This window comes from Cupressus sempervirens, chromosome 11, assembly GCF_028749045.1.
Source record: "Cupressus sempervirens isolate cs-2001-9-10 chromosome 11, ASM2874904v1, whole genome shotgun sequence".
Taxonomy (NCBI): Eukaryota; Viridiplantae; Streptophyta; class Pinopsida; order Cupressales; family Cupressaceae; genus Cupressus; species Cupressus sempervirens.
In genome coordinates this window covers 492,595,421-492,667,509 of record NC_143128.1, presented here as the reverse complement: position 1 = coordinate 492,667,509, position 72,089 = coordinate 492,595,421, and the positions used below count along the sequence as shown (strand labels likewise).

General features: G+C 36.2%; 2 protein-coding genes across 2 annotated transcripts; one reads left to right on the top strand and one right to left on the bottom strand.

The window, feature by feature from the left end:
* Positions 1 to 24,252: 24,252 nt before the first annotated feature.
* LOC149530517 (P-loop containing nucleoside triphosphate hydrolases superfamily protein) lies at positions 24,253 to 62,644 on the bottom strand. Its single transcript, XM_089808790.1, has 23 exons — positions 62,438 to 62,644; positions 62,216 to 62,345; positions 59,693 to 59,851; positions 58,716 to 59,065; positions 58,487 to 58,625; positions 58,142 to 58,239; positions 57,877 to 58,033; positions 43,461 to 43,530; positions 43,202 to 43,278; positions 42,608 to 42,661; positions 42,424 to 42,504; positions 42,229 to 42,340; positions 42,054 to 42,140; positions 27,278 to 27,453; positions 27,012 to 27,173; positions 26,812 to 26,919; positions 26,527 to 26,685; positions 26,277 to 26,360; positions 25,770 to 25,975; positions 25,551 to 25,652; positions 25,314 to 25,423; positions 25,068 to 25,219; positions 24,253 to 24,964 (listed from the first exon to the last, which is right to left on the bottom strand). Exons 1-23 carry the CDS (start codon positions 62,494 to 62,496, stop codon positions 24,722 to 24,724), a joined length of 3,075 nt encoding a protein of 1,024 aa, XP_089664916.1. The 5' UTR covers positions 62,497 to 62,644; the 3' UTR covers positions 24,253 to 24,721.
* On the top strand, positions 47,870 to 49,299 carry LOC149530518 (uncharacterized). Its single transcript, XM_089808791.1, has 2 exons — positions 47,870 to 48,388; positions 48,571 to 49,299. Exons 1-2 carry the CDS (start codon positions 48,009 to 48,011, stop codon positions 49,229 to 49,231), a joined length of 1,041 nt encoding a protein of 346 aa, XP_089664917.1. The 5' UTR covers positions 47,870 to 48,008; the 3' UTR covers positions 49,232 to 49,299.
* Positions 62,645 to 72,089: the final 9,445 nt, after the last annotated feature.

Genomic DNA, 72,089 nt, shown 5'->3' with positions numbered 1-72,089 from the left:
TGTCTTTCGAAAGATCTTTCTGAAGTTGCATCAACATTGTATCCTTCAGGTGTTTGATTCTTCATCTTTCTTCTTTATTATTCTATAGAACAATTCTTATGGTTTAAGTTTTTTAGCATCAATTTGTAATTTCAGTCAGAAATCTCTATATATCTTTTCTTTCCAGACAGGGTTGCTTAGTTTTTATGTAAATGTCTTTGCTTTTGTAGCTTGGACTTGAATTCACTGCCAATGTTCTTTATACTCAGCCAACAATATATTTGTACCAAGTATAGTGCATTGTAATGGTATTGTTCATACAATGTTGATGCTTACTCAAGAATACTATTTTTATTTAGTTTTATTTTCCAAGTTTCCTTTTCAGTTTGATTTTGAGCTGGTGATGCTTGAGACTCAAATGCCTACAAATACTTCATGCAGTGTCCAGTCTCAAGCCTTGATCACTAGGCAAGCTCCTAGCTCTTATTACAGTTTTCTTACTGCAATGTCACATCCAGTTTCCATGTGATTCTACTGACCTAAAGGATCCTTAACCACAAACAACAGTAGTCTCCTCTACCCAAGATAATACAACTTTTTTTGGATTTAAATAAGAAAATTGCAGCAGCATTATTAGTGAGGATTTGTGTCTGCTCAGAAACTTCTTATCTAAGAAAGCCTTCCTGAGGGTTGTGAGCTTGTGTACTTATCCTTTACATCAAAGGTTCAATGCGAGCATGTTGCTAAGACTCTGCCCAAGGTTACAAATGCAAAGTGAACTAGTTTTAAATGCTTCTCACTAGCAATAAAGCATGTTTTATTAGCCCATTATCTAGTTGGTTCACCTTTATTTCAAATTTAATGCAGGGACAAGGAGCTTCTTGGTCAGGGTCTTGCATTGAATGATGAATTAGATCATGTGCTAGGGAAACACAACTCCATTACTACAGGGTCTCCTGTTACATGAAAAAGAACAAAAGAGAGTAAACTAGAATAAATTTGGTAACTTTCCACATTTCAAATGTGGATTATACCTTTGAACTATTGCATAGAGAGAGAGGGGGGTAGGGTGTTGGAGAACTATTGCATAGCCAAGGAGACAAAAAAGGAGCCTCCTTGTCTCCCTTGCCCCCACATGTGAGAGAGAACACTATTGCATAGAAAGGTACGTAGGCAACAAAGCAAGAACATGCACCAAAGTTTTTCCTGAACTGGGTGTTCCCAAAGGTAAATAATTGAGGTTGTTCCACTTGTTTATTTTCATATTTTCCATTTGAATGTATGCATTAGAATCTATTATCAATAACTCGGCATAATATCTGTGTTGGTGACTTTGTCCATTGGAATTGGAATGTGGAAGACAGGTATGTGCCAACATTTTATTCTATTTGAGAGCACATGCTTTTCCCTCTTGTTTTATGGTCTATGGCAATCCAAATGATTGTTAGAAAAACCAATCTCAAATTTCAAAATGGTAGAATGATAATATCTTCATGAGTTGATTTATAATCTTGTGTCATTTACATTGAAACATAAGTATAATAGGTTAAATTGTAGGTTCCATTCGAGGAGGGGTTAGGGTACATCTTGTTTGTGAATTCTTGTAATTTTTAAACGTAAAGAATTAGTTTCTGGGTAGATTGTTATTCATGATCTTTGCCTTTCCACTGGTCTATTGGCAGCTGCTTTGCTAACGTGGTGCTTCAGTGCCTGATATACACAAAACCTCTTGTAGCCTATCTACTCCATGGATCGCATTCTCAAAAATCTATGTTATCATTTCTTAGTAGATTTATCCTTAGACACGAGCATTGCAATATTAGTTGCGGCTTGCAAAAATAATAACCTATACTATTTTTTGGGTCTTCTTAGGTCAGAAGAAAGACTGGTGCTTCATGTGTGAGCTTGAGTTTCTTGTCTCGAGGGTGAGAGGAGGAGATGGTGCCTTATCACCAATTAGAATAATTTCTAGAATTAAAAACATTGGTAATCACCTTGGATATGGAAAACAGGAAGATGCTCATGAGTTTTTGAGGTAACATGAATTGCAAAGTGCTTAGAGTCTTTCAATTTTTAAATCATACCGACATATATCAAGATAGAAATGCTCATAGAAAGGAGTATTTAAGGATATGCTACAAATTATGTGCACACAAAAATTAATCTCCATTGATGTGCTTAAACATACTTACATGGCACACGCATGCATGCTCGCATGTGCGCGTGCGCACACACATTGATATCTTGTTTATCTTTTTCCTTTTAGATTTGCAGTTGATACTATGTAGTCGATATGCCTTGATGAAGCTGGTGGAGAGGAAGCCATTCATCCAATAGCACATGTGACTATGTTCATTCAACAAACATTTGGTGGTTATGTTCAGTCAAAGGTGGTGCTAGTATTAACTTTAAAATACAAAAATGTCAATGAACAAATACATGTGATTTTTAGATTTTGATTATAAAATTTATTTCTATATAAGGAGTTTATATTAGGGGAGTCAGCCTGGCGAGCTGACATGGCGAGTCGACTTAAAGTGGCGAGTTGGTGGGGCAAGTGGGGGTGACTTGGTGAGCTAACTTGGAGAGTTGGCTTAGGGGGCAGACTTGGTGAGTGAACTTAGAGAGTCGACTTGGTGAGCGTACTTCAATTGTCAACTTGGTGAGATGACTTGGGGAGCTAGCCTGGCGATCTAACATGGTGAGTGGGCTTAAAGTGGCAACTTGGTGGGGCAAGTTGGTGAGCCGACTTAGCGAGGCCACTTAGAGATGCGACATGGCGAGCTGACTTGGTGAGCAAGCTTGATAAGTAGACCTAACAACTGACCTTGATGAGGCACTTTGGTGGAGTGACTTGATGACTGAACTCAAAGAGTCAACTTGGCAAGCATACTTGCACTAGTACATTTGGGTTCATTTTTTGACCTTTATTGGTCAAATTTTTGACCCAATTTTTGACCAAATTCGACCAACCCATTGGTCAAAATTTTTTTGGTTGAAATTTCGACCAACTCTCTAGTACATGATTTGTCTCAATCATATAACTAATTATATATTCTTCATATTAGTTATTCTCGATGTTTTTTAGGCATTCTATAAAATAGTTCACATGCCTTGCATATGATATGACATTTTGCATGCATCCTGCACTCTCTTTCATCCAGCTAATGATGGATTACACGGAGTCCTCTGAAACCATGATGCTAAAAAATACACAATCAAATCCAAAATGAACTTGCACTACAAATGGATTGTGGAAATCTGATATTGGTAAAATTGCATGCATGTCTACCAGGACAATCACAACTTAAACATACATTTGTCCTAGTAGACATGCATGCAAAATTAACAATATCAAATTTCCACAATCCATTTGTAGTGCAAGTTCATTTTGGATTTGATTGTGTTTTTTAGAATCATGGTTTCATATCACTTTGTGTAATCCATCATCAGTTGGATGAGAGAGTGTAGGATGCATGTAAAATGTCATATCATAAGCAAGACATGTGAATTGTTTTATAAAATGCCTGAAAAAAATTTACACCTAGCTATTGGTGGAAATTTCCACCTTCATTGGTCAAAATTTCCACCAACTCCTAGGCTTTTTCTACCTTTGTTGGTGGAAATTTCCACCAACGCTTAAATTTTTTTCTACCTTTGTTGGTCGAAATTTCCACCTTCATTGGTTGAAATTTTCACCAACGCCTAAATTTTTTTTCTACCTTTGTTGGTCAAAATTTCCACCAACCCCTAAATTTTTTTCCACCTTTGTTGGTTGAAATTTTCACCAATGTCTAAATTTTTTTTCCACCTTTGTTGGTCAAAATTTCCACCAACGTATAAATTTTTTTTCCACCTTTGTTGGTCGAAATTTCCACCTTCATTGGTCAAAATTTCCACCAATGCCTAAATTTTTTTCCACCTTTGTTGGTTGAAATTTCCACGAATGTATAATTTTTTTCTACCTTTGCTGGTCGAAATTTTGAGCAATTCCTATTTGAACCCACACAATGGCTTTGGATCGACTAATAATGTACTAGAATTAATGCATTCATATTTATGTGGACCTATGTTTGTTCCTTCTCTTGGAGGATTCTGGTATTATATCTTCTTCATAGACGACTTCTCTGGGAAAACATGGATTTACTTTTAAAATGCAAAGAATCAGAAGAAATCCTACAAAGGTTTAAAGAATTCAAAGCATTAACTGAAAAAAATTTAGGACATAAAATTAAAGCCCTTAGAACTGATAACGAAGGAGAATATACCTCAAACTTGTTTAAAAGGTTTTATAAAGAATCAGGGATTAAAAGGGAGTACATTGTTCCTTATAACCCAGAGCAAAATGGGGTAGCAGAAAGAAAGAATAAGACAATTATAGAAGCTACTAAGGCTATGATTTTTGACCAAAACCTAGAATATTATCTTTGGGCAGAAACCTCTCGTATTGTTGTATATAATCAAAAGAGAAGTCCTCACTCCTATCTTAAATATAAAACACCTGAAGAAGTATTTACTAAAGTAAAACCCAATATAAATCATCTTAGAATTTTTGGATGTCCTGTATATATCCATGTTCCAAAAGAAAAGAGAACCAAGTTAGAACCCTCTGGGAGGAAAGGTATTTTTGTAGGGTATAGTGAAACTTCTAAAGCATATAGGATTTTCATACCTGGACAAAAAACTATTGAACTTAGCAGAGATGTAATCTTTGAAAAAGATATTGCATTCAAAAGAGCCATAAGTTCTAATGAACCTTCTCCTTTATCTAGTTCTGAAAGAAATAGTGAATCTGGGTCCCAAAGGGAGAACTTAGAAGAAATTGAAGATGAAATTCAAAATATGAACCTTGAACAAAATTCAAAGAAAAGACCACGTTGGGCCATTAAAAAAGTTGAAGTAGCTCAAGACTTTGCTGCAACTTCTGGAATAGTCAAAGAAAGCAAAAGACCTAAAAGATTCTCTGGTTATACAGCTAACATAAGTGATTTATCCAAAACAGATCCAACCAATCCCTCTGATGTTATTAAACATACAGCTTGGAAAGAAGTTATGATAGAAGAATACCAATCTATCATAAAAAATGATGTTTGGGAAATTGTTCCAAGACCTAAAGGAAAATCTATTGTTTCTTCCAAGTGGGTATTTAAAATAAAGCATGTTGCTAACGGTAGTATTGAGAAGTATAAAGTCAAATTTGTAGCTAGGGGATTTTCTCAGAAAGAAGGGATTGATTATGAAGAAACCTTTTCTCATGTTGCCAGATATACCTCTGTAAGAGCAGTCTTAGCAATTGTCACATCAAAGGGATGGAAAGTACATCAGATGGATGTGAAAACAACATTCCTAAATGGAAAGATTTTAGAAGAAGTATATCTCAAGCAACCTAAAGGATTTGAAACTCATGATCCTAATGCTTTTGTTTGCAGGCTCAAGAAAGCTCTCTATGGGCTTAAATAGGCTCCCAGGGCTTGGTACGAAAGAGTTGATAAGTATCTCACTAGCTTAGGATTCTCCAAGCATGAAGATGATCCAAATTTATATTATTAAAGAGATAAAGATGATATGGTAATTTTGATATTGTATTTTGATGATCTACTAATAACAGGTGATGATCATCTTATAGATCAGTGCAAGAAAGATCTAACTAGAGAATTTGAGATGAAATATTTGGGACTCCTTCATTACTTCCTAAGACTGGAAGTACGGAAGAATTCTGATAGTATCATACTAAATCAAGGGAAGTATACATCAAATATTTTAAAGAAATTTGGAATGTGGAATTGCAAACCTATGTCTTCTCCAATGGAGACTAATCTACATAAACTTAAGGAAGCAGTTGCAGAATCACCATCCATAGATTCTACTCTCTATAGACAAATGATTGGGTCTCTTATGTACTTAGTAAATACAAGACCAGATATTTGCTGTGCAGTTAATGTCTTAAGTCAATTTATGTGTGAACCGAACGAGATTCACCCAGTTGCAGTTAAACACATTATGAGATACTTATAAGGCACTCTTAATCTCATACTCAAATATGAGAAAGTTGCTTTAGACTTACATGGATTCACTGATTCAGATTGGGGAGGAAGTGTTAAAGATAGGAAAAGTACTTTAGGATGTTGTTTCAGTTCGTGATTAGCAATGATATCTTGGATATGTAGAAAGCAGTCTTCAGAAGCACAGAGTTCCACAGAAGCCGAATACATTGCAGTAGCGATGGCCTCCTGAGAAGCAGTATGGCTGAGGAAGTTGCTTGTGGGATTATTTGGGCAAGCTATGAATCTCACGATTATTCATTGTAATAATCAGAGTTCCATCAAGCTCTCAGTGAATTCAGTTTTCCATGACAGGTCCAAGAATATTAAAATTCCTTACCATTATGTAAGAGATATGGTAGACAGGAATTCTGTAAAATTGGAATACATTTGCACTGTAGATCAAACAGCAAATATACTCACCAAACCTCTATCTAGAGTGAAGATAGAACACTTCAGGAGGAGACTTGGTATGGCTGAGTTGTAATCCATTTGTACTCTCTTGATTATTAATAAAATAATTTTATTTTTTCAGGCTATTGACTATTATGGGCTCCACCATTTGTATTCATTTGTGTTCATTATTTTAAGAGGTAACGATCTCTGAAAATAATGAAGACTTGTATAAAACATTATGAGAGGTGACGATCTCTTAGATAATGTGTTAAATTGTAGAGTTCTACTGTAAGTTCTAGATGAGTTCAAGATCATATTGTGATGTTGACATTGCTATGTTCATGGGTCACAAATTGGATAAAGGAAGAATCTTAGTATTCTTCGGGTTTATCCTATATTCTAGTAGATCTTAAAACTCAGGATCATGTTGTGATATGGAAATACCAGTTTCAATGAAATCATAACTTGGATAAATGAAGAGATTACTCTTCAAATTTATCCTGTATAATATCACTAGTCGCAGTGATTTTTCATATCACATGTTTAGTAATATGACTTTGTATCATGTATTTTATGATACCACATACTAAGAAGAGACAAACAGATATAGAGTATTAATTCTTGCTTATTCATCTGTATTGGTGTTGCTAGATATAATATCTCTCTGTAGGATTATCAAGTTAAAAGGGAGTGTTAAGAATATTAACCAAGATAAACGTACAAGTCTGACAGTATAGATTGTACTTCCTCTTAATAGTAGTATATCTCTAATGTTGGCATTTAATGATATATATATATATATATATATATATATATCCTATAGGTGCCAAGTTAGGAAGGGTTATGTCCCTTGAGGGGCATACCCTTTAGAAAGGATATATAAGTAGGTTGTAAATGTAGATTATAGGACACACAGTTACAGCAGTCTGCTCCTATAAGCACTTTATATCCTACAATTTATATCTGAGATTCTCTATCACAATAAAAGGTTAAATATTCAGTATTGTATCTGCATTATAATAAGCACTAATTTCATCAATATTTATACTACTTTGAAGATCATTCTCAGCATATAAGACTAGATTAAAAGTCTGATTAAGAGATAAGGATTTAGCAGAAACTTTACACAAAATGAACCATTGGTGACAGATTTTCTACTAGCTCTATTATAATAATTGTTATACCCATAATTTGCTATCATTGTATACTTAGTTGTTAAATTTCTATATGACTCTTCTATAGATGTGTTAGCCCTTATTTTATATTTGAAATGCAATACTTTGATATGTTGAGTAATTGATTATGTTGGGTTGTAACAATTTCCTACTTTTACTGATGATGCTTTCATTGCTCTTAGCTAGTTAAAGGAATTACTTTTATGATGATGTCAAATAGTGTGTCTTAGAAAGGTGTTTATTATGTCATCATGATGATGAGATATTCATATTAGAATATGATGTATTTATATTTAGGATTTACTATTATACTTGCTCCACACTTGCATATGTATGGTGTATGTGTCTATTTTACAGTTATGTTTGACATGGCTAATATGGTTGAGGGAGGGAGTCGTAGTCACCTTCTAGCTGGGATCTACACTATGTACCACTCCCCACCATTGTTTATTTAGCTTAGATATATATGCAAATGTACATGCTCATCTTTTATACAGATTTGCAAGTATCGGACATTGACTTCCTTGAATTGCCAAGATGAGCATGCTCTATCGCAATAACTCAATGGTAAGAATTGGGAGAGTTTTTAAACCCATGAGTTTATCTTTTCTTGTGTTGTTTAATTTTGAGTTTTGGTCAATTTTGGTAATGTTGCTTTTATGTGGATTTGGCTATGTGATTTATTTGGTAAATGATTTAATTATAATAATTGGTTTGATCATATAATATTGAGAATGATTAAATTTATTTTATTAAATAGAAAATATTAAATATGAGAATATTTCATTAATAAAAAAACTAATTAAATATGTGCTTTAATTTAAAAGACTTAATTTGGAAGTCTAATTTAAAAAATTGGTTAAAGAGAAATTAAAATATGATGATATTTAATTAATTAGAAATTAATTAAATATGTGCTTCAATTTAAAAGATTTAATTTAAAAGCCTAATTTAAGAAGTTGGATAAAAAGATAATTAAAAGATTAAAGATTTAATATTACTTTATTATAAATATATAATAAATAATAATTAATTGGATTTAAATAAAGAGCTTTGATTATTATTATTAATTTAAATAATAAACTACATTTTAAATAGTGCTTGCACTAATTAATAAAGTGGGGGAAAAGAAAATAAAAGAATATTTTAATTTAAAAAAATTGAAGTGTGCATGAAAGGATTGAATAATTAAACTAATTATTATTTAATAAAGTAATTCTTATTATTGTCGTAAATGCGAAATTACAAAAATTTGAAATACGTATGCAGACCTACATGGGTGCCTAGCTTACAATAATTTGCAAGACAGAGTTGCAAACAATCGCCCAAAACTACCTAGACATCACTAAAAGCCTTCCTTACATAGGCATTTTCTCACCACCTGGAAAGGTTCTAGACATTAACCCTAGCCCTTGAGGCCGACAAAACTCCATTTAAAAATTATTTTCTAATTTATTACATACGATTGGCCATAACTATGTTTTTAGGTACCCTAAATTTTGGAGGCCATAACTTTTGCATACAAACTTTGATTTTCAAGTATAAGTACTTTTCATAACCATCAACTTTTGAACTACAACACCTAACATACGCAAGCACTAGTTACCCCAGGAACGATCTCGTTCTATAGCTTCTGAAGTCTTTGAATTTGAGTTTAAAGGTTTCGTACCCAAAAACCTCAATAACTTATGCAATACATATGGTATAACGATGCAAGTTCGCTACCAAGTTGATATGACTAAGATGAACCTCCACCTGTGAAATCAAAACATCTTGAGATCAAATGACCCACTTAATAAAAATAGTAAGTTTCCACAAATAGTAACATTATCTGAAATGGTCCTTATTGAAAAATGAGAAACACAAATATTTTTTGTTGATGCAAGATTGTCCTTACACCCAAGATGCTCTTGCATCACTACAAAAAGAAATGAATTCAGCAAACCATCATCTCTTATCATTTGAAGGGAAAGTTGGTGGAGTTATGAATTGGAGGTAGGAGTTTTATTGATAGGATGTTTTAATTGGTATAACGCACATACAATGGTGTCGTGGCAGTGTGAGCTTAAGTTTCGTGTCAATTTTGTCATTATTTCAAGTGATGGGGATTCCTTTATGGAGGATGGGCAGTCTTTAAAATAAAGTGGGGAAGTGTTGAGGGATGTGTTTCAATTATGCCCCCCTTTTTGTTGGTCTTCAGCTCACATGGGTGTATCCATGGAGGCTAACTTTTTTTTGGAGTCGCCAAGCTAGTTACCTAGTATTAGGGTTGTGATCATAGTTCAACAAATGAAGAATGTCTTCAAGTTCAAGAAATTGGACTTTTGGGAGGTTGTGTTTATGTATTTTGGGGAGGAGTATCTGAATGAAGATGTGAATCCTAAGACCAACTTGGATATTTCCTCATTGTTTATGGCTTTAGCACTAATGTTAGGTGCCTAAAAGGATGAGGTGTTGTAGTTTACCCGAGCATACTTAGAACCCAAGTGTGCTAGTGGATTGGAATAGATAGTGGTGAGGGTGGACTTGTGTCATGTCCCCTTTTTAGCAACATAACTTTAACAGGGGATTTGCCTATCATCGACTCTCGTAGGCAAATGATTATGGGAAGAGGGTCATTTTTGTCTTCCGATAATTACAATTTTGCTCTCGAAGAATAATAATTGAGTAAGTGGAGCCTACTCGTCCTAATATTAAATTAAGGTTGTACTCTAACTTTATAAAGTTATTTATTTAATTTTATAAAGTTTTACATCATAAAAGATGATTCCGGAAAACTTCCAGAAACTTCTCAGCGAAGTGAATAAATAGAAGACATAGGGCTCCCATTTTGGAACAAGCGATTTTGAGGATTCGATTTTTATTTTCAATTGAGGCAATTTGTGGTCATTGGTCTGCAAATTTCCATTAGGTCTCTGGGAACGAAAACTCCCCTGGATCTGCATAACTGAGGAGGTGAAATATTCCCCCGAAGGGTTGCACATTGGAGATGGTTTTTAGCCATTTCATGCTGAAACCATTTGCATATTCGGATTCCTTGAAGGTGATGAACTGGAGTCTTGAGCAGTGACGAAATTGGTACAAGAAACCCACATTTCTCGCGGAAGGAGGCAGTTTCAGCATATGCATGGTCAACGATATATCAGGAAGGTTGGATGCGTTCCTCCTAGCGGCAAACAGAAGTAACCGGCGGGATCCGTAGCTAAGAAATTTGCTAGACAAAGTTTTTTTTATAAAAAAAAACCCTACCCGAATGAAATCATGGTGGAACAATTTCTCCTTAGCCGGCAATGAGTAAACGATGAATCACTGAAGGCAGGGACGCAATAATTTCTCCAACCGGTGGATTCGAACTATCAATAGACGGGCATCTTCACAAAACGTGAACCAATCATAGTCGGGTTCCACCCATAAACCGCAGGGAGCAAATTAGACGGATTTCGACCATGCATCAGACGGGTTTTCGACCACGCTAAGTCTGCAGTGCGTTAGAAGGGACGAGGGCACCCATTACTCCTACAGTCTACGAGGATAGACGTTTTAAAGCAACCATCAACAGGTTCTATTTCCAATATTGTGCTCAGTAATTTTATAAAATCAAATAGCTAATACTATAGCTCTTTGCAACTGAATCTCTTCCTGATTTTGTCAATATTGTTATTCATTAGTCTAGTTTATGGCAAGTATTTGATAAGAGGCTTATACTCCCGTACTGTACTCAAGTGACTCTTATAGTGAGGGTCATCAGCGCTTGATTGCTAACTGTTTGACGAAATGTTTAATTCTTGAAGTTGAGTTGTGGGTGTTAAAAAGAAGCAATAATCCTGTCGGGGTTATGTCAGTGGTATCAGAGCAGTAGTCCTGCCATCCTGATTGGGTAGGAGTATTTTTATGCAACCATATTCCCAGTATTATATTCGCAAGAGAACCATATTTAAGGACGGAGATATGGGTGAAAGATAAACACAGAGTCCACCAAGATTTCCCAGAGTCGATGATGATGAAACCAGAGAGTTTTACAGAATCATGACTACCGGACAACAAGAAATAGCTCAGACACTACAGGCTTTGACTACCATAATGGAAAGAGTTATTCAGCCCAGGATTCAGGATCAAGGAAGAGGCACATCTGATCACGATGATAGAAGTGTGGCAGGATCACAAGGTGCTCCTAGGCGCAGATCATGGACAGCAAATAGGCCTACTCGTCCCACCTTCCTAAGGGAAGAGGCTCAGGAGATGGGAGAAGACGATGTACCAGAAGATTTCCAAGATGATCTCAGGACTGCTACTACAGAATGGCAGGCATTACCCCCGCATGTGCATGAATTATTGAACTTTGATCGCTATTTAAACCAAAGGAGAGAACATATGAGGAGCAGCTGCCAAAATAGGAAGCCTAGAGGAGGTTATGATAGTGAGTTACAACGAGCTGTTAGCAAACTCACTTTACCATTTTTCAATGGTAGTGGTCAGATGACAGCACAAGCTTGGATTCATAAGTTGGACACCTTTCTAGCGTTAAGGCCTATGTCTGAAATAGATGCCATCAGGTATGCCACCTTGCATCTGGAAGGCGCAGCTCATGATTGGTGGTCACATGGAATGGTTACTTTGCAGCACAATCAGGTAACATCGTACCAGGACTTTGTGGATAGATTGGTTGAACGTTTTGATAAGAAGGATCCAGAAATTTATTTTCGCGACCTTGCTCAGTTAAGACAGTTTGGCAATTTAGAGGTTTATATTAGTGAATTTCAAAGGTTGTCAGTCATGGTACCAGATGTGTCGGAAAGGAGGTTAGTTATCTTATTTACAGAAGGATTGTCTGAACCTCTCAAGGGATGGATTAAGGCATTTGACCTGCCAACACTGCAGGAAGCCATGAGGAAAGCACGGAGTATGGAGCTTACAGCACCCTCTAGCAGGTTCACTTCCAAGAGTACTACCTCTTTCAGAGACAATAAGAAGTTTGATAAGAATAAAGGGAAGAGCATTGAAACAAAAGGAAAATCTACTACACCCCTGGATGCAGAAGCATTAAACGACTTGCGCAGGAAGAAGTTATGCTTCTATTGCAAAGGTCCATATAACAGGGATCATGATTGTCCTTTGAGACCCAAAGGAAAAGCCAATAGGGTTATGTGGGCATATTATGAAGGATTAGATTCCGACAATGCAACAAAAGAGGATGATCACAGTAGTTCAGAGTCTGAGGGAGAAATAGGGAATTCAGAGCAAAAAGAGGAACCTGAATTGCATCTACAACAGGGGCGTTTGTCTAGCATTCAGCAGGAAGGATCTTTTAGATTACGTGGTGTTCTAGCAAGACAGAAGGTGATCACATTGGTTGATACAGGAGCTACACATAATTTCATTGATGCACGATTGGTCGAGCACCGTGGTATTAAGACAAAAGAATTTGAAGGTCTTCGAGTACAGGTTGTTGATGGTTACACTCTTAAGTGTAACAGGATGGTTAGAGATATGCCTTTACGCATAAATAATTATGAGTTCAAGGCAGATTACCATGTGGTCAATATGGGCGACTTGGATATCGTTTTGGGAATGACATGGTTACGTTTATTAGGTGAGGTCACTTTTCGACTCCAGGACATGGAGATCAAGTTTGAAGTGAATGGGAAACAGCATGTGTTGAGAGCTATCCGGAATAGCGACATCCGAACAATTTCTCTCAGACGATTAGAAAGATTGGTTAGACATGAGGAAATTGAATGGGCAGCCATGTGTACTCTCATGCCTACACAGGAGGAACAACAAAAAATAGAATATCATCCTGACATACGAACATTGAGGGAAAAATATAGTAAGGTATTTAGTGATATCCCACCTGGTACACCACCTGATAGAGGGATTGAGTACATCATCGAACTAGAAGAAGGTGCTAAACCAGTCATGATCACTCCATACAGGCATCCAAAAAGGCTCAAAGATGAAATAGAAAAAACCATCAAGGAGCTTCTGGCGATGGGACACATCAGACCTAGTAAGTCTCCTTTTGCTTCTTCAGTAGTCTTGGTTAAAAAGAAAGATGGTTCGTTGCGGATGTGTATAGATTACAGGATGCTGAATAAAAAAACCATTAAGAATAGATATCCTATTCCACGGATTGATGAGCTAATAGATGAACTACATGGGGCATGCTACTTTAGTAAGATTGATTTGAGATCAGGTTACCACCAGATTAGAGTCAGAGAATAGGACATTGAGAAGACTGCATTCAGGTGTCACTGTGGGCATTTTGAGTTTGTAGTAATGCCATTCGGATTGACCAATGCACCAGCTACTTTCCAGTCCACCATGAATAAGGTCTTCCATCATCAGCTGAGAAAATTCGTGTTGGTATTCTTTGATGATATCTTGGTATACAATCGAACATGGCATGAGCACATGGCGCATTTAGAAACAGTATTGAAGACCTTGCAAGAAGAGTCCTTGTATGCCAAAGAGTCCAAATGCGATTTGGGAATGATTGAGTTGTTATACTTAGGTCATATTATCAGCAGAGGAGGAGTACGGATGGATCCTGATAAGATTCGTGCTATTGTGGAGTGGCCTACTCCTGAGAACCTAACTCAGTTAAGAGGATTCCTTGGTTTATGTGGCTTCTACCGCAGATTTGTTTGCGGATATTCACGACACGCGGCTCCTATAACAGATTTGCTTAAAAGGGGAGCTTTCGTTTGGACAGCAAAGGCACAGGCTTGTTTTGACAGATTCAAGGAGATCATGACTTCATGTCCGGTACTAGCATTGCCTGATTTCTCGAAACCGTTTGAACTTCAGTGTGATGCCTCAGGAGATGGTATTGGGGCTATTTTGATGCAGGATAAACACCCAATTGCTTATGAAAGCAGGAAACTTCGTGGGTCAGAGAAAACATTCAGCATTTACGACAAGGAGATGTTAGCCATCATGCATGCATTAGCTAAGTTCAGACAGTACTTAATAGGTGGTAAGTTTTGTATAAAAACTGACCACAACAGTTTAAGACATTTCCTTGGACAGAGGGATCTCAATGATAGACAGCAGAAATGGATCAGTAAGTTACAGGCATATGACTTTGATATATCTTATGTTAAGGGCACACAGAATGTGGTAGCGGATGCCTTGTCACGCAGACCACATCTTAGTTCGATGATTGAGATCTCTGAGGACTGGAAGCATTTGATTATTGCACAATATGCTAGAGACTCATGGGCATCTGGAATAATTGACGGGACAATTATTGATACCAGGTATACACTTGTGGATGAGTTGATTGTTTACAAGAACAGGATATTTTTAGTCCCAAGATCGAAGGTGAAGCAATTTATTATGCGGGCTCTTCATGACTCACCTATAGCTGGTCACCCCGGATACTTTAAAACTTATAGACAGGTCCGAGAACGGTTTACATGGAAAGGACTCAAGAAGGATGTTTTGCAGTATGTTCATGAGTGTTCTATTTGTCAACAGAATAAACAGGAGCACACCTTTCCAGCAGGACTTCTACAGCCACTTCCCATTCTGCATCAGAAGTGGGAATGCATATCCATGGATTTCATTACCGGGTTGCCCAAGGCTCAGGGTCGTGATTGCATTTATGTGGTGGTAGATAGACTAACGAAATATGCTCATTTCTTTCCCATCACCACTACTTATACTGTAGTACAGGTAGCCGAGGTATTCTTCAGAGAGGTTTTCAGGTTACATGGGATACCCCGTAGTGTTGTCAGTGACAGGGATAGTAGATTCTTGAGTCAATTTTGGCGAGAGGTATTCCGATTATGTGGCACTGAACTCACACCCAGTACCAGTTTTCATCCGCAAACTGATGGACAAACAGAGATAGTAAACAAATGGGTGGAAGGCTACTTGAGGAATTACGTGGCTGATTAGCAAAAGGCTTGGGTAAGATGGATTTATCTGTGTGAGTATTGCTATAACACCACTTTCCACATGTCTATCCAGATGACACCTTTTCGAGCATTATATGGCTATGATACACCCAGTTTCATTGACTTATTAATGGGTGATGTTCGGGTTCCACGTGCTGGGGATTTGATGCAAGAAAGTAAAGATATTATTAGCTCTCTACGTGATAACATAGCTCGGGCACAGAATCAGTATAAGGAATATGCAGATCAAAAGAGGACGGAGAGGAGCTTTGAGGTGGGTGACATGGTTTACTTAATGCTTCAGCCATTTCGACAAACTACTCTCAAAAAGAGTGGGTCAGAAAAGCTTAAGCCTAGGTATTATGGACCTTTCAGGATCACCAGGCGAATAGGGGAATTGGCTTATGAACTTGAGCTACCAACAGATAGCAAAGTATATAATGTGTTTCATGTATCACGCCTCAAAAAGGCGTTGGGACAGAATGTGATACCTTCTGCAGTATTACCGCCTTTGGATGATGAAGGGAAATTGATCCTAGTACCGGAATTCATTTTAGAAAGCAGAGAAAAACAGCTCCGCAGAAGAGTAATCAGAGAATATTTGGTTAAATGGAAGGATCTATCAGTCGAAGATGCTACTTGGGAGAATGAGACAATTTTGCAGCATCCAGCTTTGAGATTGCTTGAGGGCAAGCAATTTCAGGAAGGGCGGACTGTCATGTCCCCTTTTTAGCGACATAACTTTAACAGGGGATTTGCCTATCATCGACTCTCGTAGGCAAATGATTATGGGAAGAGGGTCATTTTTGTCTTCCGATAATTACAATTTTGCTCTCGAAGAATAATAATTGAGTAAGTGGGGCCTACTCGTCCTAATATTAAATTAAGGTTGTACTCTAACTTTATAAAGTTATTTATTTAATTTTATAAAGTTTTACATCATAAAAGATGATTCCGGAAAACTTCCAGAAACTTCTCAGCGAAGTGAATAAATAGAGGACATAGGGCTCCCATTTTGGAACAAGCGATTTTGAGGATTCGATTTCTATTTTCAATTGAGACAATTTGTGGTCATTGGTCTACAAATTTCCATTAGGTCTCTGGGAACGAAAACTCCCCTGGATCTGCATAACTGAGGAGGTGAAATATTCCCCCGAAGGGTTGCACATTGGAGATGGTTTTTAGCCATTTCATGCTGAAACCATTTGCATATTCGGATTCCTTGAAGGTGATGAACTAGAGTCTTGAGCAGTGACGAAATCGGTACAAGAAACCCACATTTCTCACGGAAGGAGGCAGTTTCAGCATATGCATGGTCAACGATATATCAGGAAGGTTGGATGCGTTCCTCCTAGCGGCAAACAGAAGTAACCGGCGGGATCCGCAGCTAAGAAATTCGCTAGACAAAGTTTTTTTTTTTTTAAAAAAAAACCTACCCGAACGAAATCATGGTGGAACAATTTCTCCTTAGCCGGCAATGAGTAAACGATGAATCACTGAAGGCAGGGACGCGATAATTTCTCCAACCGGTGGATTCGAACTATCAATAGATGGGCGTCTTCACAAAACACGAACCAATCATAGTCGGGTTCCACCCATAAACTGCAGGGAGCAAATCAGACGGATGCCGACCATGCATCAGACGGGTTTTCGACCACGCTAAGTCTGCAGTGCGTTAGAAGGGACGAGGGCACCCATTACTCCTATAGTCTACGAGGATAGACGTTTTAAAGAAACCATCAACAGGTTCTATTTCCAATATTGTGCTCAGTAATTTTATAAAATCGAATAGCTAATACTATAGCTCTTTGCAACTGAATCTCTTCCTGATTTTGTCAATATTGTTATTCATTAGTCTAGTTTATGGCAAGTATTTGATAAGAGGCTTATACTCCCGTACTGTACTCAAGTGACTCTTATAGTGAGGGTCATCAGCGCTTGATTGCTAACTGTTTGACGAAATGTTTAATTCTTGAAGTTGAGTTGTGGGTGTTAAAAAGAAGCAATAATCCTGTCGGGGTTATGTCAACTTGGGTGTGGGCTTGCATATGATAGGTGGTCCATGGTTACTCATCAGAGGCAGCCAATTCATAACCTCTAGTAATTTGATCTTTGTCCCACCCAATGTAGGTCCATTTGGTGGATGTACGGAATGGTCAGAGGTATTGTTGGTTTTTCTACAAAAACTAGAGGAGGTGAAGAGGGATTCATTGGATGGGAAATGGAGGAGGGTGAAGAAAACCCCTAGGAAATATATAGCTCCTCGGGGAGATGATGGGATTCCAACTCCTCCGCATCATAGCCCTCTAAAAATAGTTGATCACTAGTGTGTTTCTCGGGTTGGTAGTAGTGGTGTTGAGGGCTCTAGTTTTAATGTAGGTCGGGGATATTCTTTCCCCAATTTCTCAATGGAGGAGGTGGTTGGGTTGTTGGCTAATAATGTGGTCTGTATTGCTATTCTACAACATGTCAAATTTTGGTAGTATGGGCTATTGGGGGTTTAGGTTTATTGTTGTTTGTCTTCAAGAAAGTTTTTTATCTAAATGTTGGGTCTGGTCTTTGATGTTCAAATGGACATTTGATAAGTTATTTTGACTTTAGTGATTGGTGGATGAAATGTCCAAATCTGCCAATTTGAACTAGCATTGTAAAACACTTTTTTTATTAATAAAATTTCAACTATCAATCAAATAATATATAGAGATTCCAATGGTTTTTTCTATTTTCTTTCCCAACCATAATTCCTTTCATCTAGACACCTTCCAACTAGGGATGGGCTTGGACCTTCATTCAAGTAATAAAACATATCTATATATGTGGTTTTTTTTTCAAAAAAAAATTACGAATTTCTTCATTTCGATGGTTCTTTTTCTAACGGTAAGGTATGATTAAATTTTTACCCTACAGCTATAGAGAGTAGGCCCAAACTAGACATTCACAATTATGAGAGAGGGATACAAGAGCATCTGTATTGAGCCCTTCTTCATGGAAAGTGTCATCCCCGACCCATCAATTTCCTTGAATTCGATAAAGATATGTCAAACAGGAAAATGGGGTTGTCCAAGTACTTTATTGATAGAGTAAACCCCGGATAAAGATCCTTGGTTCAAATCCCTCGCCAGCCACTAGGATGGGTTTTTATCCCTTTATAGACGAGAGATAATATGAAAGAAGCACTGCATTTTCTTGGGATGAATAGTTCAGTTGCCAATTGATCTTTTCTTTGCTAGCCAACCACAGCCTTTCTAACCATTATTTTGAAGTTGCAGGAGGATCTAATGTTGGGGACTATTCATTAATTTGAGCCTTTATGGAACCCATAATTTTATGCCAACATTTCAGTGTTACAAATTTCTAGTGGACTTTTTAGATTGTATCATGAAGATTAATTTTTTGATTTTGAGAAAAACTAATATTTTTTATTCTTCTATGTTTATTTTTACCAGACAACGCACTCCTCAATATACTTTTATGTATAAATTTTGGGATATTTCTTTTTGTCAAGATGTAGGTTTAATATGGATTGTAGTCAGTTTTGTATTATTGTTTTTATTTTAGGCAAGATTAAATATATACATAAAGTTTTAGATAGAAGGAAGTGACTTTTATCAATCATTCAATCGGATGTTGGGATTTAAAACATTATCTTTTTATAGTGATGATTGTAATATGTTGTCTTTTTTAAATGATGTAAAGTAAAAGCATATATCATTTGTTATTTTTCTTCTCTCAATTATATTGAAAAAAGATTGTGTAAAAGGATATCATGTATTATTTGTTGCAACATGAATTTATTTTAACCATATAATATATTGACAGTACTTGAGATAACTGCACAAAAATACTTTAGCTTACAAGCTACATTGGGATGTCTCTAAGTGTGTATTAGCATTTTTTATAGACCTTTTTAATATATGTATGGTATAAAAAAATTTAGCACAAAAGTCATACTTTTTACACTCATAAACGAAAAAGCCTAAGGTGTTGGCCCTTTACGGTACAACCCAAGGGCATATAGATAGCACACTAACAAGACATGAACAACAAATTCTACCTAAAATAAAGTTACTAACATAAAGACATAGGTCATAGATCGATAGGCTATACAAGTTTAAGTTTGCACCACCATACCAAGTACCCAAAATGGGCAAATTTAGTCTATCAAAATGTACATGATAGGAAATTAATTTAATCCTAAAAAGGAATTCTAAGACATGCCCATTTGAGATCAATGAGTTTCCCTTCCCAAACTTCAACCAAGAATCTTAGGCTCGGTTTAGATTATTAAAATAATAGAGTTCCAAAAATGGGTTACAAACATAAATTTGATATCAAAGATGGTCATTTACCTTTTCTTTCATTTGCCACTAGTTTGATGGATTTTTGTTATGTTTTGTAAAAGTTACAACCATTTTAATAAAGGTGGGCCTAAATCCTAATTAGCATTTTACGTTTTAGAAGACAAGCCATAACTTTTATTCCCAACATTGAATCTTCATATATATTTCAAGTATATAGAGGTCTTTTCTTGATTCTCACTTAAGCAAACGGCTTAATTATGTGTTTTGTGAAAGATATGGATCATTGTTCATTGATGGATTTTCTTGGCATCTAACCATACTTTGAAATAAACTAATTTTGAAAGTTGTTAACTGTTAGAGGGATTATAGGTTACCAAAGGCTTTTAGGATCTTATTTCTCAATCATTTTGACCTTAATTATACGACATGTTATTTTTGATATCATATATGGTGTATTTTGATTCTTTCTCATAAGTTTTGAAGGCTAAATTAGGGTTTAGGATTGCCTAGTGAGTTAGGGACACCTAGAGGTTTCCTAAACCCAATCAACTGATGTTTTGATGTTATTATGGAGTGTTAAGTCATTATTTTATGTTTCTCGATATTTTTATGATATTTTCTTAAGGGTAAGATAAACTAGGTGCTCTAGTTGAGTGGCTCACCATAGGTGCTAGGATCAAGAATTGGTGCCGACAAGACTTGATGTAGTAGAGACCAAGGCCCTATGTAGGCTAACTCCACGTGATTTCATAAAAAGGTGAAAACATTAATAAAATGAATTGGGTTTTAGGGGTTTGGGTTATCACGTTAAAAAGATAAAGATGGCTAAAAGGCCTCATACTTAGTGGGAGAACTAGGACCATGTGTCACTTCTTGGAGTAGAGTGATAGTGATTCAAGATGTTGATCCCAACATTTGAGGGGTATGCAATAACACTCACCTAGTCACTACCCTAGTAGTCTTTTTTCTTGCAATATGTTTTCTCTTCCTTGGTGTGCTTTCTTTTTTGGAAGGGAATCTTTATGGCCTTAGATATGCCCTAGTTCTTGTGTGGATATTGGTTCTATCTCCTACCTCTAGAGATTGGACCTTTGAGGTTCCACGTGGTTGGGTGGAAAATGTTATCTAAGTATTATTCATTGTTCCATGTATGATTTTGCTTTTGTTCCATTCTTGCCTACAGTTGAAGACCTTTCTATTGTATCATGTACTTCATACTAATATAATCCAAATGCACTTATTTGATGTGATCTTCTGAAGGGGACTTAATATTTTATGTAAATTGTATCCAAAATTAAAAGCAATGTAAGATAAAAGGATATCTCTAGGTGAAAAGAAAAGGGAATGTGAACATTTTATATTATCGTAGAGCATTTAAACATGTGGTTTCAATAATGATATTGTTAGGGTTTAACAAATCCGGAACAATATAAGAATAAACAATTATATGCAAAAACAAAAGAAGAATACTCAAAGAACACAGATTTAACGTGGTTCACCCAAAACCTAGGCTACGTCCACCTACACAGCCTTCAACCTTTCTATTATCCAGCAAAAATGTAAACCAACATTACAATGCATAATGCATCTCAACCACTTATAACAACATTTTAGGGCAACCTCTAAAATCAACCATTTTAGGGTTTTACAATGTTCTTGGATTTCATTTCCTAAAAAAGCACAAAAAAGCCACAACATTAACACCCACTACATGATCAATCGCCACAATATCAACAAATATTTCTCTAAAGTTTTTCTTTATGTTTATGAATAAAAGTAAGTGAACTTAGGAATAGTTATGCTATTATGTATCTAAGTGAACGATAGAAAGGAAAGAAAATCTCATCTTTTAACTTAATATTCAAAGAAAGTATTGTGAATGATAACTTGTGGAAATTACACTTGTAATCAATGAGTTGTTATGATATGATGGATGGAAATACTAACTTGATTGTATTGATCACTGACTAGTTTATGTTTACTTAATGCATTTAAAGTAAGCGTAGAGTAATAAGACAATGCATACCATAATGAATGTTTATTTCTATCTTAATAATATATAAAACTAATATTAAACATATACAATGAGATGTTACGAATTCAATTATTAGTTCTGAAGTAATGTCTTGCGTTGATAATTCAAATTATGATAGTTGATTAATTTGCATTTAACTAAGACCCTATTGAGCCTTATGTGAAGATTCAATATTACAACCCAACTAATGGGACACATTGAACCAATCACCAATAAGGAACTTAAACAAAAACTAGTAGTTGCCTTCATCATGTTCATCTTTGCCCAAAATCTTACATTGCAACAAACACAGAGACGTTGTCAAGTTGTGCCATGCACAAAGATTAAATTTGGAGTTATTTCCAAGCTTTATTTTTGCTTCACTCACTATATTATTAAGATTGTTCACCTCCACCTACAAGCTTGTCAAATCTATGGTTGGAGCCATGTCAAAGGTTTGGCATTTTAGATTTCTCCTCAAGGGTGGCATATAAATACTTGTATTAATAGGTTTCTCCTTTTATTAGAGGCATGCACGAGTATTTGGAGGTGGAATTATTGGAGCTTCCACTATCATCACTCTCCACCTCATCTTTTGTATTATTTCTTTTCTCAATGCATCTCAATTCACCTACTCCATGTGTACCTCTTAATCATAATCTATAAAAATAAATTCTCTTCACATATCTATCGATCAATCTATTAGATCTTACTGCCCTCTAAGTTAACCTCCTAAACAAAGAGTTCAATTTTTTTACTAAGGGGATTTTTTGCTTTTTCTTTTGCAAGCCAATGGTGAGGATCCTTTGCCCTTGGGACCAACATAAAGGGCAACAACATTTGAACTTTGAATTTCACAAGTGCTCATTCAAGAGGCAATTTGGCTAGCTATTGTGTTTTTTTATAGTTTTTTTCTTATTCCAATGGAGCATGTAAACAATGTCAACAAAGGGGAGGGGGGAGGTTCCATAGACAACCATGGGTTTATGAGAGAAAAGTGCTAGCTAAAAATAGAAAGGACTAAAAATGAGGCACTGACGAGTTCGTTTCTTGCCCTAACTAATACCAACCTTGGCTTCAAACACAAAGCTCTTAAGAGAATTAAACAAGAAAATATATAAAGTGGTCTCTTGATTCCTTGAAATGATTACGAAGCAACATGTGATAATAATAGTCAATCTTAAAACACCCTCCCAATGTAATATAGCTCGCAATCATGTAACATGAGCTCGCAAATTGTGCAACCATTAATGCATTAATGTCACCAGTAATACATTTGATGCAACCAATAACCCTTCCCTCCTTGTAAGTGTCTCATGCTAGTGTGTTTGAGGTTCACCCCTCACTACAAAAGAAAAAATTAAGTCGTCAATGCTAGTGAGAACTACAACTCCTAATAAAACAAAAGTTGTTATTACCACAAAACTTTTTAGAGACAAAATGAACGTCTATATGTAAGATTGCATTAAATCATTTAATCCTCTCCAAAAGATTGACTCCTGCAAAGTTTCTTCTCACAAACAAGAGATTGTTTTCCATACAACACGTATAGCATATACCTTTAATGCATTAATGCCACCAGCAATACATTTGATGCAACTGGTAATCCAACCCTCATTGTGTGTAATGGTATGGGACCATTCTTGAAAACATCACATTTTCTCAACTTAAATTTGTTTGAGGTTCATCTCTCACTATAGAAGAATACATAAAGTTGTTAACACTAAAGTGAGAACTACAACTCCTAATGCAACCAAAGAAAATCATTATTACTACCAAACAATGTAACAAAAAATAAGTCTATATATATATATATATGATTTTAATAAATCACTTAAGTAATAAATCACTTAAGCCTCTCCAAAGATGGAGTCATGCAAAGTGAGTCTTCTCACAAACACAATAAATTTCATACAGCACGTAGAACATACCTTTCATTATACAAGGGGTAATGACAAATACAAATCACACAAGCTTCGAAAATTCTTTCAAATGTTAAACAAAATATATGGAAGAAATAAAATAAAATAACAAGTAAACCTGATATTTGGTCCCATTGATGCATTTATGATGTCTATAATCAATTATTTTGAACCTACGAAACTATCCATTGGTGACCAATAATACTACCAGCTCCACTAATAAAGAAGGGTTTTGTTTTCAAAATTTTCATGATTTATAAAATAAAATTGCTTAAAATGTCAAGAATAAACGCATGACGTTATTGCAGATAGACTAGCGATGTCGTAATTGTCCTAGTCCGTGCTCTAAACGTTTCTTCCTGGATACAATATCTAAGAGAAATCACCAAATTTCCAAAGACCCTTCAAATCCATCGTGTCGTTAAACTAGGTAACTGATATCTCCACTTCATTGCGTTAAATTTATCTGCGAGTACCAGTACACGTAGAATTGAACATAAAAATAGCCAAGTAAGAACTCATGTTATATTGTGCCAAAGATGTTAATGTATTGAATTCGCCGATAACAGATTATACAGCTACGGTTGTAATACGTTAGAATTTTTTGTCCTCTCAAAATGGGTGGCAAAAGCTAGGAATATGGGAACAAACGTAATATAAAAAACTAAAACCATGAGGAAGAAATCCTCCACAGTTTTCTAAGGTGCCTGTTGGCTTTGAAGAATACTATTTATCACTGCAGACAGATGTTTTGGAATAAAATACACAACAATATACAACTCTGTGAATAAGCTGGATCGACTAAGAGTAAGCTTCTGGTGCTAAAGCCTACATGTAGAGACTACCTTCTTCATGTACATTTTATGGCCATATGCTATCAACCACATTGTGGGTGTCACTGAGATAATTGAGCGGCGATACATATTAGCACTACTCCAAAGGTTTAGACAACAAAACAAGCCCTTTAAGAATAAAAAATACAGAATAGACAATTAAATATTGACTGGAGTCAAAGGAATGCGTGAATCTCGAGAATTTGGGCTTTCTTCATAGGGCTTTGACTCCCTGAGAATCCCATTCTCGTGATATCCCTCAATATTAACATCATACCCATTGTTATCTCTGAACTCTTGGATAAGAACCTCAAATGGTGGTGCACGAATGTTCTCTATATCATCCCTGCTTGGAATTTCGAAGCTCCCTCTAGTTGGAGTGGTAAAAGTAGGTTGATCCTCCTGAAACATAACAGGCGTGAGACATATACCTTAGAATGAGGGATAGAGTTCAAACAGTGGACAGAATCAAGGAGAGGAGAAAAAGCTGTCACTGTTTACATACCATATATTCACCACAGAAGCATTGCTCTGCTTTCTTTTCAATTTCTGTGACTCTGTTCTGATGCTCATTTTCAAGCTTTTTGATAGCCTGTGACTGAGCATCTATAGTAGAATGCATTTGAGATGCCGCACTGTGCTCGCGATCCAACAAATCTGTTATAAATTACATAAAGTCAATCGTCAAATGCAATCCAATAAAACAATCAAAAATAAAAAATTGTAGAAATTTTCAAGAACACGGAACTACCGTCAACATGACACAAGATTCTCTCATTTATCTTCTGTACATCTGCTTCAGCTGAGACCTTTGCATGTTTGATTTCAGCAGCATGATTCTCATTAGCTTCCATGCCATCTCTGTAAGCCAAAACAGACACATTACTAAGTAATCCAAGATAATTTTACACACAGATACGGTCTGCATCACAGGTAGGAAACTTCTAAGATAACGAAACAAATCAGTCTTATGGAAGAAGAGATAAACCTGACTAGTGACTCCATTGTTATGGCATGATCTCTGCTAATATCTTGCACAGATTTCTGGGTAGTCTTCCAGTGCTGGGAAGCTCGTTCAGTTGTGTTCACACTGAGCAAAAGCCAATGATTTATTGAGTTGAATATTTCCAATAGCAATAAGTATTTCCAATAACAATAAGTAATCATACTTGTCATTACAATGTTTAAATAGATAATCTTTACATACCTTTGTTGAAGTAGAACTTCCATTCGGCAGTGCTTTGCTGCTGAAAGGGCAGAATTATCATTTGCATCATCTGCAGCCTGTTTAGCAAATGTTTCCCATTTCCTTTTAGTGTCGAACGTTGTATTTTGAATACACGCCACACTTAGGTCAAAGGAATCTTTATCCTTTACAGCTGTTTCTCTCATACAGGCAAGCCTGGTTTTTACCTGAAATAAAATGACAATTTTTAAAAAGCTAACAATGTCACAAGTCAGTAAATCTTAAGCTTTTGAACGCGATGAGTTTAAATGATATATTATCTGGGCTTTCAAATTAGAGCGGAGTTCAGAATCCCAGGGAGCATGTTACATGTTAACTTTTACAAATCCTGAATGAATTTTTAGGAAGAGATCCTACAGTTGTGAAATAAAAGCAGAAGAATGCTCAACAAGAGAAATTATTAATATAAAAAAACTCCAGCTCATTCAAAAGAGAATTAAATGCAACATCCCAGGACAAAAAACCTACCATGTCTACCTTTCGAACCATTGCCTTGGCAACCAAATTAGATATGTCACTTAAAAGTTGCTGTTCCTCTTGCTTCGATTGTTCCTGATGTGGCATGCAAACCAAATAAACCAGCTCATCAACTTCTGAAGAAAAACAAGAACTGGGTTGCAATATAAGGGGCATATCAAAGACTCACACCCCTACATGCCTACGTTAGATCAATCATATTAACTTATTGAAAAACAAGCAAGCAAAAATGCCGTCTAACCTCATAAGCATTTTGGAATTCAGATATACTTTGTTCCTGAGTTTCATAACTTTGCTCAATGTATTGGTGTAGCTTTGACGCTTCTCCTGACAAGTTCTCGAAGAAACTCATTGTAGCACCTGATATCGACTTAATTAGCTCAATGCTAATGCGTGCTCTCTGCAACCAGCAAAAACCTAATGAATTTTAAAAATATAAAAATAAGACAATATCTAGTTCTTGAGTCAAGTTTAAAGACAGGCAAAGTGGCTGATCAATTGTCTTTTGCAACAGTAATGGAACTACCTCTCGTGTTTGCTGAGCAAATGCAGCCATTTCTCCTTGCTGTTCTGAAAGAGTAGTTTGAACATCCCCAAGTATTGAATCTGCTTCTTTCACTGCCACAGCAAATGTCTAATATACAGCTTAAATCAGATCACTATATTTTATCTATCATGATAGAAGAAATGAAAAGAACATGAAAGGGTTCAACAACAAGAATTTACTTCTTCGACCAAAGTGGCATTCGTAGAAGCTGAAGATTTTATGTCATCCAAGCTAGCATTAGAGCCAGCCTTATGCAATCGAACTATATTTTGCAAACTTTCAAGATGGGAGAAATATGATGCTCTGAGATCTACAACTTTTTGTTTCAATTCTTGTGCAGACTGCCATCACATGCCAATGCATAGATAAGTTTGATATCATAAGAACAGAACAGTCAAAGGCAAATAACAGTGTATGCATAATTGGATACTACACTAATTAATACCTTATCTTTGAAGTCCATGCAAGCGTGAAATTGTTGCTCTAAAGAATGAAGATGATTATTTTGTTGTGTCATTGATTCTACAACAGTATTGCATAATTGGCCTAATTGTTCGGTAAGTTCAGTCTGAAAATTGTTGACTAATGCCCGATTTCCATCACTCACTTTTCCCTTTCTTTCTGCAAGGAAGACACAGGAGCTACACATTCATTTAAGGTAGTTGCAGACTTTGAATAGTAACAATGATAAACAAAGACATTGAAGTCAGGTATACATAAGATCTATTTTCTACTAGACATTTTTTTTTTCCAGGATGTTACTTTTAAAACATAATTTCTTATTTCAAGCCCTTATCAACACCTCCACAATCAGAAATGTAAAAGTGCTGTTATCTTTTCATATGTTTATTCTATTCAATTTTGCTGGTCAATGGTTATAATGGTAGATAGCATATGTAACTAGACCTACACATCTTAGCTTAGTATCCATAAATCAAATCTACTAAAGCAAGATAGAGAATGAATGAAATGGATAAATAAGGAACTTTACCTAGAGCAACTTCGATTTGAGAAGGTTGATAGGACTTAACATTTTACATTTCTTATACACTAATATAGTTTAGCACATTTGTGAGTGTGACTTCTGTTTTTCCTCCTCCTCTGTTCCTCATTGGCTTCTAAATGAACTACAATCTACAATTTCTATTCCTCCTACAATATACACTCTATACATTCAAAGGCATATCCCAGCAACATAAATAAGTCACATGAAGGCTCAAATCAGCGGATAAAGCTGTCGACAAGAACAAAGGAATAAGAAAGAGAGAATCCAGAACTAGGAGTACTCCAGCTCTCTCCAGCTCCTTTAAACATAAACCTTCTGTTTCTTTATTTACGATATGAAGGCTGGTCGTCAGTTCTCTTTTTTAATCTCCTGCTATGTCACTGAATGAAGTTAAGAAACCCATGCTAACAATCTCCACAAACCTCCTATAATTATCTTATTTGTGAAGTTACATGGTATTGTCCTTGTAAATTCATAAATGCTATTTTGATTTAATGTCTGCACAAATTTCTAGACATACTGAGAAAGTTCTCACTTACTGCAATTATCCACTTAAAATCTTGAGCTTATCATCAATGCAGTATTAAAAAAAATATTAGTTACAAGAGGACAATTATGTCATGTTCCCCATTGAAACTATTAGCATATAAGAATATATTGATAGGTGTTATCTACCATGGTGACCAAACTCTTCATATATATCAAAGATCATGATGGAGACTAAGCGTCTTTGAGAAATCGATTACATATCCAAGAAGGTGTAAAGGGCTGACATTCAAGAAGAATCGATTCACAACATCACCATCAGGAAGAATAATATTGTCTACGGCAGCATTAGTTAGGAATCTTGACACAAGAAAAGAATATATTATGATAGGTGAATCCAAGATGGGGTATGAATATGTGTTCTGGAAACCTTGAAGGAGTCTACCTGTAGATTGGTTTCCAAGCTTGCCAAGATCAAGTGATTCTTAATGTTTCAGGTTGATGTTTAGGAGAGAAGGAATTTGGGATTATGTTGTTAACTGTCAAATGTATAATGAATCATTCATTGTTTCATAATTCAACTCAATTTAACACATAGTAATGCATGTTACTCATTGGAAATTGGCAGCCTTCAAGTAGGGTACACTACAAAGACTAAGTAAATTGTCATTTCCAAGCGCAATCCAAACACTAGTTGGGAATTTTAGTGTATTTCAAGTGAAGTCACAATTGGGGACACTACAAATTCTCATTAGGAGAGACATCCTTCTCTAACTCTTTTTCCATATCTGATAGCACTCTTAGATACAACTATTGAAAGAACCCACATCAATCAGTCTGCAAACCTCCTACCAATTAGCACATGTAAGTGCTTACTGTTGGGTTTTCCGGGATCGCTGTAAATGTATTAAGCACTGCCATGTATTTGGTATGTGTGTTCCAAATGCAGCATCCTCTTATATTTATATGAGGAATAAACCAAGAGGAGGCATGCCCCTTCATGGTACATGTCTATTCATTAATAATTAATATAATAATAATCTTAATTATAATTATATATATATGAATTTTATTATATATATATATATATGTATGAATTATTATTATTATATTAATTAATCTTACTGGTTTATCCTACTAAAGCTATTAAATATAAACACTCCCTCTTAGCTAGGGTGTATAAACACACAACCATATATTACCTCAATATAATATAAGAATATCTTTGATCAAAAGATATTCAACATTTTGATATCATGAGTATTGGTCTTCCAAAATATCAACATTCGATATTCACCAATTGCTCAATAAGGTTTGATATCACATTTGATATCATGAGTATTGGTCTCCCAAAATATATGATATTCACCAATTACTCAAAAATGTTTGATATCACATATGATATCATGAGTATTGATCTTCCAAAATATCAATGATATTCACCAAATACTCTTGAGTAATGGCCTTCTACAATGTTGTGATGCAGGATATTCACCAAGTATTGTGAATAATAGCCTTCAAGAACATCAATTCGCATGATATTCACCAAGTACTCTGTGAGTAATGGCCTTCCAAAACATCAAGTCACATGATATTCACCAAGTACTCTGTGTAATGGCCTTCAAGAATATCAATTTGTATAACATTCACCATCTACTCAAAAAAATGTTTACAAGGTATGTCCACACGCATTCTCATAATGCTTACCATATAAACATTCATCATGCAATGAATAATCTATTATGATCTGCATAGACATCGTAAGATATCCATCATAATAGAAAATTAAGTTATTGTAAGCTTGTCATCTTCCAATAACTTCTGCAAATACAAGTGACATCATTTGGAAGTCGTCACTTCCTCATGTTGTACATAAGGGTTAGGCCCATTAAAATCATACGTTCACACACATGGATTTTAAACTCCCTCTGACTTATCAATCTTCAAAGCTTCTCATCTAATGTTTCCTCTCATGAAGTGTCAAATTCCCTCTAAATCTAAAATCAATCTCCCCTTTTCTGCAATAACATTCTCGAAAAAGATCAAGGCACATAATTCTTATAGTATATATTGAAATACCAAAAGTAATTTTACATAATGATAACATAAAATATAGATAATATCTAATTGAAATATATGCTATGAACAAATATGCATATACTCAATCCCCAACATATATTTTAATCTACACTTAAACACATTATTTGATATATAATATCACTCTATCTAATATGTAATATTATTAATGTTATCATAACCTAATTTCAATATTTATATGTACCTACTATATTCAAGTAACAATAATGTGAAAAGGAAATTTAAAATAGTAAAACTCTTATACCTATCTATATCTCAAATGTCACACCTACTTACCTTTTCCTTAGGATGGTGTAAGCCCCATCAATTCTCTTGTTAACATTTATTTATAGTTATGTGCCCACATAAATCTAGATGCCAAAGTTGCCTGACAATGGTTCCTTCTTAGTGACTAATGTCCCCACAATTTGCTCGGTGGGTCCATTAATGTCTTGTCTCCTCCTTAAAAGTTGAGGTGCCCTTCTATTTGTATGATTGTTATGTTCGGACTCCAATGTCTTTATTGACCACACATTTCCTTTGTTTACTATTTACCCATGCTTCGTAGATACTTTCAAGGGCCCACTTCTAATTCACCATCCCTGACTGCCCTTGTTACACAACAGTGTTTTTATATTAAACCAAATGTTAAAAATTTGTATATGTTGAAGGGTGTCAAAACCATTGTATATGTTTTTGGTTTGTAGGCATTATTGTTTGCAAGCTTGAGACTCCCTCTCTAGTAATCAAATCATGGCTCGAGAATCATGGAAGATATAGTCCATACACGCGCTTTCCAGTTCTCAAGAGTATCATGCTATTCGAAATGGAAATATGGTGTCTTGGGTGATCTAAATTTTGAAGAGCATCCACACCTCTGAGTTCCTTTGTCACGAACCTAAGACATGGTGGGTCTTTGGTCCAGAAAGTGGAAACACAAACCATTCCAAGATGAAGAAAGTGAAGCATATCATCTTCAAGAGATAGGGTCACTAGGGGGTCGGAGCCTCATCAGAGCCATGTGAAACACTTTAACCATCCACTCCTCTCGCACTACTGCCATCACCCATCTCAATAAGTCCATTCCCTCCCCTTCTATTCCTGTCGATGTGGTGGTCATGGTGGGTGCCTTCCCTGTGAGCAACTAGAACAGAAACACCCCAAAGTTCTACACATCTAGCTCCTGAGATACTCTCCCCCTTTCACTAGTCACTTTTGGAGCTTCATACCCTCCAATGGAACTTGAACTCACCATCTTGGCCAACATAAAATCACACATACAAGCATCATAGTTTTCTATTATGAGCACGTTGGAAGATTTGATGCTGCCAGGACTCATCTTGCTGCCTTGTTTTGCAGTTACTCAAATACCCATCGTTGTCCCAAGAGCTACATACATTCGACAGTATGAGGAAATGAATTATTGTTTGTGTCTAAAGATTATCATGAATCTTTCTTCTAGTCAAGTATGTTGATCTCTTATTATTCATTTCTAATATAATTTTTTTTTAATTTGTTCTCTTTCTAATCCATTTTTACGTATGCAAGCCTACTCTGATACCATTTTGGGTTTTCCGGGATCGTTGCAAATGTACTAAGCACTGCCATGTATTTGGTATGTGTGTTCCAAATGCAACATCCTCTTATCTTTAAATGAGGAATAAACCAAGAGGAGGCATGCCCCTTTCATGGGACAAGTCTGTTCATTAATATAATTAATCTAAGTTGCTAGTACTTCAAAAATTTCCTTCACATGCTGGTACGGTGCGTATCAAAATCGGATACGTTGAAAAACCGCTGTGGAATCCGATAGGGTTCAATTTTTAAAACCCAAAAATGTATGTGACTTTTGCAATCGGCATCCAAATGATTTTATGCTGACTTGGCGATTTTATTTTGAATTTAAATGTTGACGTGGCGGCATGACTTTTCTTTTTTAGGCAACTTTGAGGGTGACATGTTTTTAAACCCCTTTTTCACATTCAAAAACCCTAAAATCTCTCAACTAAAGGCTCTCCTCTTTCATTTCTTTCCGCCGCAAACACAAACCCTCCCAAATGGAAACAAAAATGTCTACAAACGGCAATTTTGAATCCACTGTAAGTGCAAGCATTCGTCTCTAGATAAACCATCGCCTAAATTCTGACTAACTCAACATGCGTGTAGTAGCAACTTGTGAGAGCAACCTGCATTAACGGAGGAACCTGCAGTCATCAACTATGATAGAAATTTTTATTAAAGTTCTAAAATGCTATAGGTTACGAGGATATTTAGTATGGTTTAGGAATTTTTTTTAATTTAACAAGTATTAAACTTAAAAATAATTAGTAAGTAGATGTTACAAGAATATTATTTAGGATGATATTTAAAAATTTAAAATAATATTAAACTTTAAATAGTAAAAAAATGATTAAATTTTAGGATAATAGTTAATTTTTAAAATATTAATTTTTTTACTAGAATGATAATAGTATTAAATTTAAAAATACTACATATAATTATAATAGTAGTGTGTATATAATGTTATAAGTCCTTAAAGTTTCTAAAACATTTTAAGTCTAAATTGTAAGTTTTGTATATATATTTATGGTAATTCTAAGTTTTGTTTAATGTATTGTTATCTTGTATTCTAAATTTAATTTTTGTTTCTACTTTTCAGGCTGTATACATGCATACATATATATATTATTAATTTTCATATTATTTTCGTACAAAAGTATCCAAACGTACCCAAAACCCCCTCCCAAAAAATTGGCATATCCACGTAGTGTACCCACGTATCTGTACCTGTGCTGGCAACTTAGTAACTAATATAGTAATAATCTTAATTATAATTATATATATATATATATATATATATATATATATATATATGAATATTATTATTATATAAATTAATCTTACAAGTTTATCCTACTAAAGCTACCAAACATCAACAATTACATGGCTTTATTAACCTTTCAACTTCCATGTTCCCAAATGATTTCACTCTCAAATTAGGTTATTTTGAAAACATAATTGTATGCTTACAAACTGATTTGCAAAGTTCACCAGATTTGTCTATGCCAATTATTCAAATTGCCAAACAGAACTCCCTTATAAATCACTTGCTTTTGAGCATTTCCACTTCCTTCCATGCAAGCTCCTTAGTTTAACTTTATTCACTGGTTCTTCCCTTTTGTCAATTCAATTTTTCCCTCCTATGCATTTTGAATATGTTCTCAATGCCTTTTCCTTGATTTTGCCTTCCTTCTTGGTGTTTTCAGGTTAGTATCCATTTGCAAGCATAGGAAACAGAATTTATTATCTGAAAAGATTGCAATTGCCAAGAATTTAGGGCTCGTTTGGTTGCAAGCATAGGAATTGGAAATTAGAATTTAAAATGGGATGGGAATGAGAATGGAAAATGGTAATCCCAGTTTTGTTTGGTTCACCTAGAATTTGATTAGGAATATGTTAATTCCTTGTTTGGTTGTACAAAACAAGAATTGGAATAAGGTTAGATTTATATTTTTTATCAATTAGATTGAGTTTAATAATGTTTAGAATACTCATGTTTAAGATTTATTTGATTTATCATTGTGTCTGTATCTTCCCATTAATTTGATTTTGCTAGCCTTATTTGTCTATCCTAGCTTGTCTAGAGATAACTCTATAGGCTTCTGTATTAAATTTAGATTATTTAGCTTAACCTCCAACTTTATCTTCCTGCATTAGAAGCACAACTCTCTGAATTTTCTGTTGATGGAATCAGATTTTGGTTCAATGGGCTTGTATTCTGTCTGTTCATGTTATAATTTGAGAGACATATAAGGCACAGATTTTTTTACTTTACATTATTGAATCAAATCTGTATATTAAGTATATAAATATTTCCAGTCTTACGGTTTCAACCAGTTTACTATTAATATCCAAAACTAATGCCCATTATACTGCAGAAAGTATCTGGAGTCTCTCAGTCGTTTTCAGTTGATTTTTTATTATTTTTTGCCCACCAATTTTGTTTTACACCCAGTCCATTCATTTTGATGGGTGATGGTGGTCTCATGATCTACTGGACCGACAATGCACATTTAAATCAAAACACTATATAGCATAAAAATCTAAACGAGAGATATTACGTCAATGGGCCATTGGGATCTGAACTGGTATAATTTCTTTGAGTTTTCAATCTTTGTTAACCAATGAACTACGAATCATTGGAAGACTTCCGATGATTGGTTTGTTTCTCTTACCAGAAAAGAGGAAATGACTTACTTTTTAGAAGGGGCTTACAACTTGTTTGTTTCCAAGTCAAGAATGGATTTTGAAGCTGGCCCATCTGGTAGTTCAAGTAAAGGGACAGAGGAAATGACTAGGAGATCAGAAAATGCCAAAGCAAAATAAAGTATCCGACAAGGAGCAGAAGCAGAAAAAATATCTCAAAAGAGGCAGTGGAGGCAGCGGAAGAAGAGAATAAGGGGGGCACCCAGTGCCCAATCAGCGGATGAATCAGAGGCATTGAAGCTGTTGAAAGAAATGGCAGACCAATACTGCTCAAGTTTCTACAGATTCAACCTTCAAAGCTGCAGACTTGACCCCTTGCAAAATGCTTACAAAGATTGATGCCATTGTAAAATGAGCAAGCGCAAAAATGATATAGCTTATAACGGATTCCAAGAAACTATAGAATTTGGGAAAGTATTATTGAGAATAGGAATAGCCTATTCCAGAAACAGTTTTTTTTTTAATAGACATGCTCATTTTGGGAGCAAAATGGGAAAAATGAGAATATGTATTCCTATTCCCTATTCTGATTTGGTGCACCAAACTAGGAATACAAAACATATTCCTATTCCAGAAACCAAATGGACCCTAAGGGCCCGTTTGTTTGCTGGCCAAGGGAATTGAAAATTAGAATAAAAATGGAAATGGGGAATGGGAATAGAAAAGGGCAATTTCAATCATGTTTGGTTTACTTGGAATTTGATGGGAATATGTTAATCAATTGTTTGGCTATTCAAAAATGGAATAGGAATAAGGTTAAATTTTGTATTTTTTTAAATATTTCCCTTAAATTTTTTGTTTTAATTTATTATTTTTTAATTAATATTTTCAATACTGGTAAAACGGTTAATTTATTTTCATTTTTATTTTATTCATTGAAGTTAATGAGAAATATAATTTATTTCTTTTTTTTTAATAAATAAATATAATGATAAAAATGTTATAAAAAAAAGTTTTTAAAAAATAAAATGTTAACAAAAAATTCAAAAAAAATTTAACCAAAAAAAAAAAACAGATTGGGAATAGGAATGGCCCATTCCACTAACAACTATGTTTTGGAATGAACATATGTGCATTTTAGGGGCAAAATTGGAATAAGTTTGCCTATTCCCTATTCTGATTTGGGGTACCAAACAGAGAATACATTTCCTATTCCTATTCCAGCAAACAAATGGGCCCTAAACCTTAAACTCCAAACCCTAAACCCTAAACCCTAAACCCTCAATCCTAAACCTAAACCATAAACCCTAAAACCCTCAACCCTCAACCCCGTTTGGTTCAAGCATAGGAATTGGGAATTAGAATTGGGAATGGGAATGGAGAATGGGCAATGGGCAATGGCAATTCTAATTGTGTTTGGTTCACTTGGAATTTGATGTAGAATATATTAATCCCTTGTTTGGTTTGGTTGTACAAAACTAGAATTATAATCAGATTAAGTTTATATTTTTTTGAATTGGTCCCCTGCCATCAATTTTCCTTAATTAATGGCTACCTTGAGCTTAACAAATATCCATTACTTGTTCTTCATAAGGCCCTCCTCCATCTCAAACCCATCCAGTGTGAGTGGTGTGAGTTTTTCCTGTCACTGAAGGCGAGCACTTGAACTGTGGGTATCTCTTCCCCAACTGGCAGCAATCTGAACCATGAGCATGATTGCAGTCATGGGAGTTTCTACTCAAATTTGGGTTATAATAACACCCGTAGGTGCTTAGACCCAGCAATTGTAATTCAAGGCAATAACATTGCATTGCATTTAACAATTTTTATGCTAAATCAACCACTCTGTGGTTAGAAATAAGCATTGAAGGGAGTATAAAGTCAGAATGCTAAAGACGTACCATACAATCAACTCACGCACTAATTCGAAACTCAAGAACATACTCTATGTTATGAAAAAGACCCATTGTAATAATGGGTGTTGATGGTATCAGAATACCAACCATCTCCTGTCCCTAATGCTAAAATCGAAAGCACATTTTCCAAATGCCACGAACAATAATCATGAGACTTATACGGTAGGCACTTTATTGATGATCCAAATCAGATCTCTAAAGGGCATGGTTCATGATTGCAATCCAAACCTTGAGCGTGATTGCAGGTTTAAATGATGCCAAGATTCCTGAAACATCACCAAGCCTACCACACTCTCCTATTAACGCACTCATCAACAATCCGAACCCTATGCAAGTCGTGAGCGGATGCCAAAACAATTTTGCCCTTACACGAGTAACCATGGATCTGAAAAAACAATATAATTTAGAAAAATCAAATTGTGAATAGGAATGGCCTATTCCAATAACAGGTATTTTTTGGCATAGACATATGCTCATTTTAGGGGCAAAATGGGAATATGTCTTCCTATTCTCAATTCCGATTTGGCACACCAAACGAAGAATACAAAACATATTCTAATTTTCTCTTCCTATTCCAGTTGTATTCCAGCAACCAAACAGGCCCTGAAGGAAGAATGCAATTCAGGGAAAAATGAAAGCCACCAACAAACTTGAGATATGATCCTATTACCAAAAGTTAAGAAGGCCATGGATTTATCTATCATATGAAGCTCAGATCTAATGAAGAACAATATTTTGGATCTGGATAACTAAAGAAAAAATCAGGGAATTGTGAGGCCTTATTAATGAAATAAAGAACAATATTTTCCAGTCACAATAGAGTACACAAAAGCCATTATAAAGTACATTAAAGTCACAATGCACATTACTCGCTGACAGTAAAGTACACAACATTTTGCTCTCACATGTAATGAAAACCAAACTAATTAAACTAAACATTAAATACTTTATGTTTGATTTGTTTGGTATATCTCATGAGAAAGGAAACTTTTCTATATGTTCACTTCACCCACTAGTTTATTTAGCACCTTGATAGTGGCACTGATAATTTCAGTTTCTAAAAACATTTCTTTTTAAATGATTTTTTTCCTTTTCTTTTATAAAATAAAGTTGAGAAGCCTTTTTAGATTAAAGAAGGTGGTTTAGAAATCCTACTTATTGCCCTCAGCTTGACAGTCACAAATGGAAACTTTAAAACTCTAGTTAGTTTCAAAAGGCCAAATTAAATGAATTTAAAAATTTATGCAACAAGCTCATATTTACTCTTTATCCTGTCAATCAGTTATAATGAAATTGATCTCACGGCAGCTGTCCTTTATATCCTCCATGAGTTGCTTGACAAACATATTATAAACCTTGCAGTAATGAAAATAGGCATCCGTTACATATATACTACCTGCTTACAGATGCTACGCTTTTCCCAGAGTATATTCTCAAACAACTAAAACCAACCTGCTTTTCCAGAGTCTTTAAGAACAATGTATTGAGATCTCTGTTTCATCAAAGTCCCTTTTAAAGGGAAAAGTAGAAACAAAGAAACGAGAATAAAGCAATCTCAAATTACACCAAATTCCAAGAATTGATATCTGAACTGGGAAAAAGCATGAAAAGGGATAATTGGTTGAGAACATATGGGAAAATAGGATCAAGGGGCCAGGCAAGAATGCATATGCACAGAAGTCCCTAACATTCCTTATTACAAAATTATATGTGTAACATCATTAACTGAACCCATGCAATTTCATGTCACATCTTGAGCTGAGTTAAGAAAATTCCAAATGTTAACCTTAAACCTTAGCCCCCAAACCATCATGCCACCTGTTATGCCTAGTTTCCAGACTACTAGGTCTGGATGGCACCTAGCCGCATGTGCACCATGAACACATCCCCACGCTATGCTAAAGTCCCACAAATATCTGTTACTGAATTGGTTATTGGACATTACATTATTTTATTTTAGCAATAGTTTCCAGCCTACTAGATCTGGATGGCACCTAATCGCATGTGCACCATGAACACATCCCCATGCTATGCTAAAGTCCCACAAATATCTGTTACTGAAATTGGTTATTGGACATTACATTATTTTATTTTAGCAGAGCAACGCCCCTCTAAGCTCACACCAATGTCAGGACAGCCAGTCCCTTAAAACTTGGCTTTCTGGCTTTATTTTACTATCTCTGGCACTCTGATTAATCTTTCTTGCATTTTGAAAGCACTATCTAGTTTCTTCTCACATTTTTCACACTTCTTGAGCATAATAGTCCACCATTATCATGCTTCCTCTGTTCACAGGTCCACCACTTATGCCATTTTTGTTGAGCGAAGCTATGTCAAATTGGAAACGGCTGCCTTTCCTCACTCCAGCAAGTCACTTCACTTGTGGATTTTGCAGAAGGGTAACTCTCTAGGTTATCTTGCATTTTATCTATTGTCTCTTATACAAGTATATAGGCTGTTTGTGGAGGTGAAAACATAAAAGTAGGGTTTTGACCAAGCCAAACCTCTAAACATGGCCACCCCCAACATTTTGTTATTGGTATCTTGTTGAAATAACCCCGTCAGGATTATTGACTATTTAAGCACCAAAACCTTAAAACTTCAAGGGTTTGACATTCCGTCAAACAATTAGCAATCGTGCTCTGATACCACTGAAATAACCCTAGCTATAAAGGTCACTAAAGAACCAATGCTAAACTACAATAATTTGTAAAAACACCTGTCTCGTACTACGAAGATATAATGTACTATGAAATTTACCATGCAAAGGGAAGTATCTCATTTATTCACCAAAACGATAGATAATAATGCCAATAATGTTTATGAAAGAATCTATGTTTCTTAACCCAATAATCACACAATGACCCAGATTATATAGGAATATAAACCTGAGATTGCCGGCTCCATCAATGATTATGAAGGGCTATTAATATCGAATCTGCCTGATCCCAAACTGATGCCGCTAACGAACTGCCAAGCCACTGTCCCGTCTGAGCTGGTGATTGCTATGAAATGATCATTGATATGATTACAGTTCAGCCCTGTATTGTAATCTTGTGTCGGTTCGGCATTGTCCCGGATTTGGCCACCTGCTCATTATTGCTTGATTAATATATGATCATCATCACTTACAAATCTGCTCCCAATGTATTTGGATCAGTTGAATGTGTACACGTCCAAGATCTCATCTCTATTGAGTTTGTAGCAGCCGACAGTTGGATCGACCAATTTAAATCATGGGAGGTCATGTGAAGTTTCTTCCTTTGGCCTGATTGATATGGACTGGTTCAATCGACGCGAGCTGGAATGAGAGCTTGACCTCTACATACACATCTTCCTTATCCTGGCATATATGTTTATTGCTAAGATCTGCTGCAATACCAAGTCAGGCTCGATTATATATTCTGATATCAACAACAATGTTAAAATTGTCTTTAGAAGGGACCCCGTACTCTGTGCAAAAGCCGCCGACAAAGTGTGAGATTTGGGTGTGACCCGTAGTCGATAAACTTGACTGTTCAGAGAAATCGCACTTTCCCGCATGTTAATAATCGTTGTCCATCGCTGCCGTCTATACCTTGGACTTCTGTTGCGAGTGGATCCTCAATTGGATCATGAAGGGCCCTGTCAGCTCGACCAGGCAAATCTGAACCCGACTCTTGATGAAGTTGCGTATCAATCCGTTCTAACCCTGGCCAAAATTCACATGCTAAATCGCTGAACCCAAGTAGCACGAATCTACTTTCGTTGCTTGTCAAGAGGACTGGAGACGCCGGGGTGAATGGAAGTCGTTATGCGATCTCTGAGATATCTCCGTTCTCTGCAGTGTTGTTAACGGAAAAACGGAAGTCACTAATGCACTTGTAAATAATCTGATTCCCGTCTTTCATGAATCGAAAATCTTATGTATATGCTTCAACTGCTCCTTCGGTTTTCAAGTCTGATTGCCGTCCTTCGATTCCAAGTCTCTGCTGCTATTAATTGGCTCGAAGATCGTTGCCTTGGCTCTGATATGAAGGATATTCTTACAGGCCCGGTTCTCTTCCTTCATGCAATTTTTTTATTGCTATCGGTCTCTATTAGACTGAATCCTTGAATCTGATGTCAACCAATATCCTACAATAATTTGCGAAGATGATGATTAATTCTACTTTCACTGATCCAATCAATGAACAGTGATGCGAGAGCCGCAAAATTGGCCTTAGCCACAGATAATTGCCCTGATGAAATGACTGAATGTCACCTCCAATCTGCAATAATTCGGATGATATTTCACACCCTCAAAATTGCGTACCAATTGAGAGTTATCGTTCTCAATGGCCAACTGTGACAATTGCAGAAACCCTAGGTTCTACAATGCACCTGTGATTGAATCACAATCTGAAAATCAAAGAGAGATAATCAACTGCCTGATTCGAATGGAGCCCCGGGGTGCCTATTTATTCTTTTCCCTCCATCCTCTCCAGAGACTTCTAGAACCTTTTTGATCTTATCTCTTAAGTGACTTTATTAAATATTTTCCAAGTCACTTTATTAAATATAAAGTTATCTTTTAATAACTATTTATTTAATTAAAATAACTAATTAGTCGTCCTTGGACAACCATTAATTAAATTAATTAAATCGAACTGTCACCAAAAATTGGGGACATGACACTTGTGTGCAGGTTCCAGTAGAGAAGATTGCAGTTCTTGTTGGAATTTCATTTTATGGATTTCTGTGAACATTGTGTTGCTTCCTCCTAGTCTTTCTGTTACTTCGGAACTGAATAGTGTTCTTTGCTCTGTACTTTCTGGTACAGCTTGTTGTGTCATGTTTGCACAAGACACTTGCAAGACCATGCTGTCATCCTAGAACCATGCACATGTCCTCAACAGAGACCCTATAGAGCTGTCCAGAAAGTCTTTGTTGTACCTGTTTTTAGCTTATATAAAATATATATTCAATTGATTAGTTTGGTTAGTTAAACACTCAACTCCTTCAACGGTGAACAAACTCATTGGTCACAGTTAGCCGAGTGTTTGTTCCAAGTGGAGAGTTGAAACTCAAGTGCTTTAGAAATTTGACTACACTTTGTAGAGGGTCGGTTTTCACGCTCAGCAATATCTTCAATATTGGCAACTATACATCTAAACTTTCAGGGCTGGATCAAGGGACTGAGTAGTAGAAATGTATGTGACAGGAGATTAGTCAAGATTGTTACTAATACTCTGAGTTGACTGCATTTTTGAACTATTACAACTTCTAAAAGGTATTCTCCCTCTTATATTGACAACAATTTGAGTTAGAGACATGCGATAATATCAGGCACACATTACAATTTTTATTTATCTTTTACAAAACTGTTCTAGTAACTGTCACTTATGCACTGAACTGTTACTTTACAGGGAATGAAATTCCAAATCCATTACCTATATTGATTTCCATTTCTATATATTGGCACAATCAGAACAAAAATGTCCAGCTAACAATTTATGCATTGCAATGTCATAAAATATTTTGAATCTTTGAAAAGGCCTGGGTCATCATACCTATTTTAGCAAATAAGCCTGAAATGTCTTTAACGGATCTCTCCAAATCAGAGCGAAGTGTGCAGGCTTGCTCAGTCAGAGTGTTTTCTGCTCACCATACAATATCCCAAATGTAAGTCTCATCTAAGAATATTTTTAAACTACATCTACTAAATAAGACTACATGCATACAAACCTGCTTTCTTATGGTTGGATATTATGTATTCTCTTTCTTTAATTGCAAATTTTGCCTGTTTGCAATCTTCCTTTAAAGCTGATATTGTTTTCCTGGATTGCTCGAGAATTTTCTGTACAATTTCAGATACAGTTTAAGTTTAACTAACCAATATCAGTTCCTCAAAAATAGCATTATAGATCAAATGTGGCTCACCTGTGTGAATTCAAGCTTGGAGCTCAACTCCGTACAAAGCTGCTGCTTTTTCTCATATCGATCTTGTAAATCTTCAATTCTCTGTTAAATAAAATCACACAGTAATTTTATTAAACTTCAAAGGTCATGCTGCATTTTGATTTTAAAAAATCAGTATTTGTAATGGGTCCGTTGGGATATCTACCTTGTTGTTCTCTTCTAGTGTATAATCCAGTTGTTCAATCTTATCAGCCATGGCCTGAATTCAACCTGCTTTAGTATCGTTGATAGTAATGTAAAGCAAAGTGTAGTTACTAAAAGTAAAAACTATAGTTTGTTACACAAACAAACAGCTCTAAAAATTGCAGTGTGTTTTGTTTAGATTTATAGAGCACAAAGCCTACAAGAAAATTGCCTATAATATAAGGGCATTAGAGTTTATAAATAAGGTGATTCACAGTTCAAACTTCAATCCAACACATGAATTACTCCCTCATGCTTGGAATTGTTATTTTCAATTAACAAATGAAATGAATGCAAAGTACATATGCCTAGCACGGTATAAATAAAATTCTGAATAATCATTTTAGACTAGCAAGAAAGAATAGTCCTTGAACAAACTCAATTATCAGATGGAACTCCTAATCATATCACAGCGGAATGATAACATATTCGGTTTACCAGAAAATTCCGTGGTTTTAGCAGTAGATGTGACTTATTTTGATTTCAGAAAGAAATAATAAAATACAAATTAGCTGAACCATAAAGTGATTAACAAAAATTTATATCATTTTCATACCTTTTTCTCAGCCTCTTCTTGATAGTACCGCTCTTTTGGAATATAAACTCCACTTTTCTCACGAGCAGCATAAATCTCTGTTTTTCAGAATTCAGGCACATCAAAAAAAGCATGACAACCAGTCAATTGAGTTACAAGACAATAGCATGCTTATCACATTAATAGTTCTATCATATTGTATAAATACTGGTGTCAAAATAACTTCATCAATCATTTCAAAATCAACAACTGTAATCTATCTTCATATCTTCAAAAATACCTGTTTTAAGTCGCTCTATCTCACAGTACAGATCCTTGATAAGAGTTGATTTCATCATCTTTTGATTCACCTGCGGAAGAAATAAAACAGTTAAATAAAATTTAAATATATTATGGAAACCAATAACCATACCTTGTCAGGCAACTAACATAAAATTAATTGATATAGTATCAACTATGTATATTGAAAAATACATTATATACAGAAAGTGAGACATCATTAATTGCATCATCATTCATGTATATATAAGAAAAGTCCCATACAATCCCAATTGCCTTCAGCCCTACAATGATCTCCTTGTAAAGAACAGAAAACTTATTCCATAATTTACACCTACCAGAACTACAGTATAAAGTTTAAACTATAAGGTAGTCTTACGTTTCAATAATTAAAATATTAACTAAATCATCAAAAGCATGGTGATCACTTCACCAAAGAGGATAAAAATACCATCACCTTAGCTATTACACAAACATTTTACACTTCATTTGACACCTCTCAAGTTTACCAAATTGTCAAACTGATCCAACAGCATAAGCACCCTTGCAATCCATAAAATTGATATTGCATCACAATTATCAATTTAACTCATTCATTTAACCTTTCAAGATTACCAAATTGACAAACTAATCCAAATGACTCAAGCTCTCTTACAGTCCAAAAAATTGATACTTCACCATCAAAATATACATCAAGGACTTCTTTAACTCTCTATCATTCATCCTGATTATGGATCACGGAGTGTGATCCAAAACGTCGATGCAAAAAATAGCTATACAGTTGAATCCAGAAACATTCACAGAAGAGCTTATTGTACTTCAAATTTTGAATTTTCAAAAGCTATAAAGGATAGAGGCTAGGAAAGATATATATATATATATATCCTAACAACCATGATTTGGGTAAATATATACAAGCAAAAGAGAGAATTTACAGATGAACACAAAGATAAGACATTTTCCCTGTATTTTAGTACAGTGTTCCAGGGAACTTTGGGAAAGGGGGGCAAGGGGACAGATCCTGGGGATGGGGGACCAAGGGCCTAAGTTTGGAGACGGCAGCAAGTGGGCTACACTAATATACAAATAATACTTTAAAAAAACTAGTTATACATATATAGCTATAAGAATTAAATTTCAATTAAAACTTCACCAAATTAGTAAAAATACCAAACACTAAAATTTTAAATACTTGGATACTAAATTATAAAACTGATGACTAGTTCTGTTGCAACTCATCTACCAATGCATATCAGTCTTGTTCCAGTGTTCTACTCTATCCTCTCAAGACCTGTATTTGCTGATCACAGTTTCCAGTTTGATGTTCTTCCTTTCTAGTGTTATTTGATGAGGTTCTGAGCATATTCGATGAGTCTTAATGCCTATAGTCATGTTGGGTATGCTGGGCATATGTTGTTGATCATTCTGGGTTCTTTCTCTTGCTTTTCAGAGAGTGACAGCTTGTTTGAGACCATTTCCAGACCTGCAATAGTTTTCCAGTAATCCATTAAAAGTATTTCATTGTTAATTACAGTCTATGTTACCCAGGGACGCGTTTCCACCTCTAAGACTGAGGTTTCGGAAACGGGGACGGTTTCGGGGACAGGGGGACAGCAGGAAACGTTTCCAAGCCATCCCCACCTAGACAGGAAAATCGGAGACATGTCCCCGATACACAGGAAACGGTCAACGAGTTTCCGAAACTTGTTGACTGTCCCGGGGACTGCACTTCCGTTTCCTAGAGGTTTCCGGGACTTCTAAAAGGGTTTCCGATTTTTACCAAAAAAAAATTTAAGCGATCTCCAACCCCACAACTTTAAATATATTAAAAAATAAGACTTTTAATGTTTTTTATGTTGACTTAGTTTTGTTAATGTTTATTGTTTAAAACTTTAAAACTTTACACGGAATTTATGTTGAAGGAAACGAAATATTTCATTTACAATTAGGTTGAAACGAAATAGATATTATGGAAGTCAATACAGATTTAAAGTTACGTATTATGTTTTACAAACCTAGGTCAATACACATTTCTCATTGACCTAGGTTGAAATGAAATAATGGAAACGAAATATTTGATTTCTCATTCTCAACAAGAAGAAGAGCCGAGTGAAACTTCATTCTCAACTTAGGGTTGCGCTGAAGAAGAGCCGAGTTTTTCACCTAGTCTGCAGTTTGGAGTTTGTTGAAGACAAGTTTTGCAGGTATATTATCTTCCTTCCGGACCTTCCTTACAGCCTCCAGTAGCACTCGACTCTGTAGCACTCGACTCTCTTCCTCAACCAACGACTGTAGCTATTATTTCTATTTTGTTTGGACAGGATTTCTCGCTTTCCATCCTGAACCAAGGCCCCGGGTAGTTTCTTTCGTTGCCTCCCTCCCTCGGATGCCATTGCCAACTTGCCATAGAATTTCATACATGGCGATTCAGGGAATACATCAGACTTATTTGTTTGGCCCCAAATGATTTGTTCATGCCCAAAATTCTCAAAACCTTCTGTAGACGTTTGAAAGATTGGCTGCAAATTGTTCAACTGCTGACTACGGTTGCCCACGACCCTGCTTGAGGTGCGATCTGGTTGCCTGGGGGATGTACACCCTGACAATGTGCTGTAAACTGTGTTTTGGGGTTGCAGATTTTACTGCAGTCCCATTTTCCTGTTCGATCTGTTGTGTTTCTACTGGAAACTTCACTAGGAAGCTGCCTGGCCTCTCATCTATAACCACACCCAATGATTTTTTTTAGAGTTCTGTCCTCAAGCTAGGTTGTACAACATCCAACTATCGTCAGACAATTGGATCTGCAATTTGTAATCTCTCTTCACTCTGCAAATTAGAACTTAAAGTCTTTAACCCTATTCAACGGTGAAAAATAGTTTATCTTCCTCAAAATGGCTCTGTTTGGAGTTCTCTCTTCTATCCTTTAATTTAAAAAAAACTTTAAAAGTGTTATAAATAATAAATTTATGATTAAATTTTAGCTTGAGAACATCTATCAGCTTAAGAGACATTGTCTAATTAACTTCATGGTTAAACATTTTTGGGATAAGATATCCAATTTGATGTTGAGAAAGATATGCCAAACAGGGAATCTCTCAGCATCATTGTGTCAGAAATTTGGTGCTCAGGATGTTTGTCACAATGTTCTTATATTGTAACAGTTCAGTTTTTAGCAGAATTTAATATTTCAAAACTCCTGGATAAGCATACTTGGGTCTTAGTATGGTCTTTCTGTTATTCATTCGTGCTCTTAATGGCCTGATGTATAGTACTGCAAAAAGATGGGTTTCATTCTGAGTTTGGCTTTATCCATGTTTAAACTTTATTTATTTTAAGATAATATGTTAATGTTAAAGTATTCTAAGATTAATATTTAATATTTATTTTGTTACAGTTTTTGATATTTTAATACAATTTTTTTAATTTATGTCATGACTCATGAGAGAGAAATCTAATTTTCATTTTCATTTTTGTTAAATTTCAGATTCTTGATCTCCATTAAATTTAAATATGAGCAGCAGCAGCACTGATGGTTCTAGTAGTGATGAAAGAAGGCAGGGTGAAGAAATTGGAATTGGAGGTGGTGGTGATTCAAGAGATATAACAAACACATTTGAAATACCTTCAGTTGTCCTCAAAGACTTTGCACGAGGTCCTTTTAATCCTAAAAAGCCTCTACTTTGCCTTGTTCATCCAATAGATGTCAAAAAGAAAAATTCAGGTGGAAGTAGGATTTATAAATGTCATGTGTGTGAAGGTGAAATTAGAGGGAGCTACACACGGGTGTGGTCTCATTTCTTGGGGGTTAAGGGCAAAGGAGTTAAATATTGTAAACAATTAGAGGAGGATGCTAAATTAGAGTGTTATAGATTGCACATGGAGGCTGAATACAAGTCTAAAGGTTTGCCCTTTGTTATGCCTCCACCTTCAGATTCACAGTTATCTACTCATGGTATTACTACTCACTCTATGTCATCCAGTGTCAGTGAGAGTGTGTTTACTAGTATGGGAACAAAAAAAAATGAAAAGGGAAAGAGGAAGGCTAGTGATAGTGGGCAGCCAGGTTCAGTTACAAATTTGTTCAATACACAAGCACGAGAAATGTTAGATTGTTCAGTTGCTGATTTCTTTTATGCCCATGACATCCCATTTCATGTGGCCCGATCACCATTCTTCAAAAAAATGATTAGAGATGCAGGTTCAGTAGGCCCCTCTGCAGTACCCCCTGGAGATCATAAACTACGCACTACCCTCCTTGATAAAGCATATTCCAAGGTGAGTTTGGTGATGGAGGATATGAGGCATACTTGGATGAAGACTGGTTGTTCCATTGTGATGGATGGGTGGACTGATATTAGACATCGGCCACTTATCAATGTCATTGTCACATCCACAGCTGGTTCTTATTTTCTTAAGGCAATTGATTGTTCAAGGACACGCAAGGATGCAGATTTTCAATTTGGCATTCTACGAGAGGCCATAGAGGAGGTTGGGCCCTCAAATGTTGTTCAAGTGATTACTGATTCAGCACGTGTGCAAATTGGCTGGAATGATGGTGGAGGGTGCTTACAAGCACATATTTTGGACTCCATGTTGCGTTCATGCATTGAACAATGCATTGAAGGACATGGGAAAATTGTCTTGGGTAAAAGAAGTGGTGACACAAGGAAGAGAGATTCAAATGTTTATTTGCAACCACCACACCTCACTTGCCCTCTTTAGGACGTTTTCAAAGAAGGAATTTCTCAAACCTGTAGAGACAAGATATGCTAGCTACTACATTCTATTAGAGAGGATGGTTGAGGTGCATGACGCTCTACAACAAATGGTAGTGAATTCAGAGTGGAATAAGTGGCCTACATCAAACACTATTGAAGGAAAAGCCATCAAACAAAAGATTCTTGATGATGCATGGTGGTCTACTGTGAGGTAAGACCGTAAGACATTGTTGATTCTCATTTTCACTTGGAAATCATAGATTCATAAGTTTCATAAATCCTTTCAATTTTTAGATGTCTAAAATCTGATTTAAATTTAAAAAGTTTTGATTTTCAGTCATTTACTTTAAAAAATATATTAATATAATTGGCATATTCTTATTCTCATTGCAGGTATGTTTGCTCAATCATCTCTCCTGTTGTGGATGTCATCAGATATGCTGATACAGACTCTCCTAACCTTGGGGAGATATATGAGACTATAGACAGCATGCTTCAAAAGATGAAGCAAATAATATTGGCTCATGATAATAATTTGGTCTTATATGAGGAGTACATTAATCCAATTTTCTTGCGGCGGTGGAATGCAATGAATACTCCTCTTCACATGGCAGCTTATGCATTAAATCCAAAATGGTATGAGCCTAGGCCTGGAAGCGAGGATGATGAGGTGAGACGTGGTATAATGAAGGCCCTTCAAAAGATGTATTCGTCTCAAGAGTCTAGTATACTTCAGGAGCAATGGGTTGCCTTCACAAACTTTGATGGTCCAACCTTTGGCACAGTAGAGGCAAAGGTGGATAGAGCAGTAATGGCATTGAAAAGCCCCGTTGGTTGGTGGCAGTGGCATGGATCAGATGCACCACAGTTAAAGATGCTTGCAGTTCGTCTCCTCTCACAGGTAGCTAGTTCCTCTGTTGCAGAGAGGAATTGGTCTACATATAGCTTTATCCACTCCGTGAAGAGGAATAGGCTTACCTCTAAACGAGCAGAGAAGTTAGTGGTTGTGCATAGTGCTTTACGACTTGAGGATCGTAAGACTCCAGTGTATTGACAGAATCCAGCTTTACAGTGGGACATTGATCTCGAAAATGCCACCCAAGTTGATGAGGATGACACACTACCAGGATTGGTTGGCATTCCATTGGATGATGCATCCCTTGAGGCTCAAGATGATAGTGATAGTGACTTTGATATGGATGATTAGGGGCAGCTGTCATAGTATCTTTGCTTTCATTGTGATTTTGATGTTTTAGACTTGAAATGTTTTCTCTTGACATTATATGATCATTGATAGTTGATAGTGATACATTGATGGAACAATTATGCATCAATATGGTATTATGATCTTTGATAGACATGGTTGATAAACTTGATACTTCAAAAGTTTAATTGTTTAAGTCGTAACTTTTCAATGTTTTCATTTTGTTGAAAGTTGATGTTTTTCATTGTCTCATTTGATTCATTTCATGACTTACAAATGGTATTGTAAGTACTTAGATGATGATTGAAAGTGATTATTTGAATTTTCTTAGATGATTGAAAATGATGCTATTTAGAATTTTGATTTTCTGTGACGACTCAATTAGATGCTGATTGCTATGCCCTATGATCATTGATGAATCAATATTTGATGAATGGAATTGATAATTTTTAACTATGTTGTTGTGATGAATGTAGAATTGATGAATATTTTTGAAAATTCATATATATATATATATATATATATATATATATAGCCGTCCCTTGCCGTCCCCTGCCATCCCCTGTTCCTGCCAAAAAAAAATCGTCCTGGAAACTCGTTTCCCCGTCCCCTCGTCCCGGAAACTTGGGGTAACATAGATTCGAGTTGAGCATTGGGTCCACGCATTATGTTCAACATTAGGAATTTACTTCATTAATGCCATATTAATCAGCACTTGTATCAATGTTGTAACGAGATATCTTCTCAACACTTTATGACTGAAACATTATTGATTATATGCTTATTTTCAGTTTATGCGTATTGTAAAAAAGCATGTGTTGATGACTAGTATTTTGTAATGGAAAGAGAGCATAGATGAGGCCCACGTGTCTTTCGGGTTCAGCAAAAGGCGCTAACACCAAGCAAAATTTTAAAAAACTTACACCCGAGACAGAAGACTTCCCAACATCCCCTCGACACTCGAGGGACTGTTGAGCATCCCTAGCGACATTTCCTGCATCCAAGTTGAGGGTCATCCTGCCCCCATCCTGGAAATGCAGGGTCCCACGGCATGTTGGGTTTAACCAAAAGTTACAAGATCTAACAGTAAATCTCAAAACCAAAATCATCCAAACAATATTCTTCAAAATATTGAGAATGTCTAGCTTACAAAAATTGACCAAAAAAGTGTCTCCCTCCAACAAAAATTAGCACTTATCACAAGCTGAAGCACAATGTATTGAAAATTTAATATGTTCTTGTATTAAAAATTATGTCACGTCAAGATGTGCCCCCGGCCTTAAAACTGAGATCCCTGTACCAGAAATAGTTCAAGGACTTGGGGACGTATTATCCCCATACCCAAATTTAAAAATCAGGTTGAAATGTTTCCAAAACACAAGGACGTGAACAGAAAAAATTGGAGCCAGTCATATGCACCAGGGAGACCTTAGCCAACCCCAAGACAGACATTCGTCCCCAACGGAAATGAGCAGCAGCAACATTTTAAAAAACATATCTTTCTTTCAAAAAAATTATTGTTTTTTAAATGTAAAGCGGAGCCCTCTTCCCAAGTTTCCCCTTAACATGTATATTGATTTGTTTTTGCCTCAAGTTTAGTATTTCTTGCATAGCAAAAATTAAAGAGCAGCAGCAAGAGGGTTAGAAGAAACCGTTAAAAAAAGGAGCAGTAGCAAGTGCAAGAGATAGAAGGAAGAGGGGGCAAATTTCTAGCTTGAACTTTGGAAGAGGTGATTTATATCCTTCCATTCTTTTTTCAATTCTTGTCAAAGCTTCAAGCTTGAAATGTGGGGTTATTTTTTGTTTGTTTTTTGAATTTTTTCAGTATTTATTATTCAATCTCAAGGGACATCAAAATGCACAACAATGAGGAATTGAAAGTGGGTTGTGGAAATAGAGTTGTAAGTGTTGAGGGTTATAGTGGGCAGCAACCTGACTTGTCTAAATGCCCTTCGACAATGATGAAAAAACATGCATTGCAAGGGTCTCCAATATGTTACACCTAAGGATCAAAAGAGAAAAAAAATTGGGGAGACTGAGATGTGAGAATCTCATGTTTGTTTGGATGACTTTAGGGGCAGCTATACATAGGGGTGAACCCTCAATTTTGGGTATTGCATATGTTACATCCCAATTTTTGACCTAATTTATAATATAGCCGTTGTGGTTCACATGAAGTCAATTGACAATTAAACTTGTTATAATCCTGCGAAATGGTAAGATGGTTAGTCGTTATAATTATTTATCACGAATTCATGGAATTGAATAGACGATTAGCCATTATCATTATTTATGATTAAATAACTTGTTATGGTAATATGATTTAACTATGGAGAATTTCCTTGCAGGAAGCACGTCGAAGGGGTGGAAGCATTATCAGAAAAAAATTGGAAACAAGAGCATCGTCGTTACTGAGCAAATGGGTATGAATCGTGAATCACCATGGTTGAGGATTTAGTGACTTGAACATCAAAATACAATCGATGAAACCACATGAACTATTAAATAAATAATTTAAAACATAAAATAATTTAATTGCACTATAAAACATACCTCAAAGGATTTTAAATGATCTTTCATCATATTATTATAGTATATATGTATATACATACATATAGATATAAAAATGAAATGGCACCATTATATTATAATTAATTAATAAAATGATGTCACCCCATTGATATACTTACATGAATGTATATAAATATATATTAAAACAATAATCGAATTATAATTTTCCAACTCTTTCTTCCATCCTTTTTTATTTTTCCTTTCTTTTTTATTATAACCGATTTAACACTTGGCATTTTAAATTGGCAAATATTCTTTACGTTACGAAAGCCAAAGAGTCTTCTTAGACATTTATATTTGAGTCTGTTGAGACAAAGACAAAAGAATTCTCATTCCAGATATCCTTTTTAAAACCACATTCTTTCCTTGCTTTTACAGCTTCCTTCTTAATCGATACCTGCTACACATATAGCATATATATGCAAGACAATTAAAACTCTTTATTATGCAACAACAGTTTGATCACTGTTGTTGGTTCATGTTTTCTATGATTATCGAGCATGATTATGTATTGTGATAGTGACCATCCAAGTGTTATTTTGGTTCAAAGAGAAGGAGCCATCGTTTAAGTTTTTCTGTGGACCTTCATTGTGGACATTTTCTCTGCAACTATCATTGGCAAAGTGTTGTTTAAATGATTGTTTTGCTGCAAGTGTTTAGTGAACATTTGTTGTGCTATTTCTGTCTTGAGATCTTTTCATCTCACAACAATGTCATCCCAATGCAGTCAACTGTATATGCTCTTTCCTTGATGAGGTTTAATTAGTACTTAAACCCAATGGTTACGTTTGCAAGCATCCAAAGTAGAACTGAAACAAATTGTTTAGCAAGACTCTAGAAAGTTCCGGATTTATATCAGGTCATGTGATAATCATTTTCAATTAATGTTATTCCAATATTTTTTATAAATCAATATCCATATCTACAGCTATAGATTATCCTCAATTATAACTAAATAACTCTAGGGAGTTGCATACCAATAAGCATAGTGAAGTGATTATATCATGCAGTGATAAGTTATCTTTGCCAATAGACATTGGAATCGGATGATAATTATTTTAAGAACATAATCATGTAACCACAAATTGTGAAATGTTGGATGTAAGTAATCTTCACGAATAAATTGACAAAGTCATTTGCTCTGAGATTCTAACACTTGGGACTCACCCGGCTATATAGCCAAGGAAAAGGGTGAAGAGGTGAGAGAAAGGAATCTGCAATAACATGAAACAGAATCAAATGACATAACAATGTTTATCATTTTTAATATGAATTATTTAATAGCTCATGCATTGTCATAATTATTGTATTCTCCTACTGTCAAGTTGAGTGGTGTGATTAGATACCACAATGCTCAATGGATGACAAAATGTTCCCTGTCTATTCCGAGTAGGGAGGGTCTTTCTCGTTAGAGATTGTGTGGGGATAAGTTATGGTCCGAAGTTGGGTGGTTAAGCCCCTAACAATGTTTCACCTCTCCACAAGTTGTCGGACATGCAATAGACAAAGATAAGCTATGCATTCAAACGTTTGTCGAAAATAGGTATTTTCACTCTTATGATGTATATTCAAGTAAAAAGTAAGATTAATTGAGTTGTATCCTCGTTACAATTATTTCTTAAAATGAAAGCAATTCTTTCGTCAATATAATTGGCAACTAGTTAGATCGGTTGATCTTCTAATATGGAATATGTTTATAGGATTGTCATTTCAGTTTTTCATATATAAGAATAATGATTATGAGCATATCTTCTAATCTTATTTTAATGCCACAATTTAGCAAGTTGGAAGTAAAGGAATGATACTGTGGTATCTAAAGCCCTAAGTGATATAACGATATCTAATGCCCTAAATGATCCAATGGTAATTGATGCCCAAAATGATATAATAGCATCTAAAGCCCTAAGTGATACAACAATATCTGATGCCTTAAATGATCCAATGGTAATTGATGCCCTAAATGATCCAGTGGTATCTGAAGCCCTAAGCGATACAACGGTATCCGATGCCCTAATTGATCCAATGGTAATCGATGCCCTAATTGATACAGTGGTATGTGATGCCCTAATTGATATAATGGTATTTAATGATAATCGTCATTTGATTTTGATATAGCAGTATTGGATGGTAGTCGTCATTTGATATTGTTATAGTGGTATTTGTGAACTAACCTAAGTGGTTGCAAAAGCATCCCTAGATTGATTTCAATGTCGAATTCCATGGTACGTAGATTTTAATTTCCATAGTAAATTCATTAATGGTGTTTTCAATTCTTAGTTAAGAAATTTTATTTAACTGATTTTAGTCGTAAATCCCATTCATATGAGCGTAACTGATATAACTGTCTTTCTATTATAACTCTCTTTCTATGAAAATGAAGTAATAATTGTAATTCTTTGATATGCGAGTTGTTAAATAAGACCCGAGAAAAGTGTATGTTACAGTGTGCCATGGGGTTAAAGATTGTCCAGATTTAATTAAAGAGGAGAGAATAGAGTCATAGATTGCACAAAGAGGATGAAATGGGTAAACAACGTTTGGCAATATCAGCACCTTCTTTTGCAAGTGCACAATCATCACAAGGAAAATGAGTGGTAGTGAGAAAGTAGCATCAGTTGAAAGTATGTTTAATGTGCAGCACAAGAAGCTACAGAGTCTTCCATTGCTAAATTTGTTTTGCTAATGCTATCCCATTTTATGAGGCTTGTTCCTCTTCTTTCAAACGCATGGTAAAAGATGTAGTCATTATAGACACCTCATTCATACTTGCTAGAGATCGTAAGCTACAAACTACACTCCTAGACAACGAGTATTCTAAAATTAATGCATTGTTGGAGGATATGAGACAGACCGGATAAGAACTATTGCTCTATTTTGATGGATGGTTGGACTAATGTTACATCAGCCACTCATCAATATCATTGTCACATCCCCATTGGTTCTTATATTCTGAAAGTCGTGGATTGCTTAGGGAACCATAAGAATGCAAACTTCTAGTTTACTATTTTAAGAGATGTCATAGATGAGGTTGGGCCTGTTAATGTTGTACAAACGGTTACAAATTCAGCATATGTGCAAATTTGATGTTGGAGGGTGCTTATAGTATGACATGTCCTTAAGCTCAACTTCCACATCTGCTAGGTTTAGTAAACCAAAAAACTCTTCTATTGATAGTTATTTTGTGCATAGAAACACACCTAGAGCACAAACATCATTGGAGGGTATTGGATGGAACCATGATGTGCATGAGCAACTTGACATTCAATGTGCTAATTTTTGGTTTTTTAACAAATTCTCCTTCAATGTTGTAGCAAGTCCATATCTTCTAAATTTTGTGACTGGTTGTACAATAGCGGGAAAAGGCTACAAGCCACCTACTCTTGTAGCCTTGAGTGGGAGGTAGTTCACTTATTTCAAACTTTAATACTTTTACTTGTTTTTGTTGAAAGTAATTTTTCTTAGTCAAAGTTGTGTACTTAAAGTTAATCTCATTTTTTATTTTGTGCTTGTAGATTGTTGAAAGATGTTGTTTCTAGGGGTAAAGATGTGGTTGAAAAGCAAAAGTTACAATGGAAACAATATGGTTGCACCATACTTTCAGATGGATGGACGGATGGAAGTAACCGTACCATCATCAACATTTTAGTTTCTTGGAAGGATCAAGATGTCTTTCTCAAATCCTTGGATGCCTTGAACAAGATAAAGACAGATGAGACTTAGGCTCTAATGCTAGAGAATGTTGTGATAGAGGTTGTGGCTGAAAATGTGGTGCAAATCATAACCAACAATGTCACGGCATATGTGGCAGTGAGTAGGATCTTACAAGAAAAGCATAACACACTCTCTTGGTCTCCTTGTGTAGCACATGTTATTGACTCTTTTGGAGGATATAGGGAAATTGGATTGGGTGAAATGGGTTGTAGAGGAAGCAAGGAAGATAACAAAATATATCTACAATCGCTCTTGGATCCTTCGCTTGATGAGAGACTACACTAAAGATAAGGAGTTGGTTACTCGTAGTCACAAGATTTGCAACGATTTTTTTAATGTTGCAAAGTGTTCTTCATCATATGAATCCTTTGAGGCAGATGTCTGTGTGTCCAAAATGGCTACAATCAAGTTATTCAAAGAAGGTCAATGGACAGAGTGTTGCACGCATTGTGTTTGACATCTAGTTTTTTGATCGAGCTACAACAATTATGGAGGTAGCTTGGAAAATTCAAAATTTGATTTTCTTTTGCACTTATTAATCAAGTCTTTCATTATTAATTTATTAATCTACTCTCTGATTAATAATTGTTTTCTACTTTTCAATTGTAGGTGGTGAAGCCCTTGGTTATAGAGTTCTCCGCTTGGTAGATGGGGAACAAACCCCAATGGGGTCCCTTTATGAGGCCATGGATAGGCCGAAAGAGGCTGTAAGAAATAAGTTCAAGGGAGAGGGCCTAAAATTTCAGCCCATATGGGATATTATTGATAAGAGATGGAGCAATCAGCTCCACCAACCCATTAATGCAGCGGAGTATTTCCTCAACCCTTGTTATTGCTTCTCTCCATCAATGCGGATTCCAATGGAGAGGTCATGAAGGGCTTTAGTGAATGCATGCAGATGATGGTACCTGACATTGCGGTGAGAGACCTCATTGCGGCCGAGATGGAAGTGTATCAAAATGCAACAGGCAAACTATTCTCCTCAACCTTGGCAAAGAGAGGCAGACATGCTCAAACCCCAAGTGCAATATTTGGAATTTGGAGTCTCTCACATGCATGATAAGTAGATAAATACTAAGCTACAAAAACTTGTCCTCATCTTGCTTTCTAACTCTTTAATATTTATCTTGTAGATGCTTGGTAGCAAAATTGGGGCGGCAATGTCCCAAATCTGCAAAAGCTTTCTCTTCGTATCTTATGACAGCCTTGTAGCCCATCCAATTGTGAGCGTAATTGGAGCTTGCTCGAATATATTAACACAAAGAAGAGGAACAAGTTGGCACAAAAACACCTAAATGACCTTGTCTTTTGTGCATTATAACCTCAAGTTGCACATAAGAAAGGTAATGTCAGGAGCAACTGAGCCACTTGATATGGATGACATAGATCCTTTTGGCAATTGGACAACACAAGAGCAGCCTTCACTGTTCACTGAGGATGAAATATAGGACATGCAGAGGGAGGCTATGGAGGAGGGTGGTTTTGCAGTGGGACTAGACGACATTTAAAAGGACAGTGAGAGTGAGGATGAAGATGATGAGGAGTCATTGCCAAGGCCAACACCAACACCACCACAGACGACTACTACGGCTAGAACTACTAGACCCCCTCCCTCTCCCATAGTTTTTACTAAAACTACTAGAAAGGGGAAGAGGAAGATGTAGACTAGTTTCATATTGAACTTGACATTTGTATTTGCTTATATTTTGACAAAGACAATTCGGTATTTGTAGCTTGCTTCAGAGTTCAGAGTTTGTGACTACATCGGCATTCCACATGAGGATGTGATTTTGTTACTTATTGCTTTTATATATATCTAGATCAGCTTGTTTGGTTTGTTTACTCATTTACTGACTCAATACATACATCTACTTATTGAATTTTGTGAAAAAATGCATTTTTAAATAAATTAAAGTCATTTTTAAAGTTCCCGAGAAGTTGTCGATTTCTCTCCGATATTTGCCAAGAAATTTTTTTCCAGCCTCGCCAAGAAGTGGCCAAGAACGAGATCTTGAACTATGGATAGTACAGCATAGGCTGAGAACAGTTGTGCCATAGGAACTATAATATTGTTCTATATCCAGCTTAAATTATATGATATATAAAATGCAGAAAATGAATGTCCACTTTCAATACAGATCCCTTCAACTAATGTTGAATACTCAAATATAAAAGAACCTATAGCAGAATATAAAGAAGGCAGAAAACAAAACCTCGGGTTTATTCTTTATATTTTTTGCTCTATGTGCATAGTCCAATGTGCTTAATGTCTCCTCAAGACAGTGAACAGATGGTGAAACAGTTGCTATGATACAAGTCTTTGTTCTCCCTCCTAGTGAATCACGTAGCAATCTTGTGAGCTTACTATCCCTGTATACATTTTCTGACTCAGACAACATATTGCAGTACAAAACCCTTGCCACAATTAAAAAATTCAACTCAAACTTCAATATACCAAAGAAACTAGCACAGAAGTACCTGTAGGGAATATGTCCCAGATGCTCCACAAGGGCAGTGATAACACGACCCAAAGTCAGCAAGCTTTTATTAATTTCTCCCGCTTCCCTTGCACGACCCTGCAGATCATTTAGGATATTTTTAAACAATTATCATCTAAAAAAGCTCCTATCTGCATCAAAAATATTTTTAGTATTCCAAGTTCATCAGTTAATTGCATTTAAATTTTACATTTGTAACTCAAGAACATCAGTTGCCCACAGAATTTGCCTCTATATAGAGGGCAGGGGACCCACATGTATGTAAAGCAAGCTCTATTAGTAAACACTAAACAGCTAAAAGTTTGGTACTTTTGAATCACTTCACCTCCCTGGCCCCTGAGCGGGATATATTTTCTGAACCAGCAAGATCGACCAGATTAAGCTTTCCACATTTTATTAACTCTTCACCCTCCGGTGTAGCTTCTTTGATATGAATTGTTATAGAAAATAATGAGTGTGAACGACTGCATCCAGAAAATGAACATTTCAAAATCCAAAACTAAAGGCAATTTGGCATAAAGAGGACACGAAACACAACAGATAAATTACTCTACCTAGACTGCTTATTAAGAAGTGTTTCTGCTGTGCGTCGCTTGGCAGAACCTCGTTCAAGTAAGGTAAAGATTTCACTGGCACTTGTAACAATTTCTTCCTCAAGACCCCGCACAAGGACTCCACCTTTCCCATCCTCCATCAATGCCAGTGGCTTTCTTTGTTTTTCATCTGTTACAATCTTTGACAATTCTTCAGGTGCTAGCAAATCTGTAATTTCTTCATTGTACAATTCTAAAAATGTGACCTTGACACTATATTCTGCATTCTGGCTCTCCAATGTGTCAAATATTTGTTTAACAGCCCTTGGTATCACACCAGCATCAGAAGGAAGTCCTCCATTCTGTCCACCCTGCATGTAAAAAGACTCCTCTGCATTGTCAAATTTCATATATAAAAGGTTTACTGAGAAAGTTAAGCAGACATATTCCTAAAGATCATACATTGATGCCAAAGAATAGTTAAAAGGCAGAACAAGAAGCATAATTGTCTCCTACACCACTAAGTAAAAAAGGGCACATGATGGTATATATATCAACTCATCCTAAAGTTTCATCAAGCTCGTTTTACATTAGTAAATAGCATTTGTTGCATTTGCAAATTTTACAAACACTAATTTGTGTCTGGCTCAAACTTGATTTAATATATGATTACATCTATAATCTATTTAGAAAAGTCTATACTAGAGTAACAATTTGCAATCCTCCCCAAAGTAGCATCAAAGCTCCCATTTGCCATTGATAGATTTTGTTTGTTATACACAATTAATGCAAATGCTAATTTGGGTTTAGCTCAAAATTGATTTAAACGTGACAAACACAAAACAAGAAAGACTAACTTAGAATAATAAAAATCAACATAGAACGGTTTAAAAAGCCTATGGGTACATACTGATGTTGAAGATTGCAATAAGTAGTTAAGGAACAAAAATCCCAAAACTCATTCAAAATTATCTGTGTAGATATGCACATAAGCTTACCTTGGTCTTTTTACATTCACCTTCCATGGTGTAAGTTTTCCCTGTACCGGTTTGTCCATAGGCAAAGATGGTACAATTGAAACCTTCTAACACCTCATTTACAATTGGAACCATAGCTTGATCATATAGATCTTTTTGTTGTGCAGATGGACCAAATACCTACATTTAACAAGTGGTGGTGTTAGTTGCCATGCAATAAAAGGCTATAAACTTACAAACTGATATCACATGATTTAACAGTTGCTCCTATAGTACATATAGTTTAAGATTAAATGACAATCAGGAATGAATGCACACACACACATATGTATATGTATCTTTCAAAGAAAATTTGTTTAAACCTTAGTTACTGATTGGGATGCAGATCCGAGAAGTGGGTGCACAGATGTGCGATTTTTTTGGGGGGGGGGACTCATATACGTGTGTGTGAATATATGTGTGTGTGTGTGTGTGTGTGTGTGTGTGTGTGTGTAAATGTGTATGCGTGTATGTATATGTATGTATTTATGTATATACACACACACACACACACAAAGAAATGAAAAAAACATACAAAATTAAAACATTTAATGAATAGTCTAGCTGCAAAGAAAATGTGATGAAGAGCAGTTGAATGGCCTCTTTTAGGGTCGTTTTAGGGTTTTGGAGCAAAAAATAGGTTGAAAACACTTTTCTCCATGTGCTAATGAAGAGTTTTTTAAGTGGCAAAAATTAGAGTAATTGGCTTTTCAACCGCCTGGGTCTGCAGAGGCTGTTGGAGGCACCCAGATGTAAGCAGAAGCTGCCCGGAAGCCACTCCCAGCCAGCCAGAGACCATGGCTTCCACCCCACCAGCTGGCTGGGAGTGGCTTCCAGCTCACTTCTGCCCACCTCCGCCTATGCTTGCTTCCACTTCTGCCTCTGCAGGCAGGAAGCCCGAATCAGTATCCAAGTTTTAAACCATACATCAGGTGAACAGGAGTCCTTCAACTGTATGGCACATAAATTTGTATTCTTCAAAATAGGATAAATAAGGAACTCGAGAGATTAATATCAAAGGATTCAAATTTGATCTTTTTTCCTAATACTAAGAGATTTGGAATTGTAAACTACTTTTCAAAATTTTCCGCGGTAGTTGGTTGTATATACCACCAACTGTGATCTATCAGATAGATCAAATGAAAAGATGATTACTTCTTTATATTGTAATCACAGGTTTGCATTTCTGGAGCATTAGAAATATTTATTATTAATAGAACAATCTTCATAGTAAACTGCAACCTGCTTGCTAAAAATAGAACTGTCATTGAAAAATCCCGTAAACAAATAGCACATCATATAGGTTGATGTAATCATTCTATCATTCACTCCCTGGATGAAAAATAATGTGGGAAACAAATGACTACTCATTTCAACACGGTGTAGGCATTGACCAGGCGCTTGGCTTTTGATGTGTGAACAATCAGAAAAGTAAGCACTAGTTACAAAGATCCGCTTCAACCAGTTTTGTTAAGGCACTGCTAACATGAACCTGTTAAAAAACCTAAAGTCTGATATTCTTCACTGTGAGGTAGTTGCATTCAATGTTGTTTCTCCCTGGGTGAGTTCCTATATTGGATCTTTCTTGACATATTTTTCGGTCAATTGAAAACACTAATATTTCAGTGGCATAGTTCAATTTATCACTTGTTGATAATTAGATATCTATTTGTAATTTTACGTACTGCCTATTTATTGTCTTCTCAAATCCCTCCGTTCTTTAATGGCTACTTGTTTAGATAGAAATGCATTCACTTACATTTGACTGACCATCTCCCCCAATCATCCACACAAGTCTCCTTATTGCAATGACAAATTAAAAAATGTTATCAGTGCCTGCTAATTAAAGGCTGGCAATACTATGTCAGAGCATCGACGTGTCTAAAATTACCTCTCAGAAGACCATTTAGGTTTTTATCATTGGGATTTCAAAACAAAACATGCTTTTAAACGACAAAAACTGATGTGGTTATTACACCCTCTCAGTAACCAAACCTCAGACTGATCAATCAATGACTTGATACATTCAGAAAAAAAAACGCCAATAGAGTCCACATGATTTTTTAGAGTTTGCTAAGGATGAAAATCGGTAACCACTTAGGCATTTTCTTGTTCGGGGAATATTCCGGAGAAAATGCGCATGGATTGGCCTATTTTGTGTAGAAATCAATTGTAATTTAGGCCGTGGGCAATTGAAAGTAACCAAAATAGTTTACAACTAAAACGTACATCTTGAACACTATTTGGTTCAAGGTCATGTTTGATGTCATATCAATCAAAGAAGATAGTGTTTGATGTCATTAAATGGAAGTGCTCCGCAGTACAGGTTTAAAATGGAGAACCGCATCGCACTAGAGAACCGATGCAAACATAAGAACCGATCATTGCCCCCTACTACCTCGAAGCTCAGCCAAAGCTCACAAAATGAGCTCTACATTTGTTTTTACATCACTGGGATGCATCTGTCTTTCCATTACTATATGACAAGAGTGTGAGAGATTTTACCTTATCGAAAGTAAATGTCCGATCTATCTGTTTGCTAGCGATATTTTGACAGACGGTAACTTCTCGCTGCCATTCATTACAAGAAACGACCTGAGGAGCATTTGTTCTCACTTCTTCTTCACTAAACGGCCTAAAAAACCATCCAACGAATAGGATGAAAAGATCAAAAAACAGCGAAAATGCCATATATACAGAATCGCACAAAATTACTTAAAAGGGTACCTGCACCGTAGCAGAACCTGGACATTCACGCCCTTATCCTTGTCATGGCGGCTTGCCATACTTACATATATCGCTGGAAAATCAAGTTGCAGGCAAAAAAAAACCCCAAGTCAGGGTTTCAGAGTAATACTTATTTTCGTTTAGTTTTGAATATCCCTCTTCCCGCTCGCATCCCGTTTTTCCCCTCTCCTTTTTAACCTACGCTTTATATTTTTTCCCGACTTTGCCTTGTAATATCTACTTAATTCTGTCTGTGAGTGAAGCGCGCTTAAGTGGACATACGAACATTTTGAATTTTTACGTCTTCGACCAATGAATGAATGGAAGAAAGCAAATATGATGTTGCTGTCTTTTGACTTCAAAATTAGTCTGGATTCGCAGAATTAATTTGGTGTCATTTAACGGGATTGAGAGTGGCCAAATTGGTTGAGGCGTCCGCTCTAGATTTCGAAACAAATGCCTCGTCACTTTTATTAAGAACGGGTTTAGGGTCAGATTGGTCTAGAGTGAGTTGTGATTTGTTGAGGTTATTAATCTAGTTAAGATTTTGGTAATAATTTGGTTGTTTGTCTCATTTTATATATGTGTGTGGGGAGGTATCTCAACATTTTAATCATTTGGCTGTGAGAATAGGAATTGGGAATAGAAATTTATTATTCTAGAATAACAAATATTGAATTTGTTATTCTATATTCATTTGGTTTGATAAAATTGAAATTGGAATTACAATTTTGAAATTTGAAATTTCTTGGGCAATTATTGAGAATGTTTTGAGAAATGAATCTTTTGTTTTATCATCATAGACAAATTCCTCGGTACTATTAATAGGAAAACTTATTTACACCCACTGTTACCATTGCTCATATTAATAATATTGATCGGCATGCCCTTCATAAACAAAGGACGCTTTGAAGTGTTGAGCTTGAACTTTACAAAATCTTCAGTGCAATGTAGGAAAAACAACACAAAATAGAAAAAATAGAAAGAAACTACATACAATATCTCTTCTTCAACACGAAATTAAAGATTGCATGTACTATATTTGATCAAATCAATTTGCTTTGAATATTCAAAACACATTTACACCTTCACTTATAAACAAGCGCTCTTCATTTTCTAAGGGTTCATTTGGTTGGTGGAAGATGGCGAGAATTGGCTTTTCCATTATATGGATTTGAGAAATTTTGCATTTGTTTCAAATTTGGCAAAATGGAATTAGAATACCAAACTTCTAATTTTGTCTCAAAACCATGTTATTAGGCTTCCCACTAACAACTAGGAATTGAAAATCAAAACCTTATTACACTTTTTGAGGAGTGTAAAAAAATTAGATTGGATTATTTTTTGGAGTTTGTCTCATCTCCAAGTTTATGCATAAAAATGTATCTTTCCACTCATCTTCCGAGTGAAACAAACGACATAGGCAAAGTCCAAAAATTAGGAATGAAGATTTGCAAAACCTTGATTTGGCTCGATCAAGATTTGTAGAAAACTCAATGTATACAATTCCACGAATCAAACAAACCATAAAACCCTAAAGCATTGATATTTTAACAATTTGATCAAATCAAAAAATATAGATTTCATCAGAAGCTACATTGCATTTGGTGAGAGTAAAAAAAAGAGATTTCCATTGAATTTGGAAAATCATGTAGTGGATTTGAAATTTTCATTAAATATGAAAAAGTCAAATGGGAATTTGATACTCCACATATTTAGGTGGAATTGCAAATGCTCATTTTTTGGTCAAAATTGGAATATGTGTTCCTATTCTCAATTCCAATTCGGTGCACCCCCAAATAGAGGATTCAAAATCTTAGAAATTTGCAGATGCCTATTCCAGTCTAATTCATCCTGCCAAATGGGCCCTTAGTGATTGGAGCTCATATCTTGGGTGCTTATTGAGCTAGGGTGAGGCTACTTTTACTACAAGTGAGATCAATCGTTTACAAGATGTCCCACTACTTAAATCAAGGAGCAGATTCAAACCCAAGACCATGAGGAACTACTCACAACCTCAAGCCAACTCTACTACCTTGAGGACCAGTTGTTAGTATTTTAAAATTTATAATAGATTTAATCGGAGAGAGAGCTAGCTAGTCATGCAAGTAGATTTTTCAAACATGTAACAATTGCATGGAATATTAAAGGAAGGCTCTTATTCATTCACAATTAAGGTTTGGATATGTATCTTAGTATGCAACTTCCTATATCAATACTTATAAATGTCATAAATTTGATTTTTTAAAGATTCAACTAATACTTGATCATGGTATCCCTGGTAATTAAACAAAAAAAGGTTATTTGTTGTTAGAACAATATCAGGTTCTTATATATCATGGAACTTTAAGAGTCGATCACATATAATATTGCTTGATTATTAGTAAAGCATGACTGACCCATAAGAGGTATCAAGAGACTCTTTAACCCTACTTATGCATTAGACTGCATCAATATCTCTTGAATCTAACCTTCTTCTTTTTTTTGAGAAACAAGGGGTAAAAATTTATTCACTAAAAAACCAGGTACAAAACAAAGGCCAAAGGCCCAACACAAAGTTACAAACTCCTGTCCTCCAACAGCATCTGATCAATGATCTCACAGTACTTAGTGGATAACTCATCCGTACCATTAATATTCCACTTATCCACATTCTCTGAAGCCCACTTAGCCAGACAATCGACTACTTTGTTCCACTTGCGAGGAATATAGCGAAAGGAGACTGAGTCCACCAACCTACAAAGACAGAGGATTTGTTTGGCTAAAGAAGCAAGTTGCCAACTAACATTATCTAACCTGTGGTTGTTCAGCATGTCCACAACAATCTGTGAGTCAAACTCACAAATGAAATTCTGCCATCCTAACGAGCAGCCATGCTCAATAGCAACCTTAATGGCCAGTGCCTCCATTAGGTTGTTAGAATGCTTCCCCTTGTAAATAGAGAGGAGAAAAACTACACCTCCAACATCGCTCCTGCCAACAGCCCTAATACCTGCATGCCCAGGATTCCCCCGAGAAGACCCATCCGTATTGATCTTCAAGAACCCAGTCGAGGGAGGGGACCACCTCCCATCTCTACACACCCACTGCTTCCCATGTCTTGGTCTGCTACTGGGACTGCCTCCCCCCTGCTATCCCTCAGGTTCAAATTCTTCACAATAACTTGATCCCCATGATCAATATTAACAGACATATCAAACTTGGCACATATCGTCTATTGAATCCTATTAAGAATCAACTTCCACAATTGGGGACTACTAAGTTTGGCATTGCCAAAAATCCTGCGATTCCTTTCTAGCCAGAGGTTCCAAAGAATGAAGACTAGACCAACCAACCAGGCAACCTGTAAGAAAGGAGTCTTCTCAGGAGGTCTGCCCAAGCTATCCCAGAATTCGATAAGAGAATTACCATGAAAGCAGCCATGACCCCAAGCCTCCCACCATCTATGCCATATCTCTCTTGAGAAGGGGCAGAGAAAAAACAAGTGTGAGACACATTCCTCATTATGCAGACAAAGAACGCAAATCGAGGGGCCCTGAAAACCTCATTTGTAGAGATTCTCCCAAGTAAGACACTTCTTCTGAGCCAACACCCATAAGAAAAAGTTACACTTGGGCCACGAGAAGCTACTCCAAACTTTCTTCCACCAATGCACTTCAGTCTACCCATGAAGGTTCTTGTCAAGGATAGCATAGCCTTGGGCTACTATAAATTTACCCTTAGGACTTGGATTCCAAGCTAAGATGTCCCTCTCACTGAGAGAACTACAGAAGCTACCCTCAAGAACATGAGAGAGGAAAGCTCGGTCCATAACAGATCCACTCATCGGCCACTCCTGGGGTTCCTTCCAACAAGTTATCTCAACCTGTCCAAGGCTCTTAACTTTCTTAAAGTGCTCCACCTTACTCCAACCAGCATTAGAAAAAGTTTGGGAGAGGGGGATAAGTTGTGGGAAGCTAGAAAGAATAGGAGGATGGCCATCCCATGAGTCCTGCCAAAATAGAGTTTCTGAGCCTCTGTTACAAATCCAGAAGAGCCCTTCCTTAACAATTTGTGCACCCCTCTTGAGAGTATTCCAAATACAAGAGCCTTTACCCACCAAAGGAAGTCGTGGCACCTCAAATCCATCAGCACCAGGAAAGTACTATGGGTAAGAATCTTGGCCCACTCATAATCTTGACTATTACACCAATGCCAATATAATTTGGCAGCCAAAGCAGTGACAACAAGATTCATTGAATGAAGTCTGAGACCACCAGCATGCTTTGGCCTACACACAGTCTCCCACTTGACTAGACTCCACTTCGAGGACAGAAGGTTGCCAGACCAAAGGAATTGTCGAGATAACACCTCCAAATCTCTCACAAAACTAGAAGGAGGGATTTGGACCCCACACCTGTAAATGGGAAGAGACTACACCACAGTCAAGCAAAACCAATCTCCCAGCAGAAGATAGCCATCTGTAAGTCCAGTTACTAACCTTCTAAATTTATCCAGAATCCCCTGCCAATAGTCCCTCTGCTGAGCACCCAAGTACAAAGGGACCCCAAGATACTTCAAGGGGAGAGAGCCAATCTGGAACCTTAGAATTCTAGCAATCCTGTTCTGAATAAGCCTAAGAGTGTTAAAAAAATAGATAGAAGACTTATCATCATTAATTTTCTAACCTGAGGCTTGCAAATAGATATCCAAAGCTTTCCTAATATTAACTGCCTTGTTGATTCGAGCCCTGCCCAGAAGTCCAGTATCATCTACAAATTGGAGATGAGAAAATGAAGGGAGGTTGTTACTCCAGCTCCATCCTTGGATCAGCCCCTGCTGAACCTGAGCTTTTAAAAATCTACCAAGCCCTTCTGCCATGATAATGAATAAGTAGGGAGATAAAGGGTCGCCTTGCCAAAGTCCTCAAGAGGCACTAAACAGCTCAGAAGGTTCTCCATTAATTAGAACAGAGAAGGAGGACGAGGTCATGCAGCTAAGAACCCATTCAACCCATTCCACCGCAAACCCAAACTTCAAAAGAATTTTTTGTAAGAACTCCCAACTCACCCGATCATACGCCTTGGCCATGTCAAATTTTATAAACATGGCTTTCTCCTTAGAATTGGCCATAGAATGGACAGTCTCCGTTGCTATCACAACTCCATCCAAAATTTGTCTTCCATCCACAAAGCCACCCTGTTTCGCAGAGATCAAAGGACTGAGGAATGGTTTGAGCCTCTCTACAATCAGCTTGGTGATTATCTTATAGACCACATTACACAAAGCTATGGGCCTGAACTAATCCAACCTATCAACACCCTCCTTCTTAGGTATAAGGGCCAAGAAGGTCGAGTTCAGAGACTTCAACATCTGTTTGTTCCTGTGTGATTCCTGGACCACGTCTAGAAGATCATACTTTATTACCTCCCAAAATTCTTGGAAAAATTCATTTGGAAACCCATCTAGACCAGGGGCCTTACCCTTCTTCATATTAAACACAATTTTCTCCAGTTTTGTAAGTGAGATAGGATATAACAAGGCTTCATTCATTTCAACAGACACAAGATGAGGGATGTAATCCAAAATGTTTCGCTCCTCCTATCTGAATCCTAGCTCCTCCCTAGAAAAGAGGTCAGAGAAGTACTTGATGTTGGAAATAATCAAGACTAACAAGGTTACTGAGAGGGGAGGGGTGAGTCAGTAACTCTAAAACTTTAACTCAACTCTGCATAATAATATTTTTACTAATCATCCATTTAAACTACTGTATGCATGAAAAGATAAACATTTGTAACACAAGAACACACAGATTTGGTGACCCAGAAACCTTCCAATTAGAAAGTAAAACTAGGGTGGGGATGATACCCACAAAACTTCAATACTGCAGTATAAAGTTGGTCGGTTAAGGCTTACAATGATCACTTCTGATGATTTGCCCTGTTAGGAGCAAGTAGGATTGCTAGATCCACCTTGTTAAAGGATTTACAAACATACAATGAAGTATGCACTCTGTTAGGAGATTTAGAAAAGACTGTTAAGTCTACCTTGTTAAAGGATTTAGCAAACTGATTCACCTATTAGGATGAAGCAGTGGATCTGATTACAACTAATTGCTGGTAAGATCCTTTGCGCTCTGATCACCTAATGCGATGAATATATCCTTTCTGCATCAATGTTGACCTTGTTGTATTCCTTTGTTCTGCTGGTGATTCACTTTCCTTCTTCTCAAATTATTGCTACACATCATAACCCACACTTTAACACCTCATTATTTCACATGATATATACCAATCCAATATTTACACTGGCAAGGTCGGCCAAATACAAGTGAACAAGTATTACTGAGTTAGTCAGGTGGTAGAAAACTCGGGTTCCACAAACTGACTTGGTGACCTTCTGATACTCGGCATCCACTACAATACACTGCATCATCATGCACTCGGTAAGAGTAGAGGCACGGTCCATACTAATCATTCTAAGTAGCTTGGAACTCGGTAACCATTGGTGACTCGGTGAATATTGTGTCACTCGGTAAAAATTGAATCCATTGATAACCTTCTTCACTTGGTAAATATTGATTCCTTCATTTACCTTGGTCACTCGGTAAATGCTAAGTTCTTTGTTTACCTTGATCACTCGGTAAACACTAAGTTCTTTGTTTACCTTGATCACTCGGTAAACACTAAATTCTTTGTTTATCTTGATCACTTGGTAAACACTAAGTTCTTTTGATGACTCGGTGATCACTGACTGCTTGGAGAACACTGTTCTGCTCGGTAACCACTAACTGCTTGGAGAACATTGCTAAACTGCCCATATGCTCGGTTTCCAAAAGAATGCTCAGTATCAACTGTTTACCTGTGGAATTTATAAGGTAACCGTTGAATGCTCGGTGTGAACTGTAGACTAGGTGATGAGCTCAGTAAGCATTCAGAATCGAATAAGTGTTGTCATTGATGACAAATATATCATAATTCTAACAATCTCCCCCTTTGGCATTAGTGACAAAAACACTTATGAGCCAAAACTTATATACAATATCTGACATACTGACAACTGATTCTACTGAATATACATGGCTTTCTTACATATGACTCCCCCATACAATATACACAAGGTATTTCCCTGAGTTATATGACTTTTATTTACAGTATCTCTTTGTCCGTTTTGTACATTTATCTCACCAATAACTCTTTCTGAGTATCTCTTTCTCCCCCTTTTTGACAATAATGCCAAAGAATTAAAAAAAAATGTATTTACATAGAAACACCAAAATGTGAGATAAACTTTGAATGGACCTGAAGAATGAGTTGCAGAGTCTTGTCCCAATTCTCTTGCAAGATTTTGCATGTGGATAGAGCTATTTGAACTTCTGCAGAGAGTTCAATCACATGGTCTGCAATGGAGAAATTGTTGTCATGGATCAATGTTTTTGAATGGGCAATGTGCTTTTGCATTGTGTCCATGATGGGAAGAATCATATTCTGAATATCTAACAATGTAGATCGGATCCTTGAGTCTTCTCTCAGCAATTCTGCTTGTTTTTCTGACAAAAATTTGATTCTGAGGTGATGAGATAAGGTTGAACTGGGGTCAAGCTTCAGATTTTGTGCGCTTGTCTTCAGATCCTCATCTATCTTATTCAATTGCTCTCTTATTTCTTTAGTATACTCGGTAACATCACAAAGCTTAGCAAAAAGAGATGTTACATTATTAAAAGAATTTTCAATATTGGCCAAAACTAAGGTTAATTCAACCTGTTTTATTGCTATATGCTGAGCAATGTGCAAAGCACCTTATTATCAAATTTCTTCTCTGCCTTCTCTATCAACTTTTCTTGACATCATCATCAATTGCCTTGCCTGTAAGCAAAAGTTTTAATGGAGTCTTTGGTTTTTCTGCAGTATTAACATCTTTTCCTTTTGAAACAGAGACAATGGTTGATGAGGTTGGACTGGCTGTCAAAACTGGAATAGGACCAACTAAAGGAAGACTGAGAGAGGGGCTAAATGTATCCAAAATTTGTATACTTTCCACAATTGATGTGCATATCGAAATATTTACAATTGAAGAGCTCATTGATGCAAAAATTGGTGCTAATGTAGTTGAAGTTGACAAAATTGGAGAGCAAACTGGAAAACTTACTGTACGTACTGCAAAAGTAATAGATACTTCTGATGTGGTGACTGCTGCAGTGGATGACTCGGTAACTGAAGGAGTTGCCTGTAGCTCGGTAGATGAAGTGGAGATATGCAACTCGGTAGATGAAGTGGTAGACACTTCCATTGATGATACCTAGAACTGAGATGTGGCAGGTGCAGATGATATATCTGATGTAGTTGTGACCAAATCTGTCGAAGCTGACTCCAACCTTGATGATATCACAGTTTTAGGTGGAGAGTGAGGAAGGGATGCAATAACTGCTGCTACAATTTTCACAAGGTCATCCTCTTCCTTATCTGCCTCTTCAGCTTCTTCCTCCTTGTCTTCTTCCTCCTTATCTTCCATCAGTGCATGCAGCTCTCCTGGTGAGATTGTGATGGATGGAGTGCTATCAAGTTCATCATCACTGTCGTTGTCATCATCTTTGATTTCTATTGGGTCTACACTAGGCTTATGTAGATGATAGATGTTTTTCCACATGTTTGTAGCATCATTTACAACATGTTCAATGTCTTTAATCAAAATCAAACAAGTGTGGAATCTGATCATCATTTTACCTTCATGGTTTTTCATTTTAGCTTTTACTTCTGCTCTAGTGAGACTTGGTCAGAGATTCCTTAGAGATTGCTCATAAATATCTTTTACCGTTTGGGTGGCTAACTCCCATCTCGGTTGCAATCTCTCCTGTAGTTCTTTTGAGATTTGAGGGGCAATCTGGTCTGGGGAGTATTTCCATCTACCCATCTTGCTGAGTACTAGTTCCTCAATTTGCATTTTCTTCGCATCAGTTCTAGTTTCAAATTTCAATGCTTTGAAATTTGTGATGCCAGCTCCTTCCTCCAATTGTTTGAGCCTTTGCTCGAATGTGGGTGTAGGCCTAACTAGTATAGGTTCCTGCTTACCTTTCCTGGTTCTTCTGGTGAATATTGCAGTAGGCTTCTTTTTGGGTTTGGTAATGATTACCTTACCTTTCTTCTTTGGTTGTTCCTCTGCAGATTCTTCTTCTCCTTCTTCTTCACCTTCTTCTTCTTATCCTCTTTCTTCTTCTTCTCCTTCTTCATCTTCACCTTTTCCCTCGGTGAGCATAAGAGAACCAGTAGAAGTTTTCAATTTTGCTATTTTCCTCTTGCCCTTGCTTATGGCCTGAGGTAGCTTGATTTCAAGCTCAATTCTGGCCTTAGCTTCTTCATAGGTTCCAAAAATTGGTTGCCTTGGGTCTACTAGCTCATTTACCAGTGCCTCTATGATGTCTCTGGTTTCATCAATATTTACCTCATAAAGAAGAGGTTTTACCCATGCAACTCGGGGTCTGACTGCCTGAATGTATACCTTGTCACAGTCAACCATGAAGCACACATCATCTTTGTAATCCTCAACAAGCTTAGGAGGGATTCTGAATCTGCTATTCATTCTTTCCTTGAAGTCTTCAAAATAATTATCCATAATACTATCAAAATTTTCACCCATCTCTGCTACAAACTCATTTATTTGATACAAGACTGGAATA

Coding starts and splice junctions, on each gene's coding strand:
- LOC149530518 (XM_089808791.1), top strand. CDS start 48,009: ATGATGGTGGAGGGTGCTTACAAGCACATATTTTGGACTCCATGTTGC. Junction 48,389..48,570: donor GCATGGTGGTCTACTGTGAG/GTAAGACCGTAA, acceptor TTCTCATTGCAG/GTATGTTTGCTCAATCATCT.
- LOC149530517 (XM_089808790.1), bottom strand. CDS start 62,496: ATGGCAAGCCGCCATGACAAGGATAAGGGCGTGAATGTCCAGGTTCTG. Junction 26,361..26,526: donor AATTCCAAAATGCTTATGAG/GTTAGACGGCAT, acceptor ATGCCACATCAG/GAACAATCGAAGCAAGAGGA. Junction 25,653..25,769: donor GAAGTTCTACTTCAACAAAG/GTATGTAAAGAT, acceptor GCTTTTGCTCAG/TGTGAACACAACTGAACGAG.